Source organism: Amblyomma americanum, chromosome 1 (assembly GCF_052857255.1).
Source record: "Amblyomma americanum isolate KBUSLIRL-KWMA chromosome 1, ASM5285725v1, whole genome shotgun sequence".
In the NCBI taxonomy this organism is placed as follows: Eukaryota; Metazoa; Arthropoda; class Arachnida; order Ixodida; family Ixodidae; genus Amblyomma; species Amblyomma americanum.
The window spans coordinates 362,512,816-362,584,904 of record NC_135497.1 but is presented as its reverse complement, the minus strand read 5'-3'; the positions used below and the strand labels follow the sequence as shown (position 1 = coordinate 362,584,904).

General features: G+C 47.1%; 1 protein-coding gene and 1 long non-coding RNA gene across 2 annotated transcripts; one reads left to right on the top strand and one right to left on the bottom strand.

Annotated features, from left to right (window-relative positions):
* Positions 1-33,050: 33,050 nt before the first annotated feature.
* On the bottom strand, positions 33,051-47,989 carry LOC144115616 (uncharacterized). Its single transcript, XR_013311474.1, has 6 exons — positions 47,625-47,989; positions 46,481-46,601; positions 45,054-45,269; positions 34,489-34,553; positions 33,891-33,955; positions 33,051-33,195 (listed from the first exon to the last, which is right to left on the bottom strand). It is a non-coding gene; the product is annotated as an uncharacterized LOC144115616 (long non-coding RNA).
* LOC144115615 (uncharacterized) lies at positions 33,190-36,543 on the top strand. Its single transcript, XM_077650036.1, has one exon. The coding sequence runs from the start codon at positions 35,880-35,882 to the stop codon at positions 36,540-36,542; it is 663 nt and encodes a 220-aa protein (XP_077506162.1). The 5' UTR covers positions 33,190-35,879; the 3' UTR covers position 36,543.
* Positions 47,990-72,089: the final 24,100 nt, after the last annotated feature.

Sequence of the window (72,089 nt, the reverse complement as noted above, 5' to 3'; positions counted from 1 at the left end):
GGCCCACTCCTTCAGACGGTCGCCTTGGGTCAGGGAGGAGAGAGTGCGGTCGAAGACGACACACAACACCCGGACGGAGGGCCTGAAAGACAAGCCTCTACCGTCCAGGCGGATGGTGGGATGGCTGCGGCGCATCCCCCCACGAGGAGGGGAAAACAGCACGCAGACCGTCTTCTCCCGACAGATGGTTACTCTAGCCCCCTTCGCCCCCGATGCCACCCTGCCGAGTGCATCCTCCGCACGCGTCTGCATGTCCTTACTGCCGTCCGCAGGCACAAGGATGACGACGTCATCCGCATACGCCTGGATGGAGACGCCCTCCGGCATCGGCAACGCGAGCAAGCCACTCACGACGATGTTCCATAGCAGCAGCGACAGCGGGGAACCCTGCAGACTGCCCAAGGTGGGGCGCTCCACCGCGTCTCCCGCTCTAGAGCGGTACACCACCTGCCGGTCCTGCAAAAAGGACCTGAGGAGGGCGCAGAGATTCTGCGGGTATCCACATCGGCCGAGCGTGGCCAAAACCAGAGGGTGCCACACACTGTCAAACGCGCCTTGAAAATCTATGGAAATCATCAGTGAGTAGCGGCCGGCCTCCCGAATCTCTCGCAATTTGGACACGAGGGCATAGAGCGCCTGAACGGCGCCCCGCCCCCGAGTAAATCCGAATTGGGCCGTGTGGTGAAAGCCACCGGCCGCCATAAAATGATAGATGCGGCCATACAAGAGGCGCTCTAAAACATTCCCGAGCGCGGAGTTGATCACAATAGGCCGGTAGGAAGTAGTCAGTTCCGGACTCCTACCTTGCTTCGGCAGAAAGACCATGCGACCGCGACGCCACGCCGTGGGAAAATGCCCCAACCGCAGCGCCGCGTTAAACACGAGCTGGATAAATCGCGGGCGGTCCTCCCACAACGCACGCACCACCCGAGGCATGAGACCGTCCAGTCCCACCGCAGTCCCGGCACGCACACGCGAAACCGCCAATGCAATCTCGTCGCGTGCGAAAGGCCGATCGTCTGGCCCGCCGAGATGCAAAGCGGCCGCCTCCTCCCGCAGTACAACGTGGGAGGGCGCGTCCTCCTCCCTCCCATTGCACGCCACCTGACTGTTGAAGAGGAGCTCCGCCGACTCCAAAAGCGAAGCCGTGAGAGCCCCGTTCGGGCGACGAACAGGAGGAAGGAAGACCGGCCCACGCAACCGACCAAACGCCTGCTTGAACAGATGGCCAAAAACGTTAGAGCGCAGAGCCTCCCTCGCCAACTCTCTCGCCGCACCGTCCCGCGCGCCCGCCACGCGCTCCCGAAAAGCCCTCAGGGACTGGTAGTACAACGCGCCTAAATTCCTCCTGAGGAGGAAGTCCCGGCACCGCTGAAATCGTCTCCGCATCGCCCACACTCGGGCACGCTCGAGGGCGAGATCTTGAGTTCACCAGGACGCACCGCCCACGGCTGCGAGCCCCGATGAACGCCCCCGGCGCACCGACGAGTGCCGCCGCCGCTCCCTGTCGAAGCACTCCTGGAAGCGTCGGAGCACCGTCTCCAGCGCCTCCGCCGACCGAATGCTCGCACCGGCGAGACGATCCAGGAGCCCCGAATGCCTCAGCGCAGCCAGGACACGCGTGGTGCCCCGATACTTCAGTCGTCTTTCCCTCGGTGCCGTGCCCGCACCAAAGTGCACTTCAACGTGCCGGTGCTCCGACAGACTGACCGTCTCCGAAACCCTCCATCGCAACCCCATCAATACCAAAGACGGGGTCGCAAGGGTGACGTCGATCTAGCTGTCAACATAGGCGGTGGAATAAGTGGGAGGAGACGCCGGATCGTTGAGCACGAGAAGCCCCGATCCCACGGCAAATTGAAGGAGCTCGCCCCCCGAGCTTCACAGGGATCAGGTCCCCACGTAACGTGCTTGGCGTTAAAATCTCCCCCGAGGACCACGGGCACAGCACCGGCAAGGGAAAGACAGGCCCGTAAAACGTCGAAAACCGGCGCCATCGACTGGTGCGGCGCAGCATACGCGGAGACTAACACAAATGTACCATATCCTCCTGTACAAGAAACCGCCACGACACAGGGAGTTACCAGAACAAGGAACGCGTCCCACATGACCTTACGAACTAAAATGGCCGCCCTCGGCCCACTCTCAGCCGCAATGTAGGCCACTCCGGAGGCAGACCTGGAATTCCTCCTCCCCGAACGTACGGGTCTATAATCAGTGCAAAGTCAAAATCCCCTCTCCCAAGTGGTCCACAAGAACCCCCGTCGCCTTTTTGCAATGATCTAAATTCACCTCGGTGGACGCCGGGTCCAGGTCCAAGAACTGATTTTGGGCATTCAGAACCCGAACCAAATCATCCGGCGCAACGTCCGGGTCTACTCCAATCAACTTCACGTGTGGCCGCCTCCTTTCCGCTAACCTCACGGTCATCGCCGCGCTCGCGGGCGCACTTCCCCTGACAGCCTCCATGAGTCTGTCCAACGACCGGCGGTCCTCCGCCAACACGGTGACTCCCAACCTCGTGTGGCGAAGGACGACCGGCCCGATACCCGCTGCTTCCGGATCAATGTTCGGTTTCAGCACCGCCGCCACGTCGCGGGCGGGCGTCCGAGAGGGCGCCGCAGGTGTTAAAAATGCGACGTGCGCGTGCAGCACCCGGCTTACCGGCACGTCGCCAGAAGCTCCCAGAACCGGCGGCGGCACAGAGGCTCTCGCCGTCCCGCCTCCCACAGGCAGCGCCGTCCCGGACCTCAACACCTCCGCAAACGTCCTGCGCGCAGGCTCCACGAGGCCGGGACGCAAGCGGTCCTCGGCGAGGGCGAGCCGCTCCTTCAATACCACGGCCTCCCGGCACGCGGCCTCTGCCTCCCGCCTGGCCGCCACGAGTTCAGCCTGGGAGGCCTCCCATATGTCTCGAAGCACCTCCGCACGGGCACGGGCGTCCAAGATCAGGGCGCGGAAGTCAACCGCCTGCCGCAAAACGCCCGCCACTTGCGTAGCGAGCGCCGTGCGCAAAGGCAACGACAACTTGTTGCCCTTGTCGTTTAATTCTGCTAAAATCTTCTCCTGCGCCGCCACAGCGGCGTCCAGCGACGGCACCGGTTCGAAGGCCAGGCGCATCCCCGGCGCCGACCGGACAAGCCCAGCCGCCACCTCCGACGGCGACTCCACATCGGCCGGCGACTGCAAAAACTGCGCCAGCTCGTCCGACCGCTCGCGGCCGGAGAGCGACCCCTGCACGTCCGAGGGACCCGGCACCCCCGAGGTCCCACCGGCAACTACACCGCCCGAGGGCAGCCTGGACCGCTCATATAACTCCGAGCTGGTCGCGGTCCGAGGCGCAACCACAGACGGCTGCGCGGTCGAAACCGGAACAGTGACTCCGGCGAGGAAGTCGTCTCCGGCCTCCGAGAACGACGGCGAGGCGGTCGAGGCACATGCCAAAACATCCGGGTCCGACGCCGCGCCCGGCGACAACCGACGAAGTGCCACCCCGGGCACAGCCGCCTCCGCCGATGACTCCGAAGAAGAAGCGCCCGCAGCGCTCATGGCGCCAGCAGCAACCGGGTCCGCCCTCCAAACACCTCCGGCACGTGCGCCTCGAAAGACCCCAAAAGGGGGCCCCGAGGAAACGGCGCCGCTCAATCGGCCGAAAAAACCGGCTCCATCTTCCTCATCCTGTTCGTCTCTCTCGGGCCGCAGCGAAAAGCGGCCACGCTCAAGGCAAGGCCCGCCAATGGCGCGCCGCCAGAAAACCGCGCTAAATCGGTCAACAAGACCTCGGGCAGCCGGTCCAGAAGCCCACCTGTGTCCGCCATGACCAGGACCAGAACCCCGGAACGGGTCAGGCAACAGGAACGGCAGCGGCTCCCGCACCGAGGCAAAACTGCAAAAAACGGCAAAAAACCACCAAAAGCGGCCAAGAGCCCACCGGCGGCAGACCGGGGACCGCCGGTAAATCGCCAGAACCGGACAGAGCAGGACAGGGCAGGCAGACAAGGCAAGAACAGCGGCGCCTCACGCGCCCAGGCGCTCAAGCCAGGGACCCAGGCAAGAGCTCGGAAAAATACGTCCGCTCAGTCTGGTAGCGGCTGCCAGACTGACTGCATGATTGCTGAGGTTTCCACTGAGTCAAATGCCTTCTCGTAATCAATGAAGGCTGGTTATATTCTCGTAATCAGTCAGGGGCTGGTTATATTCTGCACATTTCTCTATCACCTGATTGATAGTGTGAATATGGTCTATTGTTGAGTATCCTTTACGAAAGCCTGCTGGGTTGATTGAAATCTAAGGTTGCCCTGATTCTCTTTGCGATTGCCTTAAAAATTCCCTGTAGGGTACGGACAGAAAGTTGATCGGTCTGTAATTTTTCCAGCTCTCGGAGTCTCCTTTCTTATGAATTAAGATAATATTAGCATTATTCCAAGCTTCTGGTTTGGTCGAGGTCGTAAGGCATTGCATATACATGGTGGCTAGTTTTTCTAGCACACTCTCCCCTCCGCTGTTCAACAGAGCTGTTGTTACCTGATCCCCACCAGCTGCTTTTCTCCTTTGCATTGCTCCTAAAGCTTTATTTACTCCCTCTCTCGTTACTGACAGGATGACGCAATGTTGTGCGCTACTGTGTTTCTCATTAACGTTCTGATTACTGTATTTTTATCCACACTGCTAACGGCATTGCCCTCCTTGTCTCTTAATGCATACATCTGGTTTTTACCTATGCCTAGTTTTCTTTTCACTGCTTTCAGGCTACATGCGTACTTTAGAGCATGCTCGACTATATCCATATTAAACTTCCTTATGCTGGCTACTTTGCGCTTATTTATTAACTTTGATAGCTCGGCCAGTTTTATTCCATCCATAAAGTTAGACGCTTTCATGCTTTTCCATTTCTTAATCAGATTTTTTGTCTCCAGGGATAGCTTGCCGGTTTCCAGTCGAAACATCCTGCCACGTACTTCCACTGCGCACTCCACTAATAAAAGCTGTGGGACTGCCGTTCATTGTTTGAATAGTGACGTCTTTGTACATACACTGAGAAGTGTAAATATCACAGATACACCAAGGAGACAGCATGTGATTAGAGGTTATTACTCATGAGCAAAATGGGCCACCAGTTTTGAGAACACTGTCATATGTATACCACGTCACATTGCACGCAAAGGACACTACATGATAAGCCCCGTCGTGGCACCTCAGTGGTTGGAGCGCTCGGCTACTGATCTGGAGCAGGTTAACTGCCAGCCATGGTGGTCGCATTTCGATGGACAAACGGTGTCCGTGTGTTCTGCAATGTCTACATACGTTAAAAAACTCTGTGGTGTAAATTAACCCGTAGCCCTCTACTTCAGTGCCCCTCCTAGCACGTGTGTCACTTCGGGTCGCTAAAGCACATAATTAACAGCTTCACATGCGAAGGAAGGAAAATTATTGAACATATGAATAAATCAAACACTGACTAGCTATTGCATACCTTCTGTGTCTTGCAGAAGGTAAAAAGGTAACGTCAGAAAAACGAAAACAATGTAAATAGCACATATCACACACATTGTGCGTTTTGCTGAAGGTAGAAAGGTAACATTTGAAAAACGGAGACAAAGTCAATAGTACATATATCACGCACCCTGCGCGTCTTGTAGAAGGTGACAAGTTTACGTCAGAAAAAAATGGCAGAGACACTTCAGACTGCTTATGTGTACGGGCTTATGTGTATAAGTACGGGCAATCGAGCGGGCCAATGAGGTCGCCGCCAGCCATGGGCTAGCGGCCATCTAGTATGCGTCTTCTGCAACCTGATCTCGACGAAATAGATGTTTTACTATCCAATTAACGTGCACTGACATCGCACAGCACACGGGCGCCTTTGCGTTTCGCCTATATCGAAACGCGGCCGCCACGGTCGGATTCGAAACCGGGAACTCTCCGGATCAGTAGCCGAGCGCCTGTCTATCCACTGAGCCACCACGGTAAGCTTATAACTTTTGGGTGCGTTTTTTTTGGTTTGAAATAAAGCGTAATACATTATTATACATGGATTATCACCTGTTATTCTCCTACGACCACTAAACACATTAAAATAAATTTCCACATACCGTACTCATGAGCATATTACGGGTCATCCTGTAGCTAGGATACCTGTTCTGTTATGTCTTTCTGTGACACAAAACTCAGGCAGAGGCCCTGGCTGAGGACCTAATGGACGTTGATAAAAAAATGCCAAGCTTATAATGAGAGAAGAGGACAATTAAAGGAGTGCAGATACCTAACTTTGGTGGCATGTTTTCTTCTCTGGAAAGATGCGGAAGACACTACTCCGTATGAATCACCATGTGAGCTTCGCCTAAGGCCGGTAAATAATTGAGAACTGAATTTTTTTTTGTTTTGCTGTTTCGGTTTCAACAGCCGAGCGATGGCTGTGACGTCAAAGAGTGCTTGTGTCACGTGAGGCATGAAACTTTCAAAGGTATCAAAGGTGCAAGACCCGACTTCCGCAATGTTTCCCTAGAGTGCACTCTCTGCAGAGATTCGCACGCCACCCTGGACCACATCCTCTTCGGCTGCCCTGCTGATCCTCCCCCGCAGGCAGAGCCCGCCACCGGAACATGGGAGGAATGGGAGGCCCTTCTTGCATCGCAGGACTCGGACACAGGGACTCCGGAACATTTTTTCGAGCGGGGGGGGGGGGGAGACCTCGAGCTTATTTTATTATCTAATTATTTAGTGCTCATTTACATAATATATTTTATATTATTATTATTATTTTTTTCAATGTTCAAAGGTTGATGCAAACTGTCACGTTGTGGTGACGACACTCCAGCAGTCAGGAAGACAACGAAAAGGCTTCCAAAAGAAACTGTTTAAGCGGCTGACTCCCGCCCACTAAACACTGAATAACACATGCGGCGGCAATATTCACAAGCAATCTAGTCGGTCATAGAACGGAATGCATGCAGTTCTTGGACGCGCTCAATTTAAAGCTGGCAAGGAACCTTCGAGATTAAGAACCAACAGCAACTACCACAATCTGGAAAAATGTTGAAGTATTTGCACGTGGCCACGATCAATGGAGATAAGTCCTGTTGCATCTGGCATTAGAAAAGAAAAGGATAAAGCCGTGTTCCGGCAGTTTTGAATGCGAACGATCAAACGGTCAAACGGTGGAAATATTCACAGCGATCTAAAACGAACTGAAATGGGCAGCATTATAGATGTGCGCACGAGGAGTGATCAATTGGTTAAAATGTTTGTGCATAGTTCGTTTAAATACTGGTAGGCATGATCATGTACACAGGTAAGACAGTCGACTTCTGTAGGGACATGACTGGTTTAGGTTATTCATATACGAAATGCTTTACAAATGGCTACGAAGCCAAGTAGCTCGATCAGCTCCACTGTGCTTTGCATTAAAGTCCTAGAACTGAAGTGTTTCAATTGACAGAAATATGATCCAAGTGCAAGCAATTAGAGACTGGGTCGGGGGCGGGGCAGCCCCCCTGGAAAAATGTTGGGGGGAGAGGCGCCCCCCCCTTCTTGTTCCGCGGTCCCTACCCGGACACCCAACTTCTCTGTGTGAACCGGGGTGTCAGTGCCATGGCCAAACACAAAATTAAGCTGAGGGCTGCGCAACGAGCCGTGGTCCGAAAAATTATAGGGGTAACATTAGGAGACATGGAGAGAGTGCCTGGACACATGCGCGTAATGTGAGGGCGGTGCGGTGGCCCTGAGACCTTAAAGTGTCCAAACTCGCTTGCTAATGAAGTTGGTGGTTGAGCTAAGCATGCATTGTTCGGATTACCGGACACTACACAGCGGCAGGGGAGGAGGAAGGAAGTTTTCTTAGCCAGCTGCGCGTGACGCTCATCGATGCTCCACTTACAACAGTGTCACAACGCGTCGTAACGAAGATATTGCAAATTTGTTTGGCTCTTGTTGGTAGGGGTGATAGAGAGTGATCTGGACCTACAGGTGGGGGGGGGGGTGGACAAGAATCACATGTCGGACGTGTGCCGGTGGGGTGTTAGGGAAGTCGGTTTTGGGGCGACGGAAAGGTGACTGTTAGGGTCTGTATAGCTGCCGATACAGGACTGCTCGCTCTTTGCGTGGTAATATAGAAGGTGCATGCTGCGGTCCTGTTATCGCCCGGGTAAGTTCTCAGCGCATGAGAAATTTCCGACAGACATGCCTCAGGGGAGAGCTATTACTGACTTGATGGTGTCTGCTAAACTGCTGAAGCTGGAGGGTTTTCGAGATGTAAAATCCACCAGTATTTCGTCTTATGCCTCTCATAGGATCGATCTGAGCGCATGCGTTGCCGATTTCCAATAATGCTGAGTTCATTTGATTTCGCTGATCTTTGCCTTAAATACCTATACTTTTTGCCGCGCGCAGTAAATTAGAGAGAGTAAAGTGAAAAGATTGGGCTTAAAGGAAATTTTCAATTTTTTATTTTGTATACCATGGACCACACAGAAAAGTAAGCATCTTATTAAGGTTATTTAGAAACCCGTCTGCGTTCAGAATTTTTTTTAGTCCTGAACCGGTCTAAACCCTTCGTAACCGGTTTGAACTGGATTGGAATGTCGCTCAGGAGCGGAACTAGGAACTGAAGATGAAAAAATTTCTGCACGACACCTTGAACTCAGGGAGCGCTTTTGCGGACAGTGTTCCGAGCGTATGATCCCTGTGTCAAGCCAAGGTTTTGGTTCAGTTGATCACATGTGCGCGGCGCCTAGCCTGCCAGCTGCTTGGAGCGTCCGAGAGGCGTTTTGAAGCATTTGGTACGTGGTAGGCTCAGCAAATTGCAAAGAAGGTCGCACTAGGTGCGAGGCAGGGTCTGCATGCATAAAATGGTCAGCAGATCGCGTGTGAGCACGCGGCCCACGCGAAGGTCTCGCGAGGCCGGTGTACGTGGCCGCGTGTTCCCATTCCCACCCACCCACCCACCTATATAGCTTGGTGGTCATTCTATCCCCTTCCTCCTCTCTGCATTTCTTCCCTGCTTATCAGTTTGGCTGGCCCGTCTCTATGCCTCACTGGTAGCACTGATTGTGCTCCCCGCACCTGCCATGTTTCGATGCACACATCGGCTTCGCAGAAACATAAAAGCCAGAGAGAGTGCAATAGGAAAAAGGCAACTTTTGCGTTCGCTACCAGCGAGCGTTTTATTAGACGCACAAATATAAAAGCTTCGCCATCAACATAATATACGCACGCGTACAAGGTTCGGCCGCGAGCATAGTAGGACATGCCGGTGTGGCACGCGTTAAACGTGTTCCCCATGCACGTCATCCCCTCTCCCACGACTCGGTTCTGTTCTGGTTCAAGATGCGACGGAGGTAGGCGCTGCACTCGTTGAGGGCCCACTACACTGAATCTGGGTGCTCCCCCAAGCTGGACACGGCGAAGGCGGCTCACCGGAGGCGGTCAACGCGGTGGTGGCAGAGTCTCCGCACTTGATCTTGCGGGCTGCGGCTGGTCACGAACAACACCCCGACCACGGGATCTGACCGGTGCGTCGCATCGTGGCGGTCTTTCTCCGTGAAGTCGGCGTACAGCGGGCGAAGTACAAGAGGGTCAGATTCTCTGGTCAGTTCGGAAGGCAGCGTCGAGAGTTACATCACTCCTCGGGATGTGATGAGGCGGAGGGTTGAAACGGCCTGCGTGTGAGCACACCGCACAGCGCAGCTCCAGGGCAAGAAGTGCGGAAGCTCTACGCGGTGGACAGCGTCGACGCTCGGTGATGTGTCACCGGGAACGTTCTGACGCGGCGCCAGCACCACGGGGTCGTTGTCCGAGGAGACTGTTCTGCCCGCCGTCTGGACATCTTGGGTATCCATGATCGTTGTGGCGGTGAGCGAGGGAGATCACGTCCGGGAACCACGCTGCTAGGATCGAGACTCTGGTGTTACAGAGAGCAGTCTGTGTAACTCGGTAGGTAGAATGGACGCGTCTGAACACGTCGACAGCTGTGTTCGAACTCTTTCTCCACGAGGACGGCCATCTTGTGGAGCAGGCGCGATTTTGTGACGATGATGATGATGGCCTCAGTCTTAATGGCACGTACCTACCCAGATTAAGAAGTAGAAGTTCGCAGGCATAGGTTGGGCGCAGATGGCAAAGGACCAGGTTAATTAGAGAGACATGGGAGAGGCCTTTGCCCTTTGGCCTGCAGTAGGTGTAGTCAGGCTGGTGATGACGATGACCCACGGCGGGGAGCAGACAACGATGTAGACACCGCCGTAACTGCGACGCTTTCGTCGACTGTACCCTTGTTTTCAAACGTGTGTGAAATTACAGGCATTTTTCTGGAAATTTTCTGTTGTCATGAAGAGAATATCTGTTATGCGCCCTTGACAGGAACACGTTAATAAAAACACTATTTTTTGCGTGTCGCCTCCATCGAAACGCTGCCGCTGCGGTCGGGATCGAACACGGGAACTCCGGCTACTGATCTGGAGTTCCCGGGATCGAACCCGACCGCTGCGGCAGCGTTTAGATGGAGGCGAGACGCAAAGGCACCCGTGTGCTCTGCGATGGGAGGGTGCGCTATAGATTGGTCGAACTTATTCCGGAGCCCTCCGCTACGGTACCTCTTTCTTTCATTCCCTCCTTTATCCCTTCCCTTGCGGCGAGTTCACGCGTTAGCCGAGATGTGAGACAGATACTGCGCCATATATAAATCCCAATCAAACAGTGTGTATTCACTGAATCTCTGAAGTATGTCCTTCATTGGATAACCGTATATTCGTGAGAGATCCGCGGTGTCTGACGGGCCTCGCACGGACCTCCGACGGAGGTACAGATATAACTATGGAGACAGCCGACAGATATTCATACCACCCTATCGTAAATCTCATATGGATGCATATGTGTCTCGTATGAATTTATATATGTCTATTGTGCGGTCATATGAGATGATATGTGTCCAATATGTGTTTCGTAAGGGCTGATTCGTGTCCCTAGTATCCATCGTATGTGCGTATATGCGTGCTTCGTATCCCTCGTATGGGCTGATATGTGTCCTTGTCCTTCGTATGCTTCGTATGGGCATGTTGTGTTCTTCGTATCCCTCGTATGGGCTGATATGTGTCCTTCGTATGCCTCGTATTGGCATATGTGTCCCTCGTATGCCTCTATGGGCAGACACTTGTCTATCGTATCAGTTGTTTGAGCCGAAATATGGATTTGGTATCACCCGAATGGGCCGATGTGTCTTTCGTATCACTCATTTGAGCCAATATGCAGCTCGTATCACTCATATCGGTGAACTGTGTCTCTCAGTCAGGTGATATTGTCACGGACTCGAAGACGACAAAGTTGGCAGTGGCGCGGCATGGAGCGCTCGCGCTAGGCCCACCGCCATTAAATCATTCCATCGCCATCTGTTATGTAGTACTGTCTTCACCTGCTTGCCGTCACGTAACATTTGGCGTGATGTGCGGAGTTCATCCCCATCCTGGTCCTGGAGCTTCGGCGTCCTGAGTGTGCCGTGGTCGTCGGTCGTGTGTTCCTGCCCGCACCGCCCGGTTGTGCCCCAGCCCGCCAGACCAGAACCGACCATGTCGTTCACCCCAGCCCCGTCCCCTGCCCCGACCAGAAGACACGACAACTTGACGACGCCGCCGCTACTCGAACCTATTATCCCACCGACCCTAGAAGCCGCCAACATATTCGAACACAGCCCCTTCCCATGCCGTTCGGTGTGTTCATGGGCCTCGGCCGTCGGCTCAAGGTGACCTAGCTAGCTACGGCCCGGAAGCTTCCTGGACCAGCGCTCATCTGATCATCATCTGTTCATCTCTTTCATCGTGGCGGCAAACCCTGCATCTTCTTCTCTTCTGTGTTCATCCGTCCTGTCACGCTCATCGTCACGCCCTGCGTTTCGTCTTCACTGCCGGTCTTTCAGTTCGCACGAACGGGACGATCGCTCGGCAGCGCGGAGTAGTGTCACGGACTCGAAGACGACAAAGTGGGCAGTGGCGCGGCACGGAACTCTCGTGCTAGGCCCACCGCCATTAAATCATTCCATCGCCATCTTTTATGTAGTACTCGTCACCATGCTTGCCGTCACGTAACAATATGTGTGTCTTTTATAAGGCTCGTAGGAAATTAAATGGATAACAATTCATCTTGTCTTTCACGCGGTGCACTTCAGCTCATAATTAAACAACACAGGTGATCAAATTAGATCCCTCTAACGTGGTGGGATGTTAAATCCCAAGTATAGTACCATTTTACGCTGTATCAGCTTAGCACATTAATGGACAATCATATGGCATTCCAATACTGTCCTGTTTCAAAGCTACATCTCCGCTGAAGCGCACACATTCGAAAAAAGTTTAGAACACCCTCAGGAAAAGTAAAATTATGCCAAGGACAACATCTAAAACATAATAGATAATGAGGCCACAAAACATTCGTCCATGGAATAAATGACTCAAGTAGCTTCCAATAATAAGGAAGTGACTATACAGATGCAAAAATTTCCCATACATATATCCCAAGCTTGAGAGGTGTGTTGAATAATTTGCCTCCTTGTCTATAACATGCTAATTACTGAAAGTGAAAGATATTTTTATAAACAAAGCTTCAGATGTCTTTTTCAGAGGTGTAATTCATTTTTTGACATCGCCCACCACTTACACTGATGCCCTTGCGTCATCGATGCACTATTGTTGTTTACATGCCCTCAGAGAAGAATGAGGTTGATGGCCCCAACTGGACACTAAAAGTCTTCAAATGTTTCTTCAGCTACGGAATAGCCAGTAGCTACAAGGCACTAGGTCAGAACTATTAGTGGGTGATGCAGAACATCCCGAAACTGCAGCTTAGTCAACACGGCGGCATTGCCACCTAACTTGTTGTCATGCCAAGCATTGTCACGTTAAATGATGGATTTTTGTAGGACAAACTTTAAGAAAAAGTGCACGGTCCTTCAGCATCCTCAAGTTCAAGAATGCCCGCAATAACCGTCTGCTTAATTTGACAATCATCACAAATAAATTCATCCACATGTGCCATGAGCTCAGATGCGAGATGCAGACAGTGGGCATCCACTGCACTCCTCGTCTTTCACACTCAACACAGCTGGATCTTGCATGTACATACAGTTTGTACCCACCTTCTGACTGGAAACATAACATACCCATTACCATAAATTGGACTCATTCGATGGTGGATAATGATAGAGAGAACACTTTCTGCCATCCAAAATTTGGTTTCGATAAACTGTTATAACCGTACACTGATGTATACTAAAATTTTCCTTGTGACTACTTCAATATCAGTGGTGCCATGTGCAAAATGAAAATATCGTGAAAAGTGGGAACAACAAACTTTCTTTTCTTTGTAACGTCTTTCCCTTTCATGAGGTAATAAATGTGTTACAGACCAGGAGGTAAAAAATATACTGATCACCCCTCATATAAACAGAATCCACCAATACCATCTGTTTAATGAAACAACCCTACATAATACACAAAAACGCTACATATATACTATATCATGGAGCAAGAGTAAGAGTTTTCTACACAGACCACACGAACAACGCAGCACCAAGCAACATACAATATTAGTTACATTTCTGCATATTTACTATACTCAAATACAACTTAAGAATGAAGAGGCAGATGCCTCTAAAAGGACCAGACATTGTAATGAGCATGGAGGAGCAGGACACAACCAGCAGTGCACGCGAGTTTTGATGATGACGATGAGATGTGAGCCCGTTAACAAGCCAATTTGATCCATTAAACGTCTGCGTGTACAACGTCTGCGTGTACAAAGCACAGCAAAGAGGCGTGTTTTCCACTTCATCTATATCAACATGTGGCTGCTCTCGCCTGGATTTGACTCAGCTTCCTTGGGCATAGACCACAATGGAGCGAATAAATGTCCACCCAATCAACTGTGACGTTACAACTAAAGAGCTGAATATGAACAGGTAATGACAAAAAGAAAAGTGGGCCATATATGCCCTCTTCACTGTGTGAACATGTCGCCCATCTGAAAACAAACATAAAAATAAAAAGACATCAAGTGTCACCTGCTGGAGAAATAAACAGCCTAAACACTAGTACACCTTCATTCATAGAAATGCAGCTACCTGCCACAAGGCAATGGGTGTGGTAGGCATGCAGCAACCCAATTATATAGTGTGCGCCATCCTGATTGACTCAGGTTGTCGTACCTTCCATGCAAACAACTTGCGAAGTGAATTATAGAGAAACATTTGCACTTCATTCTTGAGTTGTATTCAACTATAGTTTACACAACACACAAAAGAAAATACTGCTTCTCAAAAGGACACTAAGGACATGTCCGCATAATTTCTGTTCTTAGTAAAAATATGTTGCATTGGCCCTTTCTAACATTCTGTTATTCTGTTAACCATTCTATTACTAGGGCCGCCTACCCTTGTGTGTTTTTTTCTTGCAGAAATGAAGGTTTTATTTGAGATATGTCAATAAAAGAATTCCAAAAAGTTCCTATAGTTAGACGAAAGCTATATATTCGGAAAAAAAAACAATCCGGTATACACTGCGAACTGCGTTCAAAGATCTTGCCTGACCGAATGCTTCGTCGGATCGAACATCTCTCAGGACACCTCGGACGTTTTAAACTTGTTTACCAATAGACATCAGCTTTTCGACCAACATCAGATATACAATATGCAAGATATACCCACTCCAGCGGGCCGATCACGTATCTATAGGGCCGCTTACCCGTGTGTGTTTTTTTTCTTGCCGAAATGAAGGGTTTATTTGAGATATGTCAATAAAAGAATTCCAAAAAGTTCCTATAGTTCGACGAAAGCTATATATTCGGAAAAAAACAATCCGATATACACTGCGAACTTCCTTCAAAGATCATGCCTGACCGAATGCTTTGTCGGATCGAACATCTCTCAGAACACCTCGGATGTTTTAAACTTGTTTAGCAATTGACATCGGCTTTGCGACCAATATCAGATATACAATATGCGAGATACACCCACTCCAGCAGGCCGATCACGTATCTGTAGGGCCGCCTACCCGTGTGTGTTTTTTTTCTTGCAGAAATGAACGGTTTATTCGAGATATGTCAATAAAAGAATTCCAAAAAGTTCCTATAGTTAGACGAAAGCTATATATTCAGAAAAAAACAATCCGGTATACACTGCGAACTGCCTTCAAAGACCTTGCCTGACCGAATGCTTTGTCGGATTGAACATCTCTCAGAACACCTCGGACGTTTTAAACTTGTTTACCAATAGACATCGGCTTTGCGACCAATATCAGATATACAATATGCGAGATATACCCACTCCAGCGGGCCGGTCACATATCTATAGGGCCGCTTACCCGTGTGTTTTTTTTTTTCTTGCAGAAATGAACGGGTTATTTGAGATATGTCAATAAAAGAATTCCAAAAAGTTCCTATAGTTAGACGAAAGCTATATATTCAGAAAAAAACAATCCGGTATACACTGCGAACTGCCTTCAAAAACCTTGCCTGACCGAATGCTTTGTCGGTTTGAACATCTCTCAGATCACCTCGGACGTTTTAAACTTGTTTACCAATAGACATCGGCTTTGCGATCAATATCAGATATACAATATGCGAGATATACCCACTCCAGCGGGCCGATCACGTATCTATAGGGCCGCCTACCCGTGTGTGTTTTTTTCTTGCAGAAAAGAAGGGTTGATTTGAGATATGTCAATAAAAGAATTCCGAAAAGTTCCTATAGTTCGACGAAAGCTATATATTCGGAAAAAAACAATCCGGTATACACTGCGAACTTCCTTCAAAGACCTTGCCTGACCGAATGCTTTGTCGGATCGAACATCTCTCAGAACACCTCGGACGTTTTAAACTTGTTTACCAATAGACATCGGCTTTGCGACCAATATCAGATCTACAATATGCGAGATATCCCACTCCAGCGGGCTGATCACGTATCTATAGGGCCGCTTACCCATGTGTGTTTTTTTCTTGCAGAAATGAAGGGTTTATTTGAGATATGTCAATAATAGAATTCCAAAAAGTTCCTATAGTTCGACGAAAGCTATATATTCGAGAAAACAACAATCCGGTATACACTGCGAACTGCATTCAAAGATCTTACCTGACCGAATGCTTTGTCAGATCGAACATCTCTCAGAACACCTCGGATGTTTTAAACTTGTTTACCAATAGACATCGACTTTGCGACGAATATCAGATATTTAATATGCAAGATATTCCCACTCCAGTGGGCCGATCACGTATCTATAGGGCCGCCTACACGAGTTCAGGTGGGCTATACTCAAGAACCACGGAACAGGGGGGTGGAAATGGGGAAGGTCGCCTCCCCCCTCACATTTTTCAGGGGGGAAGTGCCCCCCAATCTCCATTTGCTTCTACATGGATCAGATTTCTGAAATTTGAAACACATATTAGTTCTAACCTCTTTTAATTCAAAGCCCAGTGGGGCTGCATGAGCTGCTTGGCTTAGTAGCCAGTTGTAAAGCATTTCATATATAAGTAACCTGAACCGGTCATATCCCTAGAGAATTCGATCGACTATATATCGACCTGACCGCACATGATCATGATTAACAGAATTTAAACAAACTATGCACAGGCTTTTTTAAAGGAATTGATCACTCCTCGTGCGTGCAGCTTCCCACGTATAAGCTCCTCATTTCAATTAATTTTATATTGCCATAAATCTTTGCACCGTTTGTTCGTTCGCACTCACAACCTCCGGCACGCGGCTTTATCATTTTGTTTTGGAATGCGAGGTGCGACCAGACTTATGCCGTTGATCATGGCCACGTGCAAATGATTGCACATTTTTCCAGATTCTTGGTGTTTTTTGTACTTTATCTCGAAGGTTCCTTGCGAGCTTTAAATTCAGCACGACCAAGAACTGCATGGCATTCAGGTCGATGACCGTCGAGCACGCATAATTAAGCCTATTGCAGCCGCCGAGTAATTCAGTTCTTAGTGGTAGTGAGTCAGCCCATTAAACAGTTAATTTTGGAAACCTCTTCGTTTTCTTCCTGACAGCTGGAGTGCCGTCACCGCACCGTGATATTTTGCATCAAGCTTTGAACATTGAAAAATTATATATATAAAATTTATTATGTAAACGAGCATTAAATAAATAAATAACAAAATAAGCTCGAAGTCCTGCCCTCCCACTAAAAAAAAGAGTTCACTTCACTTCACTTCACTTTATTTCCTTAAAGACCCTCGTGTGAGGGTATTACATAAGGGGTGGGACACATAGATTAACAAGAGAAAAAGTACACAAAAATTGAACGAGTTATGCAAAGAAAAATGATTATCGTGATGCAAGCAAACGCGTAATTTGGTTAAGAAACATTGTTTGGCATGTGATGGCAGCAAGTTCATGGGGAAGGCCGTTCCAGTCGCTAGCAGTCCGGGAAAGAATGATGGAGAAAAAGTTGTGCGTGCTCGTGGCCGAGATACCTGCTGCTGATGTCCGGTGCGAAGAGAAAAGCGTGGTGGGGGAGGGCAGATATAGGGTTCCTGTGATAGCTCGGAATAAAAGAATTTAGTTCCGGAGTCCCTGGATATACTAATTGCCTCGAGCATAGCCCAAACTTTCACCCGCTGCCATTACGACCCGGACGGGACAGCGGTGTGCCAGAGAACACTGCGAAACTATAATTATAGAGCTCCTCGATCACTTCGATCGAAGCACCTCGATCGAGGGCGCGGTTGTGCTACCCAGTTCCGTGTTCTAGCGCACACTAGCAGTTTATTTTTGAGAGCCTCTTCCTCCTCGTACCTTGCACACTTCTGATTTCTTAACATAAATTCTTTCAGTGCATAAATTTACCTGTTCAGCAATCTATATTTCTCCCTCTGCTGGTCCTAAGTCGCTGATTTCAGGTCAGTGGCAATATAGTACTTAATTATGATATCTACCACGCACCGTGCAAGAAAATACTTTTTTGCAGCAATTAGAGACTTTTCAAGCACTTGCTGCATTTAGGGGAGCTCTAAAAGAAGTGTTCATTTTATCGTAGATAACACAGAAGTTGCTGTTTACAGCGCAGAGAACAAGGAAGGGCCCAGCGTTATTTATGATCAAGAGCCGCGCAACAGGAGCTTTTATATTTTGAAACCGAAACTGAAAATGTTCTAGCGTCCTCTGACGGCTAGGCCCAGACTTCATAGGTGCTTCCTGTTTGTCGTAAGCCATACAAAACTTTCTGCTTAAAGCACTAAGTAAAAAGCGCAAAGCACAATCAGGCACCGCGCGCCACTAGAGCTTCCAGCTTTGAAACCGAAACCGAAGGCGATTTGTCACATAGCGACTACTTTGTGTAATGCAGTGGCGATAAAAAATTACAGAACACTTCAGAAGTTTAGGTTACAGCGGTACCATAAAGCTCATACATGATAGAACCCATAGAGTTGCACTAAGCCGCTCTATTCACACTCCATGGGCAGTCACAGGTGCAAGACCAATTAGACGGGCTAGTAGGTTCTGCAGTTGGTTCTGCTTATGTTGGACCAACGCTCTGTGGCACGGCTTGACACGGACCTCATAACTATTTCCCCTTGAAAGTAGTATTTGTAACTTTTCAACTATAAGTATTTCTTGGTGTGTAGAGCCCCGCGTCGTCTACTACTACATGCGGTCAATCAGCAGTCAACTGGATGGCCGGATGCGCTGCACGAGGAGGCTTCGACATGGAGCGGTATAGAGATCACGGTCGGAGACTCAAGTTCTGACGCAGGAAATAAGCAGACGAAATTGAACGAATAAAACATATTTATTATTCTGGTTTGTAACGAAGAGGTCATCATCATCATCGTATGCAGCACCCTGTGCGGTGTGCGTCGCCAAGCCAATCCAAGTCTGCGGTCGTTTGCGTCCAATGTTTGCGTCATCACTCGTGTCGGTGTGTGTGGTTGTTACAGTTATTAGATTGTGTGTTTTTCAGCCACATGTGACACTTCCACTGTGGGTTCGTCAGCTGCGGCGAGCTATGCGTACGTGAAATACTTCGACCGACGGCGCAAAAGCTATCGTACACGTCTTTATGTCGTCCTTGTTTCCTTTGCGCTACACCTATCCATGATGCCTCACCGACTGGCGTTAGCGACCTGGCGAAAAAAAGGACGTCTACTGGCGCGCCGGAAAAGATGAGAAGGCATTCTATTCCGCCCAAGTAATGGAGCTTGGAGGTGAGTTTTGCAGTTACTTCGCTACGTGGTCAGATTTCAGAAGTGCCAAACGTGTGATGCGTGTACAGTCAAGCCTAACGCTTTTAGCAAAGCTTGGTGGCGTTTTACATAAAGTCGATGCACATGCTTTTTTTACTGTTGCGAGCACTTGCAGAACGCTTACGATACCACTTCCTCTGTGCTCGAGCACACAGCAGCCCAGCGCACGCTTCCCAAAGAAGGGAGAAACTGCGTGGCCGCTTTGTAGCAGGTCTCGACGTCAGCGTCACTCTGAGCGAAATAATATTTCGTGATTTTTTTCATGAATTCAAGTAATTGCATAAGGCAGGGAGAAATCTGCTGTGTTCAGATCTGCTAATTTTTCGCATCATATGATTTTTGGAAAGCAATGAACGCGACACACTAACTGATCCGTTTCCGTAGCTTGTCCTGTGTTTGCTGTCGCTTTCATTATTATATCTCTCATTTCTTGTGTTCCAGTAACAAAAGCGGAGCTTATCCAGAGGATGTCGAAGAGAAAAATCACTGCAATGGACCTTGAAAAGTATGAGCTAGCAACAACAGTTGCACAGAAACATGTATGTACTGAGCGAAGTTTTACTGCGGATGCCTCTGCTACTGCCACTCACACGCTTACCAGTCGCAATATATACATTACATAGCAGCATAGTTTAGAGCCAGACAGGCGTCTTTGTCTGTGCATGTCTAAATATTTATTGTTGCGGGAAGCAGCCAGGCTCCCTTCAGCAACAGAGAGCTTTGTAGCGGATCTTTGAATTGTAGTATAGAGATATTGCTTAAATGCTACCATTGTAAAAGATTGCGTAGGACACTAGAGAAACGCATGTGGAATGGAAGCATCGATCTGTTTTTTGTTCTCTCATATATTGCGTGCTTCATGTCAGGTCAAATTTTCATTTTTCGTATTGCCTCCTCGCATTGTTGTCTAAAATATTTATTGTTTGGGGCAGCGTCCAGGCTGCCTTGAGCAACAGAGAGCTTTGTAGCGAGCCCACCGATACGGCGTTGCGGGACAGCGCACTTCTCTCATTGCGGCGTGTTGTCTTAGCTTCGGCTTGCAACTCGGTGGCCTGTTTTCTTAGTGCCATGATGGTGGTTAAATATATGGATTGGTGGAAATTTATAAGCCCTGCTATTCTTCGGTTATGCGGCTTACCAAAGCGAATCGGGCCACGTGAGACACGGATAGGGCCTCTGATAATTATTATTCACGAGGGGTGATAATTATTATTGACGTGTCTATCGAAAACACCGGTGCCGCGCTGTGAGTTACAACTGCGGTGGGCTCTCTCCGGTCGGGGCGGCTCTTGTCAAGACACGATTAATTACTGGAAGGCTCCGTTCCCCTCTTCCCGTCATCTGTCCATCGTCGGTCGCTTCTTGCAGGGAACCAGTCGAAGGGGGAAGGTCATTTGCATCGAGCCGAGCGTGGGAAGAACAGGCTCCTTCCCAGCTAGTCATCCTTTCTTTTTGTGCAGTCGTCGTCCACCTGATGACGCTGTCGAAATTGCCGCTGCTGTTGCTGCGACACCGTGGTCATCCCTGTCGATGGGATCTGCACCTTAATCCTCTTTGGCTGGTGTGCATTCCGTTATTAACAGGCCCAACGCGGACGCCACCGAAAGCTCCCCATTTGACTTTCAAACAAAAGGGGTGCTGTCTACTCTTGTAAACGGAAGAGCAGCCACACAGAACAAGCAGGGCTGGAGGACTAAAGCTAGTAGACCAAGCGGAAGGGAGGAAAACCTCTGAGATGGAATGGAAGGAGAGGAGCATGGAAGAGTAGCTGGTTTGCCATATATGTAACTCCAATATAATGTCTTTTATTAAAGAATTGTTTGCGGTTGTGTGTTCCGGGGACGGTGCCTCACAACAACCTTGGTAGAGGACATTTTCAGCCAGAGGGTGGTCGGGGTCCTTTAAGTAGCGGCTGCTGGCTGGCGTGCATGTGTGCTCTGCCAAATTTGTTCAAAATTTTTATTCTCTACAGAGGTCATTTTCATTTGACAGCTGAAGATGAAGCATAACCTTGCGTGTGCCGATTCGGTCATTGCCATAAAGCTTAATGCTCGGGTCTTCTGCCACAAGTGCTTAAAATACCCGAGAAATACCGTATGCATACTTCACCTTGCATTTCACTCATTAAAAAGAAAAATTTCCCAGTGTGGATCATCATGCCTGCACACACAGTGCGGGGCCGACATGCAAGGCCAGATTGTAATGCCTTTCAATCGAGTGCTAGCTCTGCAGTAAAAGCGATAGCATACAGACACGACGTGCAGCTAAATGTGTACAGTACACGCACTTCAGAAAAATGTTCAACCAGCTGATATGCACGCTTGTCAAAATTATACGTGCATTACTTGCTGGCAGCAATATTAACAGCTGGAGGGCGGCAGACTACAGTTGAGAGGAACACATCCTGATTGTTTTCTGCTTACAGCCCACAGGAATTAGTTCACAAACAGAAATTGCAACTACCACAGGAGAGTCAGTATAGGCAGGGTCGATGATTGGCGCCCAAGTAATTAGTGTGTAGTTAGCAAATATGCAATAATCTGAGACTACAGCATGTTGTTTGAGCAGTGAATGCGCAGTTTTTCTCTCCTCCTCCTCATCATCATCAGCCTCACTACACCCACAGGTCAAAAGCCTCTCCCATGTCTTTCCAATTAACGCTGTCCAATTAACCCTCCTATTTGGTGTCAAATGCAAGTCTTTAGAGTGCGACTGCCCGTCACATATGCTTCTGAGGATATCTCGAAGCTTACATGCAACTTCACGACAGCACACAACGCACTGAAGGACATATACTTGCGTTGTTGCCGCTGATGTATGCATCTGAGTGCAAGAGTCCGCGGCTGCCCGGAATAACTAACGTCCTTTCTTTCGCTCACAAGGATCAGATTTCTACCGTACGCATGCGAGCAATGAGACGCAACAGCACGCAAAGCAGCAGAGGGCACTTGCCTTCCGTGATCCATGGAGGCCTTGGCGCCATGATTGCCAGCAGGCTGGTTCTGGCGGCGACCAGTTCATGTGAGCATGATGCACCTTCCTGTCAGGAGTGAATTTTCTGGCAGCGAACAGGCTCTCCGAGCGCGGCAATTTGAAAAAGCAAAATGATAATTTAGAGATGTATAGACACCTAATTTTGGTGGCATGTTTTCTTCGTTACAATGATTCAGAAGACACTACTCTGAATGAATCATCATGTGGTGTTTGCCTGGGACCTATAAATAGTTTATAATCGAATTTTTTTGTCATGCTGTCTCGGTTTAAACAGCCGAGTGAAGACTGTGACATCAGAGATGTTATATGTAACGTGAAGCATGAAAAAAATGCGATATAATTGCTGCTTGATCGTTTTAATTCACTACAGTGTTGAAGCCAGCCTTCCTCAATGGTGGGAATGACAAATGTAGCAGCATCGATTATACTGCAGTTTTCATGCATCGCATGACCTATAAGCTCACTTAGACATCATAGTCCCCATTCAGCTCTTGAAACTGAAACAGCGCGAGAAAGAAATTCGATTATAAATTATTTAGTAGTCATGGAAGAATCTTCATCATCATCAGCCTGATTACACCCACTGAAGGGTGAAGGCCTCTCCCATGTCTTTCCAATTAACCATGTCTTGCCAGCTGCGCCCACCTTATACCTGAAAACTTCTTAATTTCATACGCCCACCTAACCTTCTGCCGCCCCATGCTATGCTTTCTTTCTCTTGGAATCCCTTAAGGACCAACAGCTATCTTACCTTCGCATTACATTCCCCGCTCAAGCCAATTCCTTCCCCTTGATTTTGGCTAGGATGTCATTAACTCGCGTGTGTTCCCTCAACCACTCTTCCTGCTTCCGGTCTCTTAAAGGAATATAGATACCTAATTTTGGTGGCATGTTTTCTTTTCTTCAATGATGCAGAAGACGCTACTATGCATGAATCACCATGTGATGTTTGCCTACGAGCACTAAATAATTTATAATTATTTTTTTCTGTCATGCTGTTTCAGTTTTGGAACAGCTGAACGATGGCTCTCACGTCAAAGAGGGCTTTTCCTTCACGTGAGCCATGAAAAATGTCCATAGAATCGCTGCTTCATTGTTCTAACTTACTGCAGTGTTGAAATCAGCCTTCCTCAATTGCTGGAATGACAAATGTGCAAGCAGCGATTATATTGCTGATTTTTCATGTCTCGTGATGTGTGCGCACACATTGACGTCACTGTCCTTATTCAAGTGTTGAAGCCGGAACTGGACGAAAAAGAAAGGCTATTATATACTATTAAGCGGTCGTAAGAGATTACTAGCTGCTACTCCATGTATAATAATGCCTTATGCATCATTACAAACAAGAAAACACGCACCCAAACGGTAGGTGTTATACTGCTTTAACGTTACGCCTATCATTTTTCTTTCCGTGGCTCACTGCGTTGTCCTCAGCTTAAGCTGAACCCTTTTTGTTAGCCTACACGTTCCTGCCCCATAGGTGGGCACTGGTAAGATACAGCTGTTGTACACATTTCTCTTGACGGATATTTGTAAACAGCCATTCATGACCTGAGAGACCCTGTCATATGCGCTCTATCGCAATATTATCCTTCTAGTTATTCTCTCATGATCCGGATCAGTTGTCACTATTGATACCTACCTTAAATAGACGTATTCCTTTACCACTTCCCTTACCTCGTTTCCAATTGTCAACTGCTGTTCTCTTGCTAGGCTGTTGAGAATTGGAGAATACCACAAGGTAATCCATGTATAATAATGCCTGATGCCTCATTAGAAAGCAAAAGCACACACCCAAAAGATGGGTGTTTATACTCTTTTAAAGCTAGTTGGTGCATTACAGAATGTGAGTCACCAGTGTTACCAGTCAAACCCTTTAAAATCATATTTTGATCTGTTGATTGAAATCAAGTTTTTTTGTGTTCTAGTTAATGGTATTTCATTATTTCTTTGCTCCTTATTTGGAAAAATTATTTCTCAGGACTCTGACCAGGCTCAAGAAGTGTAATGTGATAGTAAACTGAATATGTCTGAAAATCCTCTGAAGTCGCCCTTTAATTTACCTTGTACATTAGTCTTTTGTAGCAAATGTGAACACTTTTCATACTTTGCAGTCTTCCACTAGCATGGATCCTGCTGCACCACAGAACCCGGATATCTTGCTGAGGTCAGCAGCCAGGTATGAAGGTGTCGCATATTTAGAATGTAAGACAAGTGTGCTTTGATGCCCCATCGGCCAGTGCTGATAAAGGAGCAACGCACAGACGGAAGACGAAGCTGACAAAGTTCAGTTTGGTGCTCAGGAATGCTTGGCTGCCGGGGTGCGCCGTGCTAACAAAGATTGTGGCCGTCCACACTTCTTGTTTGATTTGCGTCTTTACACTTGTGGAGGGGCTGGGTGCGCCGTGCTAACAAGAAGTGTCGACGGCCACAATCCTTGCTAGTACAGCGCAACTCGGTAGCCAAGCGTTCCTGTGCGCCGAACTGAACTTTGTCAGCCTCGTCTTCCGCCTGTGTTTTGCTCCTTCTTCAGCACAGGGCGCTGGGGCATAAAAGCCCAATTGTCGATCTTACAAGAATGATTTTTTAAGCTTGAAATGCTTTTAGCTCTCATCCTTGATAAATGCAGGCAAACAATCTAGAAACTGGAAACATGGGGATGAGCATCACTGCACACCTCTCGGAAATGAGAAATTTTGTGTCCGAATGATATGAAGCCGAAAAAAAATTGCCTGCAGAGCAGCCCTAGGCACAATTTTAACCTGTGGCAGCTCAGAGCAGCTTTGCTTAGCGATGGCTTTGTGGTCAAAATGCAGTTTTTGTTTGTGTTCTAGTTGTTGACGTTTCATTATTTTGCAGAATTATTTCTTGCAACTGAGACAAGGTTCAAGAAGTGTAATGTGATAGTAAACTCAAAGTGCTTTAAAATCTTCTGGAGATGCCAATTAAAGGAACACTGCGGAGAAATTGAAGTTGGCTTGTATCGGTAGAATATAAGCTCCTGATCACAAAAACGCCACTCTGACTGAAAACCAAAGCTCTTGTAAAGTAGAAAATAGCAAGAACCAAAATACAGTATCGCCGCCACAGGGCATCTCGCAAGTACAAGCGTGATGACGTCATTGCACAAGAGACGCCACCTTGAAGGAATTTTCCTTCCTACATGAAGCTGCGAATCTCTAAGGCTGACAAAGGAAGGTTGCGTGGTTCAATATTGAAGTAAGTTTTGTTTTAAAACCGATAGTGCACTTTTATCACACAAGGAAGACAGACAAAAGACAACCTGAATGTTGGAAGCAAAGAAAGCCGATGCTTGGCGGTGCCACAGGCGGCCAGGAGACTTTCGACTTGTTATGGCGCTTCGCGCCTATGAGCTTTGTGTGCGTCATGGTTTTGTTTTTGACGCGTCTCGATATTCAAGCGCCGAACAGCAGAGGAACTCCAAGTGCCGCTTCGAGTGCTAGTTAACCTTTGAAGGAGCTTGTTAAGGCTGGTCAGATGATTGCCGCGGTCGATGAAAAACCATGATGGCACGATGGTCGGTGATAGTACAAGGCAGTGCGCAGTACAAAGAGCGCTTGTGTCTTCGCACGCTCGCCCAGCGAAACATTCCTGGCTGTGCCAGTCAACTGCAAACTACTTAACGAAATTTTTTTGTTAGAGACGGGAGACAGGGTACAAGGCAGTTAAGAAAACTATGCTGATGGCCTAGCTCTGTTAGGCCAGCATATACGTAGCGAAAGCGCGGAGACTTCTGCATCGGAAGAGTGCATTCACTAGATGCGCCTTTATTCATGGTTAAATCTTGAGCCGTCGTGGCGGAGTGGTAGGGTCCGCCTCAAACTACAATGGCCCTGGTTCGATTCCGAGCCTCGGCACAGGTTTTTTTTTATTCAGTGAGTGGGCGGGGGGTTTCAGTGGCGCACATAGATGCCGCCACCGAATCCGTTGGTTAGCGGATAAGCGCAGGCTCTGTTAAAGGGGCAGTTAGGAGAACTCTATCAAATTATTTTTGTTAGCAAAATCTGATAGTTCGGCATTTCAAGGCTTTGTTGCCGCCTGTCCGGGAGTGAAATATGTATTTATTTCAAAGAAATTTGGATTAAAAGTTCAAAAAGTTTTTCTCGCCACTCCGATTCAAACTCGGGAACTTTATGACATCACAGCGCACTCTTAGTACGTTACAGGACGCAGTGACGTGAAACGTGACGTAAGCGCAGACGTGATTTCTCGCGGCTAGCGGTGTGGTCTAGCAGCCGAAATGAAAGCTACTGCCGCCGCAAGTTGAAGGCATCTACCGGGGGGTCCCTACCGTCGCTTCGTTTACGTTTGCACCGGTGTCTTGCCTGCGTTATGATTGATCCCGTTCCCGAACCTGACGACGAAGTTCTCGCAAAAACTGCGGCCTGCATTTCAGCGACCTCAGCCCCACAGAGCATGCGTTGCTTTTGAGGGAGCACGGTTAGGTTAGGTGCCGGCGGGTTGTTTCCCTCTTCCGCCATGAGCAGCCGTTGCAAATTAAATATCATAACTCCAGTGCGGGGAGTCACAAGGGGCCAGGACAAGGTCGGTGAGTCGCGCCCATTGGAGGCTGGCCGGGGCTTAGCGGTGAACGGATTGTGATTCCTTGAACGGCGCGGTTGCACTGTGCAGCAGGCGGCATCGAGGTCTTCCACGGTTGCAAGGGCTAGGTTATTTATTTTATTTTTGCCATAAAAGCGGATGGGTACTCAAGGGCTCTTGCGTATAAAGTTGGCGGCTTGAAAGTAAAGCCGACGCTTCAACAGCTTCCGCGCGTTTCCGGCGGTACGGGGTCTACTGGATCGGGCTCTCTCGCCCACTTGCATGTACCTTCAGATGTGTACTGTGAATGGACTAAATTAGCCGAGAGCTCGAAAAGAACAGCTGCGTCCAACTGCCGAAGCTATTGAATGACGTCACAACACGTACCTCGCCGCAGAGCTGAATCGGTCTGGTCGGGCCGGCGGCGGCTGGCGCACCCTTCGCAAAATAGAGACATGCTTAAAATCTCCGCCAGTGCGATCAGAGTGTGCCGAAACCGCCGAACGCGTCGGCGGTCAAGCACAGTTGGAGCATAGAGGGTCTCGGTTTGGCCGACTTGATGTCGCCATGCAGCGCGCGCGCGCATTACTCCGGAGTGTAAACGCACCTTAACAGAGCCTGGGCTTAACCGCTAACCAACGTATTCAGTGGCGGCACCTATGGTAGCCACTGAAGCCCCTGCCCACTCACTGAATAAAAAAGAAAACCTGTGCAGAGGCTCGAAATCGAACCTGGGCCTTTGTAGTTTGAGGCGGAGACTCTACCACTCCACCACGACGACTCTACATTTAACTACGAATAAAGGCGCATCTAGTGAATGCACTCTTCCGATGCAGAAGTCTCCGCGCTTTCGCTACGTATATCCTGGCCTAACACAGCTAGGCCATCAACAATTTTTTTAACTGCCTTGTACCTTGTCTCCCGTCCCTAATAAACGATTTCCATTAAGTAGTTTGAAGTTGACTGGCACAGCCAAGAATGTTTTGCCGGGCGAGCGTGTGAAGACAGAAGTGCTCTTTATACTGCGAACTGCCTTGTACGATCACCGACCATCGTGCCATCATAGTTTTTCATCAACCGTGGCGATCATTTGACCCGCCTTAACAGGCTCCTTCAAAGGTTAACTAGCACTTGAAGCGGCACTTGGAGTTCCTCTGCTGTTCGGCGCTTGTAAATCGAGGTGCGTCAAAAAGAAAACCACCGGGCACGCAAAGCTCATAGACGCGACGCGCCATAACAAATCGAAACTCTCCTGGTTGCCTGTGGCGCCGCCAAGCATTGGTTTTCTTTGCTTCCAACATTCAGGTTGTCTTTTGTTTGTCTTCTTGGTGTGATAAAAGTGCGCTATCGGTTCTAAAACAAAACTTACTTCAATATTGAACCGCGCAACCTTCTTTTGTCAGCCTCAGAGATTCGCAGCTTCCATGTAAAAAGGAACATTCCTCCAAGTTGGCGTCTCTTGTCCTATGACGTCATCACGCTTGTACTTGCGAGATTGCCCTGTGGCGGCGATACCTGTATTTTGGTCCTTGCTATTTTCTACCTTACCAGAGCTTTGTTTTCAGTAAGAGTGGCGTTTTTGTGATCAAGAGCTTGTATTTTATCGATACAAGGGAACCTTCATTTCTCCTCAGTGTCCCTTTAATGCGCGTTTATAGCCTGGAGTAACGCATGCGCGCGCACTGCACGCCAACGTTACGTCGGCCAAAGCGAGACCCTCTATACTCTAACTGCGCTTGACCGGTGATGCGTTCGGCGGCTTAGGCGCACTCTGACCACACTGGCGGAGACTTGGAGCATGTCTCTATTTCGCGCCGAGTGCGCCAGCTGTGCCAGCCAGACCAGACTGATACGGTTCCGCGGCGAGGTGCGCGTTGTGACATCATTCAATAGCTTTCGTCGTTGGGCGGTGCTGTTCTTTTTGAGTTCTCGGCTAATTTAATTCATTCACAGTACACATCTGAAGGTACATGCAAGTGGGCGAGAGAGCCCGATCCAGTGGACCCTGTACCTCTGGAAACGCGCAGAAGCCGTTGAAGCGTCGGCTTTCCTTTCAAGCCGCCTACTTTAAATGCGAGCTCCCTTGAGTACCCATCCGTTTTTGTGGCAAAAAAATAAATAAATAACCTTGCCCTTGCAACCGTTGGAGACCTGGACGCCGTCTTCTGCACCGTGCAACCGCGCCGTTCAAGGAATCACAATCTGTTGACCCCAAAGCCCCGGCCAGCCTCCGATGGGCGCGACGCCCTGACCTTGTCCTGACCCCTCGCGACTCCCCGCACTGGGGTTATGGTATTTAATTTGCAACGGCTGCTCATGGCGGAAGGGGGAAACGACCCGCCGGCGCCTAACTGAACCGTGCTTCCTCAAAAGCATCGCACGCTCTGTGGGGCTGAAGTCGCTGAAATGCAGGCCGGAGTTTTTGCGAGAACTTTGTCATCGGGCTCGGGAACGGGATACATTGTAACAACGGCAAGACGCCGGTGCAAACGTAAACGAAGCAATGGTAGCGCTAGACACCAACAACCCCCGGCGGAGCCGTCGTCTGCAGCCACGCAGTCGTGTGGAATGCATGCGTCGCGTATTGGGGCGACTGGCAGCCGGCATCCAGACCAGCACCCTACGAATTCCACTACACCTAACAGTCGGCTGCCCCAGTCTCCCGTCAGGCTCATGCATTGCCCGATGCCGACGGCAATGGAGGGTCGATGGGGCAGCAGCACAGCGAGCTACTGCTGCCATGCCTTCGTCACGTGGGTGTGTGCCGCGACGCCGACGCATCTCCCAACCGCCCCGTCTACGCGGCAGGTTGCGGGCGGAAGAGAGAGTGTTTCGGGTGAGGAAGTCTGATACCAGAATTTCGCCCGTGATAGGCCCGTGCCTTTCAATGGCGTCGCAGTTATTTATGATGCAAAAAAATTAAAGCTGCACTTAACCCGTCTTAAGCATTTCAATTTCGAGTTCCGTTGTCTCCTCTGTTGCATTGTATTGTAATTATTTATCGATGGTAGTTAATTAAGTTCACCGGTCAAGGAATTTGTCATTTATTCTTTTATTTATTTTATCCTCAAGGGCTGGGGTCTTTCCTTTTGTTATTATTCATTAAATTAATATTTTTATTTTTCATTATTTTTGTCCGTTCTTTTCTGGAAGAATTACCAGTATTTCACCAATGTCGACCATTACGCCGAGTATTTGGCGAAATTAATTGCCTTTATCGAAAAATCCGCACTTTTTATGCGGACCGACGGCAACACATTCGCGGTCAACTAGAGGTTATGGAGGAAAATCGCTAAGGCGCCCGTGTGCTGTGCGATGTCAGTGCACGTTAAAGCTCCCCAGCTGGTCGAAATTATTCCGCAGCCCTCCACTACGGCACCTCTTTCTTCCTTTCTTCTTTCACTTCCTGCTTTATCCCTTCCCTTACGGCACGGTTCACGTGTCCAAAGATATATGAGGCAGATACTGCGCCATTTCCTTTCCTCAAAAACCGATTAAAAAAAATAAAAAAAGCAATGGTAGCGACCCCCGATAGATGCCTTCAACGTGCGGCGGTGGTATCTTTCATTTTGGCTGCTGCTAGAACGCACCGCTAGCAGCGAGAAATCACCGAGTCTGCGTTTACGTCATGTTTCACGTCACTGCGTCCTGTAAAGTCATAAGAGTGCGCCGTGATGTCGTAAGAGTTCCCGAGTTTGAATCGGAGTGGCGAGAAAAACTTTCAACTTCGAATCCAAATTTCTTTGAAATAAATGCATCTTTCGCTCTCGGACAAGCGGCAACAAAGCCATGAAATGCTGAACTATCAGATTTTGCTTACAAAAGAAATTTGATTGAGTTCTCCTCACTGTCCCTTTAATGTACCATGTACAGTCTTGGTCAAAAGTATTAAGGCTGCAGCATTCAGCTGCAGTGAAATCAATGTTCCTAGAATAATTCATGTAGCAAATCATTCAAAACTGTGGTCAAGCAGGAAGCTTCTGTATCGCAAGAAGAAACCTGCTAGCATTTCAAGATCACTTGGTCTTTAATATTGCTGTAATGGCTCTGTCATGCGGCTGAAACGAAAAGCCTTTGGCCTTAAGACTTCACCGACACTGTACATTACTCTTGTTGCAAATGCGAACACTTTGCACACTTTCCAGGCTTCCACTAGCATGGGTCCTGCTGCACCACAGAATCCAGGTGATCTTGCTGAGGTTAATGGCCAGGTACGATGGGTTCTCATATTTAGAACTAGTTTGTAAGCTTGAAATTTCTTGCAAACTGCAGGCAAACAACCTAGAAACTGTGAAAACGTATAGGGCTGAGGATCAGTGCACACCTCTCGGACATGTGAAATTTTCCATCCAAATGGCATGGAGTGGAAAAACATTGCCGCCACAGGAGCCCCAGGCACAATTTGAACCTGTGACAGCTCAGGGCAGCTTTGCTTAATGAACTCTTAGATCACTAGACCATGACCACAACCTTTCACCTTTCATGTTCTAATTAGCACAGCCTCTTGTGCTAATATTTAATTGCTGTGTTTTAAATATTCATAATCTTTCATCTGTTAGTTCTGTGCTTCTGAATATTTGCCAGCATTACTGTTGCCAGTGTGCAGTGGAGCCTGAAGTAGAGATAAAAAGGCTCATCTATGTTGTCAAAGGCAGCTTGATATGATTGCACACCAACGTGATCTGGTGGCCCATCGCGCTGCTCACTCCAAAGAAGAGAGCGATGTATCATATTTTATCATTAGAAGTGTTTGCAAGGAAAACTGGCATTTTCGTAATGTTACATATAGGAGTCCTGAGGTATAAGATTTTAGCAGTTTTAATGTGGCAAATAATAACTCTCTCCCCTATCTGTTATAGGGCTTTAAACAAAGCGTATGTGCAGCTGTTTTATTGCAGGCCCACCTCGGGAGCGGAAATTTTCAGTGCAGAGCGGTGGCGCTGGCTTCTTTCCCGAGGTCGAGACTTCTTGTTTTGCAAAGACGCCACAATACTTTTGTGGGGTTCCCCACAAAAGTGACGCCCCTTCTTGGTGATGCTCCTTCCCCGAAGAGCCTTAGGGGAAAGAGCGTTCGGGGAAGGAGCATCACCGGCTCAGTATGCCGGCAATTCCTTAAGGATGGTGCCATGCAGAAGCCTCGAATGAGCTCAGAAAATCTAGCACCTGTGGGCAGTAAGCCTCTTTTATTTAGGTACATTTCCTGACTGACAAAGGCATTTGTTTATTTAAGTGTGCATGGCTTAAATACCTTTATTTTACAGCACCTGCATGTCTTCAATTTTGTCATGATTATTACTCTTTCAGATGCAATTGATGCGTACATCAAAGCTGCACAAGCTGCCGAGGATGAGAAAATGCGCAGAGCAGTTGAATTGCTACCTGGCGGACATGCTGAGGGACATCAAGTAATCATCGCCTGCACCTGCCCCTGTAGTCAATGACTGTGGTCAGATAAAAATGATAAAATAAAGGCAGCAAGAAAAAGTATTTCATTGACAGCAGCCTGGTGTTTAGTGCTGGGATGCAGCATTTGCTGCACTGAAGGGTTGCAAGTTCATTCAGGTAGCCTACATATTCAGAGCTAATAACTGTACACCAGAGTACGTGTTGCAAGGCCATTGTATCCCCATGACGAGGCCCTCGTATCTGTACGAAGGTTACGTGGCCCTCGTATGTACGAGGGACGGGAGTGATACATATCCAATAGCGTATATATGAGGCACGTATCACCCGTATATATGTGTTTCGCCATACGTGGAGAGGAACGCGTATGCCATACGAGCACGTATACATTCGAGCATATATGTGGACACATATCCAATAATTGCGTATATATGAGACACATTTAACACATATATACGAGATTTTTCAATAGGGCAGATATCCGCCGCCGGACATTACGAGGATAATAAAGCGGAAATCTGGGATAGCTGCAAATCATTCACAATCACATTTGATAGCGCTTGTTTTGACACGGACAGTGTAATACATATGCACAGTACAGACGCTATCGTCTGTCCTGTGTTAAAACGTGTCTCGTGTCAAAACAAGCGCAAGCGAATATTATTGCTTCTGAGGATATTCGCAGGCAATGTCTTCTGCACCATCATGAAGCAAGCCAGAACGACTACCACCAGTTACATCTCGCAGGGCTCACGGGTATATTAAAAGCCCGCAGAATGTCCGAAAACAGACATACGCGTTGCCGTATCATATCCATGGGTCTGTAAAGCAATCAACGATCAAAATGTCAAAGCTTATTAAATTCTGGATGATTTTATTGATGACATAAATGCCGTGTTCAGTCTTCATAGGAAGTTCTTCAAGCTGGCTTTAGAGAAAATTTTCGCAGCACGAAGGATGCTGTACAGAAGATGTATGAATTTGTAGCCAAACTGGGAACGTTTTCTGCAGAAAACAGTGCACATTAAATAAATTCAGGTTATGTCATTAAATCAAACAAATCTGACAGATCACATTCACTTCTATAAAATAACTCCACAGTGCCCACATCTGCAGCTGCGAGAGCAAGTTTACATCTTGAACAACTTGTAAGCAACGGTGGTGAGAATATTTCTTGCAATCTAAGATACTTTGGTTGTCCGAAAAAGCACTGCAGAAACAAAAGACAATTATGCCTCATTGAAAAGAGCTTTCTGCTAGTTCATGAAAAATTCGTTTCCAACTCTACAGCTATCCCAGTGGCAGTCAGATCCATATGATAGAAATTCACGCCTGAGAGCAGGGATCCTTACCACACAGCTGCAGTCTACCCGACGAATTAGCATGTTGGGCACAAGGAACCCTCACAGAGAAAGTTTGCGGGATGTGTGTTTCCAGAAAAATATTTTTTTTTGCGTTGCCTCGCTAGGCAGTCAGCAGAAGTTTCTTCATAATATAGAGTATTTTGCCTCATGATTCTAGGCTTTTGATTAAACTGCTTTGGCTAACAGCATAGAGATAGATTTTTCCCCCGAATTGTCATCCCGCAAGTCCAACACTGTACGAGTACACTGATTATAGCTAGATACCTTCCACAGCAAAGAAAAAGAAAGTATTCATTATTTCAGAGGAGGAAACTTTGCACTGTATTTCAAGCTTACCCAAAGGCTGGTGCTGCACACTGGAGGTACTATATTGCTGCTAGCTTAGGTCAGTCACATCCACACTGAATGGGAAAAATAATATTAAAGTGTGGGAGAGCAACTTATACTGCACTCCGTCAACAATGCAGCAAAGCAGGATCTCTGTCGTAACTACCCTGCTGACAAGGATCGCTGATGAATCACTCATCAGGGCACTGACAGCAGATTTGATGATCCACAGCTGCACAAGAGTAAGGAAGAGGGGTCTGCTCACAATCCAGGAAGGAACATTTAGCTCGAGGGGTGAAATATATGGTCCTGATACCTACCTCCACATTCAGCCCTGTGGGCATAAACATGTTTGACAAAGCTGCACCAAGTCCTTGCCGCACCAAAGCACCCCATGATCTCATTGCACTAAGTTCTCATTTATTAGAAAATAAGTGAAAAATGTGCGACCGAAGTTCGCAAATTTAACAGAACACTTAAGCTTGCCTAAACAAAGCTACTGCAAAGTGGAAACTACTGTGCAGTACATGGTAGTAGACTTCAATTCGGCAAGTCTAATGAAACAAGATGACAAGCTGTGAAAGAGACAACTTTTATTTCAACCTACCTGTGCTTTCCATCACGTGGCATAATATAGGCATCAATACGGTCTGCAAGCAGGCCACATCCACACTACAAGGGCAAGAGGAAAATAACAAAAACTCAGTCGCTAACCAGTGCAAAACACACCTCCTGACACTTTGCTTTACGTGCGTTCTGTTTTATCGCAATTTTGTATAAGATCCTTTAATATTCACATCATGTAACTACACATGTGTCAACTTTTTTAGCAGTGTAGAGCAAAAGACAGGCGCGACGCAATGGCTTCCAGAGCTTCGAGTTAGGCTAGCGAACGCTACCAAACACGCTATTGTATCGTGCTTGTAATGTCCAATTCAATGCGAAAAAGTTGTGCAATAGAGTATAACTGGGTTAATGCGCTTCATTTATCCCATTCATTCCACAGAATGTATTTTCGAGCGCGTAGGTGACATCTCATTTGTAGCACAGGCAAGCAACCAGAGAACAAACAAACCGCACATTGCAGCCAAAGTAGAGGATGAAAGGAGCACCACGCTACGAAACGAGACGCTCGCGCCGCAACTGTTGAATGATGGATTGGATTGGATTGTATTGACTTTTAGATCTGACGTTGTAGTCGTTTATCCGGTTTAGTTTGCATGAACCGCTGCATGCATAGAGTTAATTACAATTAATAGTAATTAAGAAACTATGGCTGCATGCCCCAGTTATTACCTCGAAGGAATGATAAAGGGCGTTATTTATGAGAATTGCTCCATTAACTGACATATTAATATGATTTGCAGCAAACATTTTACCTTTTTGACCCCCTACAATTAAACCCCTCTAGAACAATGCCTTACTGGCGATGTAGGCATACCTAAAAATAAATAAATAAATAGATGACCTCGTATGGACTGGTTATGCTTCAGCTTTAGAGCAGAAGTCAACCACTGATCGCTGTTGCTGGCCAACATGCAGGTTATTATTGGCTAATGTGGGACACACATTCATGCTAATGGAAAGCAAATCTCTGACTAGCTGCTAAAAATACCGTCGTCGAAAAGAAGTAAATAAGGAAACAACTTCTGCCCATACCCTGCGGCATATACAGATAATGGCCTACATACCGCAGAAATGCCGAGCAAATGGCGAAACTTACTTGCCGATGCACAACTTGTATATGGTTTATGCACCACTGAAACTGCCACTCTAGCTGCCCGAGAGAATTTTGAATATGGCATGTTCAAAACTAATAAAAATATGTTTTAGGGCTGACGATCCTGAGGCATCACATCTCTACATACAATGCACTATGCCAATTATGTGGTGAATACTGATCAGTGCGAACGAATGAAGATAAGGATGGCCCTGCCTTGATGACGAAGACAGACAACAAGGATCCTCGAGTAACTTGAAGCTTTAGGCGAGGACGTGATGGATGGTGAAAAGCGTCCGAGTCGTGAACCACAAAGGAACCAGGCAGAAGAAGACAGTGCCAAGGAATCCCATGACGAGGACGGGCCTGCTGTAGACCCCTCGAAGCCAGGCCCTTCGATGATTCAGCACATAGCCGAACCCCAAGGAGACTCCTGGGCGCCACTGGTGAGGAAGCGCGCCGTTGAAGATCTCACTACCCGCAAGCAGCCCGCAAAGGACAGGCCCAGCTCCACGGCTCCTAAAAGGATCCCGTTGCAGGACCACATCCCAGAGTCGCTCGTGTACGACTGCAAGACCATGGACAACCATAGCCTGAAGCTCACCGATTTACCATTTAACGTCACCATCGAGGAGGTGCAGGAGCTTTGCAAGGACGCCGTCCAGATTCAGTTTATCCACGACGGCAGTCTCCTGCGCAGCACTGCGCGGTACGAAAGTGAGCAGAGAGCCATGGAAGCTGCGGAGGCCCTCCAGAAGGCCATGCTCAAAGGTACTCCAATCCCCGTCTACCACTGCGGTGCGCGCTGGAGTCATCTGACACACTCTCCGCCACTTTTGCACGACACGCTGAACCTGCACGGTGTGCCGGAGGAGTTTTCCATACAAAAACATCCTATGGTCGTCTGTGGAAAAAGCTATATCCATCTGTGGCTTTTATGAACGTCTGTAAGCACCCACAGAGGTGCTTATTGCCAGCTATTGATAAAATCTATGCAACTAATGCTATTGCTTTGGAACCATACAACTTTCTTAAGCTCTCTATAGAAAAATATATCAGAATGTACATACAGCTATAGAGAGAAATAGGAAAGGACTATAGCTATTTGGGCCAAACTCCTATAGCCGACCATTGGACATATTTGTATGGGTTGGCAGAGAGGAGGAGCTGGGCACCTTCTTTTCCACCGTACAAATGATCGGCGTGCTTTCCCGCGGCCGCATCGCGATAATGTTCCCGTCTGCGAACGAGCTGATCAGGGCAGTGCAGGACACCAGGTGCTGGACCATCGGTGTTCAGGACATACGGTTCACTTTGGCAATCACGAAGAAGGATCCAGCTTGGGCAAGGTTCAAGAAGAGCAGAAAGGAAGGAAGGGAGTTGAAGAAAGGAAAGTCATTAGATGAGCGTGGAAGCTTGGGATCTCAGGGTCCTGGTAAGGCGCACTGGAAGAAACACTACAAGTCGGCTCATACAGTGAGTCAGAAGCCACGTTTCGTGCTGCCAGTAACGCCTAGTGAGGCTTCTGATTCCAGCATAAACGCCATAGCAGATTACACTTCAGGAACTGACGGTATTTCTGAGGACTACCCCGGGCAATGAGAAGAGGTGTGCATAGGAGATACATTGAATTTCCTAGGCGTATATCCGGATATGGAAGTCTGTAGGGATGCCCTACGAACATGACAACCTGGCAGTGGAGTATCGGACCTGCCACGGATATCATTTGTTGACTGTATTCATATTTTCCTAACACGATTACCAACTAGAACATGCTCCATAATGAAGTGATTGCTGTTCGTGACTTTGAAAATTCTATTTAAAGCATAATTCAATTACATTTTTGTTCTGATTGCACACTCTGTTATATGTTGCTGCATTAACTGACATAATAATCTAATTTTCCGTAAACCTTTGATCTTGTTTGACCCCTATAATGAAATCTCTCTACAGCATTGCCTGACTGGCGATGTAAGAATAGCTAAAAATAAATAAAGAAAGAAATAAATGACCTCGTATGCACTGGTTCTGATTCAGCTTTATTTCAGAAATCAACAACTTATCGCTGCTGCTGGTCAACATGCAGGTTATTATTGGCTAATGTGGGACGCACATTCATGCTAATGTGAAGCAAATCTCTGACTTGCTGCTGAAAAATGCCGTCGTCAAAAAGAAGAAAATAAGGAAACAGCTTCTGCACATACCCTGCGGCATATACAGATAATGGCCTACATACCGCTGAAATGCCGAGCAAATGGCGAAACTTACTTGCCTATGCACTATTTGTATTTGGTTTATGCTCCACTGAAACAGCCACTCTAGCTGATCGAGACAATTCTGACATTGGCAGGTTCAAAACTTCTAAAAGTTACGTTTCAGGGCTGAGGCTCCTGAGGTGTTGTGAAGCCGCATGCGCTGCAAAACGTGCCGTGCTTATGTACTCCGGGCTCACAGGATAACTACGTTGTCGCCTGAGGTATCGGCGACACCTCTAGGCAGAGGGGGGGGGGCTATAAAACCAACATTTCAATAAAACCATCCCATTCTTCGCCAACCTCTTGTCGATTCACTTCAGTAACAAACCAAAGTGACCACTCATTTTGGAGAAAGGGCGTTATCTTCTGCGAATAAAACGGCCGCTAACACTCGCCGGTTGTGGCGAATGAGACCGCGTCCGTCCGAACCTCCGCTTCTTCTGTGGCCGGCGCTGGACACGGGGGTTGTCACGTACAAAAAATGGTGAGCGCAGCCGGATGCCAGTATGTTTCATAGGGTCAATTTTTTCTTTTTTCGGAATTTGAGGGGTGAAATTTGGCGAAATGGGTGTTTTTATGTAGTGTCAGGATATTTCAGGAGTTTCGCAGCAAGGAGAAGCTGGGCACCTTCTTTCCCACCGGACAATTGATCGGCGTGCTATCCGATGGTCCCGTCTGCTAATGAGCTGATCAAGGCAGTCCAGGACACCACGTGCTGGACCATCGGTTTTCAGGACATACGGTTCACTTTGGCAATCAAGAAGAAGGATCCAGCTTGGGCAAGGTTCAAGAAGGGCAGAAAGGAAAGAAGGGGTTGAAGAAAGAAAATTTATTAGATGAGCCTGAAAGCTCGAGATTTCAGGGTCCTGTTAAGGCGCACGGCAAGAAACACCACTAGTCGGCTCATCCAGTGAGTCAGAAGCCACGTTTCGTGCTCCCAGTAACGCCCAGTAAAGCTTCTGATGCCAGCATAAACGCCAAAGCAGATGAAACTTCAGCAACTGACGGTATTTCTAAGGTCTACCCCGGGCAATGCGAAGATGAGGTGTGCATAGGAGATACACAGAATCTCCTATGAGTATATCCGAATATGGAAATCCGTTGGGGTGCCCTACGGACATGCGGAACTGTCAGAGGAGATTCGGACCTTACTCGGCCCTACCATGCATAATCGGTGTTGACTGTATTCATACTTTCTTAACACGATTACCGACTAGAACCTGCTTCATAATGATGTGATGACTGAGAGCGACTTTGAAAAATCTATTTAAAGCATAATTCAATTACATTTTTGTTCTGTTTTTTGGCTACGTTGACTCACTCAGGAACCTATACTATGGTGAGCACTGTTTACTATGTATTTTCAATATTATTTTACTCTAAGTGATTGCACACACTGTTATTTCTTGCTGCAATAACTGACATAATAATCTGATTTGCCTTTAAACTTTTACCTTGTTTGCCCCCTGTAATGAAACCCCTCTACTACAAGGCCTGACTGGCAATGTAGCCATAGCTAAAAATAAATAAATACATAAATAAATGGCCTCGTATGGACTGGTTCTGATTCAGCTTTAGAGCAGAAGTCAACCACGAATCGCTGTTGCTGGCCAACATGCAGGTTATTATTGGCTAATGTGGGACGCACATTCATGCTAATGTGAAGCAAATTTTTAAATAGCAGCTGAAAAAATGCCGTCGTCAAAAAGAAGAAAAATAAGAAAACAACTTCTGCACATACCTTGTGGCATATACAGATAATGGCCTACATACCGCTGAAATGCCGAGCAAATAGGGAAACTTACTTTCTTATGCACTATTTGTATTAGGTTTATGCACCACTGAAACAGTCACTCCAGCTGACCGAGATAATTTCACAATGACAGGTTCAGAACTTCTAAAATTTATGTTTCAGGGTTTAGGCTCCTGAGGCGTTGTGAAGCCGCATGCGCTTCCAAAACGTGGCGTGCTTATCTACTCCGGGCTCACAGGATAACTGCGTTATCGCCTGAGGTATAGGCGACATCTCTAGCCAGGGGGGGGGGTATAAAACCAACAGTTCAATAAAACCACCTCATTCTTTGCCGACCTCTTGTCGATTCACCTCACTAATAAAGCAAAGAGACCACTCATTTTTGAGAAAGGGCTTTATCTTCTGCGAATAAAACGGCCGCTAACACTCGCCGGTTGCGGCGAATGAGACCACGTCCGTCCGAACCTCCGCTTCTTCGGTGGCCGGCGCTGGAGACGCGGGTTGTCACGTACCAAAAATGGTGAGCATAGCCGGACGCCAGTAATGTTTGATAGGGTCAATTTTTTTCTTTTTCGCGGAATTTGAAGGGTGAAATTTGGCGAAATGGGTGTTTTTACGTAGTGTCAGGATATTTCAGGACCCCAAATTGCCTCACTTTTTCCAAATGCACGGAGTTTTCAAGTTGTTACAAGGAAGGTCCTGAGATAGAAAATTCATTGTTCAGTTGAGAGTATTATCGATCATGCGGTGGAACCCACTGCCGAGCTCGTTGTTGCTCACTGTGAAGACCTGAGAAAAGAGCAGTGGCTGAAGCTGGAGGCTAAAGAGACTACAAGTGGATACAACCATCTATGAGCCGTCCTTAAATGCTTCACACCTTTCTTTGAATGCATTTTATACTTGTGTGTAATTTAGATGAGGAGATAGGCTAAATTTTATTATGCCAGGAAATTATAAAGAGGATGTAAGGGGGTATTCGTCTTTGAAAAAAACAACCGTTTGGTCTCATCGTGGACAAAAAGTGACAGCCGTACTTCTTCGCTGAAAGGGGTGTCGAGTTAGAGAACAAACGCGAGTCAATGACATTGTAGTCGAAATCAAAAGGAAGAAATTTTCTTGTGCAGGGCATGTGATGCGAAGGCAAGATAGCCGCTGAAACATAAGGGTAACGGAGTGGATTCCAAGAGAAGGCAAGCGTAGCAGAGGGCGGCAGAAAGTTAGGAGGGCGGATGAGATTAAGAAGTTTGCGAAGATACGGTGGTCGAAGCTGGCACAGGGCAGCGTTAATTGGAGGGACATGGAAGAGGCCTGTGCCCTGCAGTGGGTGTAGTCAGGCTGATGATGATATGCATGGAGTAAATACATAACTGCCACGTTGCAAGAAGAAAAGTGCTCTGCTTCAAAGGCACTAACAAACTGTACCAAAAATAGACTGAAGCTTTGCTCCGTATAAGACCAGCTAAAGCATAATTACCATTCTCGAACCACCGCTGGAGTGCTACAAACTGCAGTCCTGTCGCCCAGCATAAACCACTTAACTTCCCTTGCGAAACGAAATCGACAGTGACCGTGTTCCGGCGATCAGAGAGAAATAGGAAGGACATAAAATAAATTTCCGCAACATGCTGGCATATAAATTAGCTAATGCCACATTTTCATTTTGCAGGATGCGTGCTATCTTCGCTTTCGCAGTAGTTTTGTTTGTATGGGGCTGTGGTGAACAATTGCATACACCTCTGAAGTTGTAGCAATGCGCCATGATTGCCTACATAAATTTTGTATTGATGTGTCCAGATATTTCATGGAACTGTAATTATGCGCAATTATTATCAGGCACACCACCAGGAATATATTGCAGACTAACTATGGGAGGCAGTTCACGCATAGTTTATTTCGAAATGAGAGGTAAGCTGAATATGTGCAGAGATCATTGGCCTGAATTATACTCCCAAACTGGGGGTTCTGGAAACAGCGCGGCAAATATATTAATACCAACTATGCCTATTTTGGGTGAATAATGATCAGTGCAAATGAATGAAGCTAAGGATGGCCCTGTCTTGATGACGAACACAAAGACAACGAGGATCAACGAGTTACTGGAAGCTTTAGGCGAGGACGTGATGGATGCTGAAAAGCATCCGAGTCGTGAACCACAAAGGGACCAGGCAGAAAAAGACGGTGCCAAGGAATCCCATGACGACGGTGGGCCTGCTGTAGACCTTTCGAAGCCAGGCCCTTCGATGATTCAGCACATGGCCGAACCCGAAGGAGTCTCCTGGGCACCACTGGTGAGGAAGCGCGCCGTTGAAGATCCCACTGCCCGCAAGTGGCTTGCAAAGGACAAGCCCAGATCCGCGGCTCCTGAGAGGATCCGGCTGCAGGACCACATCGCGGAGTCGTTCCTGCACGACTACAAGACCATGGACAAGCATGGCCTGAAGGTCACAGACTTACCATTTAACGTCACCGCCGAGGAGGTGCGGGAGCATTGCAAGGACGCCGGAGTTCCTGGGTTCGAACCCGACCGCAGCGGCTGCGTTTTTATGTAGGGAAAACGCTACGGCACCCATGTGCTGTGCGATGTCAGTGCACATTAAAGATCCCCAGGTGGTCGAAATTATGCCGAAGCCCTCGACTACGGCACCTCTTTCTTCCTTTCTTCTTTCGCTCCCTCTTTTATCCCTTCTCTTACAGCGCAGTTCAGGTGTCCAACGATATATGAGACAGATACTGCGCCATTTGTTTTCCACAAAACCAATTATTTTATTATTATTATTATTATTTGAATGTTGTCACAGCCAGCATTAATGGTCGGTCGTGCAGGCATGCTCCTATGAGAGAAGAGCTGCACGCGAAAAAGAGTTACTACCATAATACATGACTTATTGCGATGAAGTCAGAGAGGCCGCGTAATGTTCCGAGCTTGAAAGCCTTTGCACCTCTGCAAGTGTTTTGGCAAGGACTGCTTCAAACACAAAGAAATACCTTTCCTTGGGAGATTTTCAAATCTTACATGCAAACCTTCCGCGTAGCTATTTTCTGCCAAAAGTCTGGTGTAAGCCATAATAATATTTATTTGAATCAATGAAGACGCAAAGAAGAAGCTGGGACGAATCATGCACGGACACATGTCATTGTGCTCTTCTTATCATTCCGACAGTATTACTCCGCGCTGCGGTAACTTCTGCCAGTACGCGGCGCTGGCATCTGTGAAAGAAAAATAAGCAAACAACTGAAAAGTAGTGCCTGCTCGATCCGCATTCGGAGATCACATTGTGCTCTTCACAGCTTTGGGGATTCGTAAGAAACAATTATAAGGCCGCTCAGCGTCGCAGAGCGGCCATCGCGACGTGCAAGTTCCGTTATTATGCCTTCGTCGCCAGCAGCGGAGGAGGCGACGACAACGAAGCTGAAGCAGATGGAGGGCACGCGCACCGCCGACCTCCGCAGTCCTGGATCGCTGACGCGGCACTCCAATCCTGGGCGGCGGTGGTGACAGTCACACCTCCTGCTACTGATTACCAGGATTAGGTGATCGTGTGGAGCCGCGATCAGGGATGTGGAGAGACACACATGGCAAGAGAGAAACTTTGACTTTTGATTTCTGAGCGGCTCCAGTACTCAGGCGGCCAATGGGCTGTTGTCGACATTGCGGCTGTTGGGAGCGAGCCTACAAAAAAGACAACGCGGCAAGGCGCTTCATGGCGCAATGACCTTTCTATTTTTCCCCTTTCTTTCAATCTTCTCGCGTTTAGCAGCACTTTAGTCCTCGCTTTTTGCTTTTTCGCTTTTAGCAGCACACTTTCGTGTTCGCTTAATTGCCTTCTTTTCGCGTTTAGCAGCACACTCTCGTGCTCACTTTTTTGCCTCTCTACCTTTTCGCATTTAGCCGCAAACCTTCGTGATCACTTTTTCTGCCTTCTTTTCGCGTTTAGCCGCACACGTTTGTGCTCGATTTTTTTCCTTTCTTCCTGTTCGAGTTTCGCAGCACACTTTCGTGCTCGCTTTTCTGCCTTTCTACCTTTTCGGGTGTAAAAGCACACTTGCGTGCTCGATTTTCTTGCCTTTCCACCTTTTCAAATTTGGCAGCACACTTTCGTGCTCGCTCTTTTTTCCTTTCTACATTTTAGAGTTTAGCAGCACACTTTAATGCTCGCATTTTCCTTTTTTTAGCGTTTAGACGCACACTTTCGTGCTCGTATTTTTTGCCTTTCTACCTTTCCGTGTCTAGCAGCACACTTTCGTGCTCGCTTTTTGCCTTTCTACCTTTTCGAGCTTAGCAGCACACTTTCGCGCTTGCTTTTTTGCCTTTAAAACTTTTCCAATATAGCAGCACACTTTCGTGCTCGCTTTTTTGCCTTTCTACCTTTTCGCGTGCTGAAGCACATTTTCGTGCTCGCTTTTTTGCCGTTATAAATTTTTGAGTTTAGCAGCACACTTTTGTGCTCGCTTTTTCTCCATTTCTAACTTTTCGCGTTTAGCAGCACAACTTCATTTCTTGAGTGAACAGTGGCGCATGTGTGTGCGTTTGTAACTTCCGTGTGCTCTCAATAAAAGATAAAGAAAAGAAAAATGCAGCTTATCTCGTCCTACAACAGGTGCGAGTATGAAATGCTTTACAAGAAGGCGGGGTACATATCTAGGGCCAGTAACAGGTGCTACTACGCGTACTCCATTGATCTGTGTCTGTCAGGCCATATAAATGTTTGTGACCACCCGCTTTTGTTTGGCTTCGGTATATATCTGCAGGTGAACTAGTTCGGATAGTGGCGGCGGCCCCCACAGTGCTCTCTTTATAGGCTGCGACTGCAGTGAAAAATCCTACGTTACACTTTTCTGCCGCGTCGACATAAAAGATATCGGAGCGGTGGCTGTATGTTTTGTTGTAAAAGCTCGCTCGAGGCTGCCGCCTAACCTGATGGAGGCTAGCGCTCATATTTCGCGGTATGGGCTTCTGATACATGTGATCCTGCGTGCGCGGAGAAATCTTGTAAGGTGTAGGACTTGTCGGGGTGGGAATGGGTGGATTGAGACGGAGCTGTCGCTGTAGGCGTTGTCCTGTTTCCGTGCGACTCAGGCGGACTAATTGGTTGGCGCGTTGAGTCTCTATTAGTTCGATCACGGTATAGTGGGTACCAGTGGCCAGGAGACGTCTTGTGCTAACCGCCCGTGGAAGACCTATGGCGGAGGTGACAGCCGTGCGTATAAGGATGTCTGCAAGTTGTGTTTGGCGCCTAGTGAGTATGTGGTATGGGAGGTTGTATGTAGTGCGGCTAATGATTATTGCATTTGTCATATTGAGGGTCTCAGGTTTGAGACAGCCCATGATTGCGTGCTGCCACCCGCCTGATTAGTGCAGCGACCTGTTTGGTCTGTATTTGAAAGAGCTGAAGGATGGCGTTTGCATCGAGTGTGTTGTTAATGAGAAGGTTGCGAATCCTCACCTGAGACACAATGGACAGTGGATTCCCGTGCATGTGCTGTTCAATGGGGGAGGAAGGTGTGACTGAGGAGGGGTTTCAGCCACAATCGTTCCTATTTATTTGCAGAGCAACGGGGGCCTGTGTTTGCAAACTGGGTGGTGGTGATGTCTGTGGCAGATTGCAGGATATCCTGGGCTCTTCCAAGGGATCCTCCCGTTGTCCAGAGGATTATATCATCTGCGTATATGGCTGAGTGAATATCCAGGGCCAGTATGGCTCGCGTAGCGGCAGTACGGCGCTTAGTTTAAAAGAGAGACTCTTTAAGGGCGAGAATTACGTCTTGCGCCGACATGTTTGGACGGAAGCCAAATTGAACGTTCGAGAGTGAGCCTGTTGTTTCTAGGAACGGTTGCAGGCGATTGAGAATCACGTGCTCAAATGTCCACGTGCGAACAACTGCTTTGCCACAATGTTCTGTGATTAGCAATGATAAGCCGCCAGCAATCCTTTGTTACGTCTAGTGTTCAACCTTACCTTCACGCGGCATAGAATGTCGGAAGTATAGGTGCTGCTATCTCTAGTCCTGATCGCTGCAAACATGGAAGGATCGCAAAGACCTTTGTTCACCTCGGCGGAAGTTCAATCCGACCGTCTGAACCATTATTTATGTTCTCGAACAGCAGGACCTTGCAACATTGTCGTGTGGTTAAAAAACGCCCCTTGCCATGCAGCACCGCGCTACTCATGTGGTTCGCTCAACAGCGGAGACTATCTTTATGCGACACTACAGGAACACCTGAGGCAGTCTTCTCAATCTCCCGACCGTATTTTACAGCGACGCTATTTTACAGAACAGGTGGGGAGGGAACTAGAGAGGGAGAGGGAGAAAGCGGCTGAGCTGAGGCTATGCTATTGTGCTCGTTGTTGCTATGTAGCCTTGGAGCTGAGCGGCCAGCTCTGGACTCAATTGTGGTATGAGGGTGCGGGTTTGCCTTTTTCTTCCACCCTGTGTGTTGTGCTGTCAACGTTGCAGTTTTTGCATCTTGGCTATAAGAAAACGTGTTAATGATTCTTGCTAGAAATCACCACGAAGTTTTAGAAATGACAGGAGAAATGTTCCAACCACCACTAACAAGAAAAAGAAAATTGGTTGCTTGCTTCGGATTCATACTCTCCCTCCATTCTAGCACAGGGAGACTCAGATTCCTCGCTAGTTTTGTAAGGGTTCTGAAGCCAGCCGAGACCCCCCTGTATTAAGCACTACTTCTTTCTGAGCATGAAACTGGCACTATCTGTTGATGGCCTATTGAGAAGAGACACACACTTTATTTTGAATTGAGGAATGTCAATACATGCCATCAACGTTCTGGTCCAAAGCAGACATTGCAATACACTGATCTCAATGCAGAGGTGAAAAAAAAACAGATCTGAGAAAACTCGACACATACTTGTGCTCTGCAATGTACGCTGAACGGGCACGGACAAGAACAGCCCCAAATCTGGACATTGGAGACATCTCTGATGAAGCTCTTCTCAGACCTCTTCACTACTGAAGAGAAGGCACTTCACCTGCATAACATCATAATTTCCAGCTGTGTATTTTGCACCCACAATGCCTGGCACTTCCTGATAATTATTTGTATTGCTGGCATTTCACAAAACCACAAGAAAATGTTTAAACAGCCAAACTTCAAATACATAAGGCCACTTGCTCACACTAGTTTTTATGATAAGCTTTGTACTACTCTGGTTATTCAAAACCACTCAATTTGAAAGGGCTACAAAGCGCTCTTTTTCTAGGGCTACTTCTTCGTCATCATTTAGCAATGATTTTTATTCACGGCCGCCAGCAACTAAAAGAACTTTACAGCTGCAGGCAACGTTACCAAGTTTACAAAAGTGATCGAGCAGGCAGCTACCTGTTGTGGTATCGCAGTGACCGTCGCTTCAATTCACTCAGTCGCTTGCATGCCTTGACGCGTCACCTCCCTCGCACCCTGAGCTTGACAGCTGGTGTAATCGGCTCGTAGAGTTGTGTTCTAATCTTAAGACGCCGCATCAGATCACTATAAAGACGCACATATGCGTAGCGAATAACAGAACGCTAAACAGACCGATCGGCGCACGCTATCGGCAGTTCGCAACGGGCCGATACTGGCGTCAAAAACACGCGTGCAGGCAGTGCACGATCACGTCCTACGTCGAATAATGAACAGGAAGTCGGGAAACAACCTTAACGAATGCCCAAAACATAGTCACGCGCCTTGCTGGGCGGTATACAATTGCCACATTTACATTTAGGACTCCTACGCGTGCCTGCCATTCAGGAAACGCATCTATGCATACACCTCGGCGCTCGCGTCGCAACGCATACACAGTGAACACTGACGGACCAGCAGTTTGATGATTCGATGAGGAATGCACTTTGCTGCCAAGAAAACAACCAGTGACTCACGCGCAATGCCGAAGGGAAACGAACAGGACAAAGCTGACAGAGCCTCGTCCCTTCCGCTTCTTCTCGCCTTTGCGCTCGCTCGTTTATTTTCGCGGTCGCAAATTGCACGCACTCTTGCGTTACACTATGGGTCTCACCTGGAAACGAAGACTCTACGCATTCCAGTAACCGATTTCTTCTCTTGCTTCGCGGCTGCTATGGTTGAAGTCGAACGTGTTGTGGAAACGAAGACTCGACGCATTCCAGTAACCGCTTTCTTCTCTTGCTTCGCGGTTGCTACGGTTGAAGCCGAACGTGTTGTCAATATGAAACGGCTCCATGCTTTTCGGCGTGGTCACTTTTCACAAAGAACGCGAACGGCTGCATTCCTGACACGCGGCGCAAGCTACGATAAGCAGGAAATCCAAACGGAAGTTTGAAGGAACGATTTTGAAATCAGACACAAACAGCACACGAACAGCAGCAGCACGGAGCACGGCAGGGCATGGCGCGGCGTAAGGCCTAGCCGGATATCACTCCGGAATGCACCGAGGGAGAGGAGGGGAAGAGAGTGTGCTGCGTCCTGCCACGTGACCTGGCAGCAGAGCGCTGGATTTGAGCGGCATTGGGAAGCGCGCTAGGCGCTGGCGCGTGGCTATTAGCGTCATGGTAAATATATTCTGCGAACTGTTACAAAATTGCAGTTAGACTAAGGCGCTCCGCGCCACCGTGCATCTTTGCCGTGCAGTTTTTATGTCAGAAGCAGGCGACAATGTTTCAGCTCCTTGCAGAACAACTTTACAAATTGTTTTCTTAGCTTTTCTCTTTTCCTTCTGGTCTCTTGCTGACCGGATTAACGAGCTTTCACTGCATATTTCACTGCAGTTTCTCGCAAACCACATTTCGCATTATGCTACAAAGATATGATCTGCAGAACAAGTCTGCTTTACTCAACTTCAAAAAAAAAAGTTAATCTCAAAGGTGCTACTGTAGATTTCAACAAAATGTGTACTACTGCAAAATCTCAATAAATGGAACATCAAGGGATCATAAAAAGTTTAAATTATCAAATGACCCCAAATAAAACTGACAAGAACTGTTTGTACCAGAGTATAGGTCGGAAGAGGGGACCGCCTCAGTTATTGCTGGAAGCCGGAATTCGTCTACCTATATGCTTTTGCCATTTTGAAGCACATATAATTTAAATTACATGCTTAATTGCATATTCTATGCGGAATATATTTAGCTTGAACGCGGGAATGCAAGCTATTTGCCCACATTCGTCTGGCTTCATCAACGTGCTGAGTGGCAGCCCATATACTGAGCATATATATATATATATATATATATATATATATATATATATATATATATATATATATATATATATATATATATATATATATATATATATATATATGCCCGCACTTCACCCATGCGCCCATGCTCCATCGCTGTGGTACCCATGCAGCCCTTTTACATGTAATGTAGGATATGCAGCCAGGCTAATGTAAGTGGAACTACATGTCCATAGGTGTCGCCGGGCAACGATCGGTAACATTACGCGTGATGGTTCTGCATGGCAAACTCCAGAATAATCGACGCAGGACTTACGAAGGCTACAGGCTGAAATATACTGCTGTTTCCACACACAGTGTCGTCAGAGTGATGCACGGCAAGCCCCCATCGCGGTTGCCCGCAATTCACCGTCGTATAGCCCAGGTTCACACACACACACATTTTGCCACTGCATTGTCCACACATAGCCCTTTTCCACCAGATATGTAGGCGGATAAGGTGTGGGAATGGCTGATATATGCCCATGCGCCGCCAACGTATTTTCTACGCAGTGCCTTTGTAGGCTGTAGGCGGGAATATTGTATGTTTGCCCAGACGCAGCTAGCCTCCTTGGATCCTCGAGGGTGCTGCAGGGACCGCCCCTATTGGGTTTGCACGCACTTCACCATCATGTAACCCCATATTTTATGCACACGAACTGCATGCAGCCCATGCTTAGCCCTTCCATACCCTGGTTAGGATAAAGGCGGGGAAGATGCGGATATGACAAACGTGCCCATGCCTAGCCCATGCGGGACCAACGTAGCCGTTGCTCAGACATCCCAAACTGCATGCCTACAACGCTTCGCCGCTGTGCAGCCCAAAGTTTAGCCCCTGTATTTTCCACACAGGACCCATGTAGGCCGAAGGCGGGAATATTATCTCTCTGCCCACACAAAGCCACCGTGGCTCTCTCAAGGCGCTGCACGGGCAGCCCCAAGAGGGGCTGCCCACACTGAACCATTATAGAGCCCGCACTGTTGCCCGCATGTATCTGTGGTGGCATGCATACAGCCCATACTTAGCCCTTTTATACCCTGTTTAGGATAGAAGCGGGGAAGATGCGGAAATGACAAATGTGCCCACGCCTAGCCCATGCGGGACCAACGTAGCCGTTGCTCAGACATCCCAAACTGCATGCCTACAACGCTTCGCCGCTGTGCAGCCCAAAGTTTAGCCCCTGTATTTTCCACACAGGACCCATGTAGGCCGAAGGCGGGAATATTATCTCTCTGCCCACACAAAGCCACCGTGGCTCTCTCAAGGCGCTGCACGGGCAGCCCCAAGAGGGGCTGCCCACACTGAACCATTATAGAGCCCGCACTGTTGCCCGCATGTATCTGTGGTGGCATGCATACAGCCCATACTTAGCCCTTTTATACCCTGTTTAGGATAGAAGCGGGGAAGATGCGGAAATGACAAATGTGCCCACGCCTAGCCCATGCGGGACCAACGTAGCCGTTGCTCAGACATCCCAAACTGCATGCCTACAACGCTTCGCCGCTGTGCAGCCCAAAGTTTAGCCCCTGTATTTTCCACACAGGACCCATGTAGGCCGAAGGCGGGAATATTATCTCTCTGCCCACACAAAGCCACCGTGGCTCTCTCAAGGCGCTGCACGGGCAGCCCCAAGAGGGGCTGCCCACACTGAACCATTATAGAGCCCGCACTGTTGCCCGCATGTATCTGTGGTGGCATGCATACAGCCCATACTTAGCCCTTTTATACCCTGTTTAGGATAGAAGCGGGGAAGATGCGGAAATGACAAATGTGCCCCCGCCTAGCCCATGCGGGACCAACGTAGGCGTTGCTCAGAGAGCCCAAACTGCATGCCTACAACGCTTCGCCGCTGTGCAGCCCAAAGTTTAGCCCTGTATTTTCCACACAGGACCCATATAGGGCGTAGGCGGGAATACTATCTCTCTGCCCACACAAAACCACCGTGGCTCCCTCAAGGCGCTGCACGGGCAGCCCCAAGAGGGGCTGCCCACACTTCGTCATGATAGAGCACGCACTGTTGCCCGCATGTATCTGTGGTGGGACCCACGTGGGCTGGCCGCTCTTTTTAAGCCCATGCGTAGCTGACGAGGGGCCCACTCAGGCATAAAATGGGCAGCCCAAAATTTTTTGCCAGCACTGCGCCCACGAGGGACCCATGTAGGTTTATTGCGGGCAGCCACCAGCCCTCATTGCCCATGTCGGACCCGCATGGGCCCTCCACCTTGTGCTACTGGGGTAAGAGCAAGAAGGATTTGGTTCTGCATAAACATCGGTCCACTGGACATTTTCGAGTAATGAAAGAAACAAACCTATGCCTTTTTTGTTTATCAGTTGTTTGGTGTAGGCTAGTGTTTCGGCGTGTCTGTGGGTTGCGAATACAGCAAATGTTGGCAAATGATCACTAAAATCTTAACCGAGTACCCCAGAGCACGTAATAAACCTCGGAAAATTAGTAAAGCAAAGGTCCATCATAGTCTTTGAATTTAAAGATATTCTCGTAGGCTCTTCTATAAGATTTTCGGAGCCATTTGCAAGCATGACTTCCAATAATTGAACACTTGCATTGTTACTGGAGAGACAATCAATGTTAAAAAGCCATGATATTACTATATGCTTTCTGTCAATGTTTACAAACTGTACGACATAATCAATGTAATTAAAAAGCCTGTAAGGGTGCCCTGGGGTGGTCTGTATACAACAATTACCATGTTTTTATGTACGAGTGCTAAAGACTCAAAATCATCACACATGCATGCAAGGTAAGTCTGTCATTCAAAGTTAAAATCATCCCGCATATAGACAGATATGCCTCCACCACGCTTATGTACGCGATAAATAGATTTATGCGTGTACCGTGCTAAATAGTGAACATCTGCACTGTTGGTGAACCAGGTTTCCGTAAACGCTAGAAAATCAAAGTTAAAGTTCAGCTCGCAATGAAGGCTTTCAACCTGTTCTAGTTTATTCCTTAGACTTCTTGCGTTCATATGAATTATAGAAACTCCTTTTGCTAAAAACAATTTTTCAGTGTAAACTAAATTAGTGAAAGACTGTATGGTATGATAAGACATTTTGCTTGAGTAACAAACCCATACTCACACCAGGAAAGTGCACAAATTTATACAATCTTGTACAGATTACTTTCTGTTGCATTGCGAATGTCGCGTGCGAGAGGTTGCTTACGAGCAAAGATCTTGTCACCAGAGCTCCACACAAACTGGTAGCAAGTTTTCTTTGTCCCTTTCTTTTGCAAGGCGCCACAACCTTCTGTTCATCGGCGTCAAGTTCTCTTAAAATCGAACTGACAGCTCTGCATCTTCAAGTTGCTTCCCGCATTGAACCATTGTGCCTGTAGGTTCTGTGTACCAAATCTAACAATGATAACAAGCGTGTAGCCATCGTTCTGAGGCAAGCGGTGTAGTTGTTTCACAGAGTCAGCAGTTAACTCAGGCAAGTTCACCTGTTTGGCAATGTTATTTAGTTCGGCCATTAAGTTCTCATTTTCACTAACAGAAAGGCAATGAATTTCAAGATTCTGCGTGAAGAGCGAACAATGAAGTCGAATGGCGCACTAGCATTTTTCAAGCTTTGTTATCAACGAGAGCAAAACGGAGGGGAATGCACACCCTCTCGGCGCATTCCTCCAAGCCGGCGCGCGCCGAGCGGCGCGAGCGATAGCAGCGCCGCGAGAGAAGAGAGTAGCCGCTCCTGGCTCGGTCAGAGCAGCCTGCGAACTTTTGACCACCGTTGTACATCTCTTGTCCCTCTGCAAGGTAGGTAAGTGGGAGCAGTAGGTCATGGCAGTTCAAGGTAAGGTACATAAATTGCAGTCGAGAAATTTTATGGTGCCGCCTTCCTCTGAATTTGTTTCCATATTTTTTTAAGAATGCTAAAAATGCTCTCACGCTGAACTCTTGATGACCTAAAGTTTGAGCTGAAACGCATGCAGAAATATTGACTCATGCTTACCAACAACGAAAATGCAAATCTGAAGATCACTGAAAGCCAGTTTTCCTTATTTCGCAGTGAAATGAGAACAACGTGGCCAGCTTGTTAACCATGACAGTCCTAAGGATCCTCCTGGTACAGGATTCAGGCGTTGTACCTCAAACATCAGCCAAATCAAGAATCTGCATTAAATGTGAGATGAAGACCGACATTGAAAACTTATCAAATTAAAACAATATTCATAGCAGCTGCATAACACGAAAAAAACTGGGAGCATACACAAGGCAGATTCCATTTCTTGAACGAAGGTGCTAAATAATTTAAAATTTAAAGCTAAACATATATTTCATGTGGACATACATGCTGACGGCACCAATAATCCCCCCACCCCCGAGTCAGTGCATCAGCAATGAGAGAAATAGGAGTTTCATTAAAAAACATATGCAGTTCTTACTCAAAACAAATGAGCACACAGGGTTCCACTGAGATACAATGAATAGATGAAGATACTAACCGATGCTGGGCAGTCCATCATCTTGACATCCACGATTCAAACAATACTACAGAGAACAATGATTATAAAGACAGTGAAAGTGGCAGATGCACACCGAAGCACCAAGCACAGCGCAAAGCGCATTTCAGCAAAGTATGGTTTACACAATGTCACTGTCATGTGCACAATGTATTACCCACTAAAAAGGCTAATATATGTACTGAGCCTATGAGTACAACTGCAACATTAAATGTGTCACACCCCGCTCAATTACTGAATCAGAAATCATGACCCGATAAAACAAATTTTACTTGCTGTTGAAAATGTTTCAGTTCCACCTACAAGTGGAAAATTTCCAGTTCCCGGTCGGCTCCAACTGAAAACTTATCACTTCTAATTAAAAAGCACCATTTCCATCTGCATCCAGCTGAAACTTAATTGTTTTGCAAGCTGTAATAGTGTATTCATTTAACTTGGGAAGAAATGTAAACGATTATTATTATTTTTTTGTTTATGCTAGGGCCTTTATATGTTTCATGCAAAACATATTTTTACAACACTTGCATGTCCTCGGAGCTTAAACTACGTGAGGATTTGAAAGGCACACATAAGTGCAATAACTTTTTAGAAAAGCAGACAGATTACAGGATATAAACTATACATGATCATGAAGGGCAGAATGGAAGCAGCTGGCATCTCATAAAATAAAATGAGCCCAGAACAACTGTCAGAAATACCTTACTAGAATCACTTTGGTGGATCCACTGAGACTGCTGTTAAAGCGCATCAGCACCTGTGTGTCATCAAAAGGCTTTGTGATGATTGGGGCTACTCCGATGGTTGCTTCCCTGCTTGAATTGTTGCACAGACCCAGGAGAAGCTTGCCGTGTTTTTTTTTTCACCACCCGCAGCACTGCTAGATGGGTAAGAACTTCCTGCTTAAATTCTGGAATTCAAATAAAACAAAATGTATTTACAACTTCCCTAAACGGTCTCTGATAAAATTAAGTGGATCACAAACTGCTTACTTGATACTACTGCACCACATTATCTCCCAAAACATTTTGATAGAAGCCTTGAAGACTACAAATGCAATATTCAGAAACGTTTTTAGAAGCACTGCTGCAATTTAAGCTGACAACTCTAAATCTCAAACGCACGTGCATGCAGATGAAAATGGCAATATAAAAGGTTATGCGCTTTTTAAACAAACATGCAGAAATAAATTATCAAGGTGGATAAAAGCTCACATAGAAGCAGCACTGCGATGATGCTTTCTTACAAGCCTAGCAAAATATAAGTGGTATTTTGGCTCCAATGGCGTGCATTTTACAGTTTGGTGAAAGACAGGTTCTACACACTGTTGTAAAACCAGAATAATCTTCATTACTGCTTCACCACGTGATGATCTCTTGTGTGCTTAACACCAATGCGTGAGACGACCATGCTCCCCAGTTTCTCATAACCACCTGGCCTCTGACATGCTTGTAATGTGAGCATTACTCCCCTATAACACCATTAAAAAGGGCGTTTAATTGAAGACAGGGCTACACGACATTCAATAAGAATTAGAGCACAGAAAGTTACCTTCATCAAGCAGCTGTTTCTTTTGTCCTCGGGCCTGCTGCTGTTGATTGGTCATGGATGCACGAGAATGCCCTGAGCAAATAAAGCAAAGTGAAAGCAGGCTTGGAACATAAAAATAATTGCCTATGTAAACTGCTTGAGCATAAATGCCTAAATCAACAAGAGAAAATAAGGTTGCAAGAACAATTTATTTATACTACTTAGCGCACTCTTATGATTACAGTACCCCATTACATACTGTCAGTATGATTATTAAGTGCACTGATGCCTTTGCAACTTTAAGAAAAACATTTTATTTTACCTGTACTTCAGCTTCAAAGGCTTGGCTTAAGCATGTTTCCTGGTCTTCATCTCCTGTAAACCTTGAGGTCAGTTTTTATTAATTCAGAATGCTTACTTTTTACCATCTTTTATTGAAAAATAAAAAACACAACAGCATCATATAGCATATGGCTAGGAACTTCAGTATACTGTGGTGACCTCCTAGCGAATTTCCTTGTTATATTTTTATTTATCGCCATTTATAAAGTTGTAACCCTAATGAAAGTTGCTAGCCGTGCTGCTTTTCTAAGAATAATTAAGTCAAGTCGAGGTGGTGATTACAAAATGTGACCTTAATGTGAGATGATAATACCAAAATTGCTGCGAAAGTAACCTTGTGAATTTTTTTCTTAACACTTCTTGCATGTGGCATTTGTGTTTGTAGAGCTAAAATTTAAAGGCATGTGAAAGTTGAGACATTGAATAAGTGTTCACATTGTCAAAAGCTTTAGCACAGAAGAATATTGTAATATGTGCACCATTTGTTACCTAATCTTGTGTATGCTCTTAGCAGTGGGCATGACGTATTGCATTTTGTCTAGAGCAGCAACAGAAATTTTCGCATTCATCAGCTATCTCTTGGCTCCTTAGGTCTATTAAATAACATTTATTTTAAAATCCAGACAGTGATTATATGCACTACGAAACAAGGTATAAATTGTTCATAGGAATTACCTTGCTGAGAGCCTTTGGTCGATGTGGGGAGTGCTGCATGAATGAAAAAAAACTTACTTGAGGTTTGTCTAAAAAATACATAAATATAACAATTGCATTTCTTGCACAAGGTTACCTTCATCTTCAGCTTCAAACACATTAACAGCAGAGCCTGTGAAATAAACAAAGTTGTTAATATCGACCTAAAATCACAACCAAAGAAGCTGTACATTGAGCTGGGCCTCTTGGGAAGTTCTGTGGTGGTTGCAGTCTATCATATCGGTCATCCAGGTATCTCCCTGCCTCTGCCCTCTTATTTTTTTAATCTGTGGCTCTGACTCCAGGTTTGAAGTATATTGTGCCAAATCGAGCTTTCTGCGCCCACCTTCATACTTTTCTACAATTAGAGTAATACGTACCACACATACCAAATTGTGCAGTTACTAAGGTTTGATCTGTACGAGCACAAAAAAATTTGATCAAATCTTACCAAAGCTTCCCTTGACTGCGAATTTGAATGTCTTCCAGCTTCCGCATGAAGCTTGACAATTCTTGATAAGGTTCACTTTATTTCCATCTTGCTGGCAGAGGCTCAACGGTGCTTTCATCTATGAAGTTGACAATGTGGTACATCATCTGTTCCATTGAATAAAAGTGGCATCTGATTATAAGACTTCTATATGTTGTAAAAGGTCTACACCTGACCTCACCAGAAATTGCCAAAGAAACTTCCCCTATGCACAGGAGGTGGCTGAAGAAAGCTCTCCAACAAGTATCTGGTTTTTCATGCAGCCTTTTGCAGCAAGAAATGTCATAAGACAGACAGCCCGATGTCTCCGAAAGCAAATAAACGCCAAGAAAAGACAGCCACTTTCCATATAAACAGCAGCACATGTGCATGAGTAGGAAACTACAAGGTAGCAAATAATACACAATGCAGTCCAACGCTCCAAGTATATGCAAGAACTGGGTGGGCGTCCACAGAGCAAAAACTGAAACGCAAATATGCTAAAATTTTAGGAACAGAATACAGCTTATCTTGCTGAGAGCCAGCATAAATAGTGGTGCTAACCATTTTATGCTTCAGGCGTGCTGAACGGTCCTTCACCACAAAAAACGCAAGAAAGGATAAAATGAAAGGAGTTAATTGTAAAGTTGTCATAATAATAATACAGAACACATTGTGAAACGATACTCAGGAATCCATCAGACCAGATGTACACCCCAAACGATATCCTAGTCCATGCTTGTGTGCCGAAAAACAACCTTTCCTAGGAAATTTAGACCCTTCGTACATGCACTACCAGAAATTACGTTGTGCGTAAAAGTGGCAAGACAGTACAAATTTGCCTTTGTACAGCAGCTTCACCAGTTTTTTCACATTTTCAATAGGCCAACACGTTATTGAGGAGAGTTTGTTCACAACTGAAATGTTAAGCCTTCTTGAGTCAAGTGGGCTATTGTACAATGGTTCTGTTTGAAAGAACTTTCTGCCAACTCTGCACGGCTCTCTGTCAGACACTCTATGGGCAAAATATTCGATGAGAACGACATCTTCATTGATTTGGCAGCAGCTGTCATTAGGTCTCAAGCTCAAAGTGAAGGACTGAAACCTTATTCTTTTTTACTGTGGGAGACTACAGCTTGGAGGGAGAGTTCCCACATCATTAGTTTCCAGCAAGAATTTCCTTTGCCGCCTTTCAAAGTAACGTTGCTGTGCTTCTGAGGCACATTTTTCCTCTTACCGGTTATATATCTGATTCAATGGACAACCAGGTTTACGAATAAGTTTTTGATTACCTGCATGTTGTTCTCAAACGAAAATGCAGAAGAAGAGTCAAGAGTTCTATATAAACGAATGTCTGCTACTAGATGCAACAAACAGTGAACGTTGTACGAAACCTCCTCCTGTCCATAAAGACAAGAAAATAATTTCACAAAATGCTGAAGCAGTGTTTCTGCATAGACTGCATACTGTTGGCAAAGTGATGGAGTGCTAAGAATGGTTGCAGCTACATGCATGTCAAAAATTCAAAAGCATGGGACTTTGCAGTGACTCCCTTAGCACTAGTGGACCAGTGTAATGCAGAAAAAGGCTAAACTCTGTAGCCTTACAGCGGTCTTTCTCATCCAGAGTCCTAGGTTTCCTAGCGAACTCAAGTGGAACACAACCCTCAAGGGCGCCACTTTTGGCTGATATTTCTTTATGATCTGTGGGACCAAGTAGGACTCTGTTTTCCTGCAAACCACAAGTTTATCTCCTTACGAACTACACCAAGGTACAGCTATTGCATAGCATCAAGTGGCACGCTGCTCACACAGTCAAAAGGAAGTTCCGTCAACAATGACACACCGTGGTGGTGCTCAAAATCTTCCTGTTTTCGGAATGAATTATCAGTTCTTAGTGTCGATTATGAGGTACGAAAAGCATCTCATTGAAATTGCCTTCTGCAGTACATTTAGGACACCCCGAGTAGCCAGCATGTCCTTTTGCAATGAATATAAATGCCCGCGCAGGTGCGTCACAGATAAAGCTTCTGATTTCTACCTAAACCAGTTTGTCAGAGATCATTAAACCTACCCAAACTAAATTTTTTAGCTCGAGACCAAAAGCACGAAGGAATTCATTGGCAGAGTTTGGCTTTGCGGGGCCCAGAAAAGCACCAAGAATCACCGGCTCTGGTAATTTATGGGTGGCACTAAGTTGAATCTGGCATTGAATTGGCCAGAGCTGCAGACGGGAGCTCTTTGACAAAGGCAGGCCATCCATGTTGAAAGAAAGGCCAACGACCTGTGGCGGGTGCGTTGCGGGACGCAGAACATCCTCCAAGCCTTTTTAAGCCCGAAATGGCAGTAGTGTCCAGGAGGCAATTCAGTAACGCCAGGTATAACTGCTGTTCTACGAGGAGTTTTAAGCAACGCCTGTGCGTCTGCTGGCAAATCAGAAAAGCAGCTGTTACCCTGCAAAAGACGCAGTAAGTCCGTTAGAGAGCGATGGGACATGTGTTCAAGTGCCCAACCAACCAGCCAAGAACTAACCTCATCAACGGTTCCAACGCTTTCAATTGTCGGGACGCCGTGTCCCAATTCTTGGGAAACTTCGACCAATGCACACTGAGAAGTGCCACTCACCACACCGCTCATTATGCCGGCATCGCTAGAGTCACTTGTGCTTTCTGTGTGCTCCGAAGTCAAGGCGAGCGTACGAAGAATCAGCAGCTTGTTCCAAAACGCTGGCGCAAGGGTCGTCTGACGAACCGCTGGCATCGCTTGCCTTGTCACAAGGAACTGCAACGTAGTCGGCATCACCCGCTTCGCGCCTAGTTTCGCCATCCGGTTCAACTGAATGAGTAGGAATATAGCTCATAAAGCGAGTCTGCAAAGATCTCGGCGCTTCCGATGCGTAGAAAAGCGCCTGAACTTCTAACCGGGTTTGTCCCGACCAGACCGCGCTTTGCTTAGTTTTGGCATCGCAACGAAGCCGTGCTACTAAGCAGACGCACCAATTATTCTTCGTGGGTTTCTACAATCAACCTACACCGCTACCTAAGAACAAGGATAGTCTTAGATAATGCAGCACAATTCGTCCGATACTGCAAAAAAGAAGTTTGCAAGACTGGCAGATCGGGCTAGATGGTAATTCATTATGCGATACAGCGCGAACAGAGACAAGGACGAAGAAGCGCTGTGGTGTTATGTCTTTCTTCGTCCTTGTCTCTGTTCGCGCTGTATCGCAAAACAAATAAGTAAGAACTAAGCCTTTTCAACCACACGTTAGTCAACTGACAGCAAACGGCTGCACGGCATGCCGAACACATAGAAAGAAACCGTTATGCAACGGGGCTGTCGCACATACTTTTGATGGATGTCGAGCCATATGTGGAGCGCAGAAACGCTGAACTGGTAGAACACGGAAAAATATTGCGTGGTAGGCCATCAGAATTAACCTAACAAACCGCCAACTTCAGCGCTATCACTGGCAATGCTAAAGCAGCTAAATCTGAGCAACCGCGCCGAGTCGAAGACCGCGCAATTCATTATGCGATACAGCGCGAACAGAGACAAGGACGAAGAAGCGCTGTGGTGTTATGTCTTTCTTCGTCCTTGTCTCTGTTCGCGCTGTATCGCAAAACAAATAAGTAAGAACTAAGCCTTTTCAACCACACGTTAGTCAACTGACAGCAAACGGCTGCACGGCATGCCGAACACATAGAAAGAAACCGTTATGCAACGGGGCTGTCGCACATACTTTTGATGGATGTCGAGCCATATGTGGAGCGCAGAAACGCTGAACTGGTAGAACACGGAAAATATTGCGTGGTAGGCCATCAGAATTAACCTAACAAACCGCCAACTTCAGCGCTATCACTGGCAATGCTAAAGCAGCTAAATCTGAGCAACCGCGCCGAGTCGAAGACCGCGCTACCGCGCAACATGCAGAGCAGCGAGTACTTGTACCACTATGCACCGATACGTGCCGTTAGGTGAGGCTGGCATGATTTTTTCTCGTTGTGGCTTTTTTGCTCATAGATAAACTTTAAGGCCAGAAATGTTTTTGTGTCGCCTTTCACATGCACCATTTATGCGAAATAAAAGAGTGAATTTTTTTTGTGGACATGTGACAATGTGTTGCACGCCCGCGGTATAGTGCCTAGAATATACTGCCTAATACATACTAGAATATACCGCGGCCTCTCTGGTGGCACCGCGAGCGATGAACGCCAACGGCCGCAGCGTGGAGCGCTGCAAGTCGGGAGGGTGCCGCCGAGCCGCAATGCTCTTGCGCATTGGCAAGAGGACTACTGCATTTTTGCTTTCATTAAGCTGTAATCGATCAAAGCTGTCATGGAGGCAGCTGACTATAGGCTTCAGGGTTAGTTTTCAGTCTTTGTCTAGAAGCTGCACATTTAGCACTTGTCGCTTGCGCGGATGCTGCTGTAAAATTCAGCACAACTTCGTGTTTCGCACATCCCGTGCTTACGACGGGAACGCGAAACTTGTGTTGTAGATAGATATCTTTTATATATATGAAGTACTTTTTGAGTAACATTCTCTATAATAAAGTAGGCGAAACGCTTCCGTTAATGTTATTGGATTATATTTTGGTGTTCTCGCTGTGCACTCTACATTTGCGAACGAGTAAACACATGCAATGTGAATAATGCCGTAGACTTCCATAGCGTTGGCCGGGACCGCGCCGGCAGTTAGATTTACGCATATTTTCGAATTATGGGGTTGGAATCAAAGAGATTTTACCATATACACAGATAGATCCAATAATTTTGTGCCGTTATGCTCACCAGCTGATTTCACAATTAGGTGCTTCGAAAGCTTTATTTCGTCAATGCCGAGACCATCGTGACTACTGTAAGCATCCATGGTCTTTGTTTTTTCATTTAGAGCATTGAACACCTTTATACTAAGGTCAAAGTTACCCTTGAAGCGATGGAGGTACTTTTTCAGGCAAGTTCACCCTGGCAGAACCATAATAGATTGTCTGCGGAGATGTTCATACGTACAACTTCGGGCTTCGCATCCTCGTCAGCATACATTCCAAAATCCACTCAACATCGTATCGCATTCCCTTGTGTGATATTCGTCTTGCAGCAAGGAAACAACTATTTAAAGCCAGCTGCTACTTTGAGGGAAGAGATTTAATTTTGTTGTTAAATGACTTTTCACTAAGAGCCTCATTTCCCTCTTTCATGTGAGCCACCTGTATCCTTGCATTTGCCAACCGTTTCTTGGTTCTTGACAGGCTTCGAGAAATGTTCCTGTACTGTTTCTTTTCATCAGATTTCCTGGCAATTTCACTTGTGGTTTTCTTTGTTCTGGACGCTTGGTTTTGAGCCAGAATCCTTTGGTACTTGCAGAAAGCACAGGACTCACCTTCAGACCTCACAGATAATAAACACTTCTCAGCAAAATCATGCATTTGTAGGAGGTAGGCTTTCCTGAGGCCAGCCTTGTGCCGCATCCATCACAAAGATTTATCAAGGCAACTTCCTTATCAAGGTTTCGGCCTCGTCGCAAGCTGTGACGATGTGTTTTCACTTTTCCGTTCTCTTGAGGTAAACCGTGGCTACCACTGATTGTGCATCAAGTAAATGCTTCGCAAATGCTACCATATTTTCAATGAAGAGGTTAGTGAAGGTATTTTTTCAGTCTCTCAATAGGCGTACGCTAATGAATCGACGGGCACGGATAGCACTTTCATCCACGTCACTGGAATAGCGGCGTTGGAGAATGGATGGAGACGATCGTTTGTGGTTCGCGGCGGTTCACCAACACTTCACGCTTTGCCAGCGATTCCTTTGCAAAAACACAGCGTGGTGTGGTGCACTTTCCAGTTGCTGCAGCTCCGCTATTGGCGCCAGATGCTTCCATGCTCACCGATTCAGCATTCTCAACGGCTGAGCAAAACTCGGAGGCTTCCCACGCTGCATGCCTGTGACGCTTTGCTGGAGGCTCTTGCTGGCGCAGATTTCTAGTTTTTCTCTTTACTGACACTTTAGGTAGAATGTGTCCTGGGTAATGCGTGAATATCGAATGCACGGCGTCGGGTTTCAGACGCGGTTTATCACGAGGAAGGTCGCTTTGGTAACACCATTTACGGTTACACTGAATATGCGCTCAATACAACTGCTCTCAAAATGTTTCTCGCAAACCACAGCAGCTGGCGTCAGCCGTCTGTCCTCTCTTTTGATGTTTCATCCCAGTTCTGCAAGCCGCGTAGCATCAGATGGTGCAGTAAACATGGAAACACGTTCCTTCTTCGAGGGGTAACCGCTTTTACACATTGGCACGAAGCAAGTCTTCTCTTTGCACCCTCGCTTTGGCATCTTTTTTTTTGCAGTCACATGTAGCTAAAGTGATGGTTACGGGAAAGAACATTTGGGAATTCAGTCCACGATTTTACGGCATTTTGATAAAGCGTGCGACGGATACACGCGCCACGAATACATGCGCTCACATAACCAATGCAATCGCCCTAGAACTGCAGGGAGAAGCGGATGCGATGACTTGCATGTGCAAGCACCCACACAGGACAACAAACACTGCACCTCGGTCAACAAAAATTCGTGCATAAGCAGGTTAATCGCACAAGCACAAGACCAAGTTTCTGCCTTCCGAAGCGAGAAAACAACGTCGTCTGCTACGGCAGCACCCTCCCGACAAGCAGCCCCCTCTGACGCCATCGACGGGCTTTCATTGCAAACGGCGCCACCTTCTCCCACTGCGGAGCGCTGGCGCTCGGCACACAAGCCAGTATATTCTACGCCCTATACCCGCGGACGCCGAATGGTCTGCGCATGTCGCGTCATGCGCCGTCGTCTGCTATGGTATGCACTTCGCTCAGCACGACTTTGGATAACTACCTTCACTGTAAAGCTGTACGTCTAGTTTGCCTAGTTCGACTGACTCAGTTTGCAAGCAAACGCACCGCACGTATGCGTTAGCATTTTGGGATATGTAGGAATTAAGCTTCCGATTCGCAAAATATGTACAGGTAACAGTATGCTTTACAACTAAATTAGAAAGCGGCAGAAGGCCCTTTAATAGCGCAGTAGCACTACTAGACGCATTCCAACATATTCAGTCTCATGAATACATGTAGGTTTTGCCGAAGCCAATAATTAACGAGAATGTTTAGGAAATGAAAAGTGTGCGCGAGCGCCGAGAACACGTGCGGCGTTGCATGTGACTTTCTTCATGCCTTTCACGCTTTCCTGAACGTCACGAGGTCACAAAATCGCCACTACCTCTTGGTTACATCACAAACGATGGCAATGTTTCGCATTATCAATGTTCCGCATTATTGCCAAAAAGTTCTTTAATTGCGAATGCAAAACTTTAATAAATTCATTCCATGGCACGCATCTTAGGATTCAGGACCTTATGTTCGATGCGGCACTAAAGCTGCCAAAGATATGTGGGCAATAATAATCGATACAGTTTGCGCGTCCAATATACGTGTTTGATGGGCGTACATTAGAAGATAATTTGCGCATCGAGTGTTCACGCTTGGTGGACATGCACTAGATTATATATTAGGCCTCTAGTGTCCACGCTTTGCGAACGAGCTCTAGATATGAAGAACATTCATATTATTGTCGTCATATCAACGTCTAGCGCGTACAAACGTATTTGTGATCCTTATGATGTACATCTAATAGGCGCTCCTTTAAGGCAATTACGTTTGGATCTTTCCGGCATGTCGAATAGATATTTGTGGTTTACTGGGATGTACAACAATCTGGAAACATATGGAAGTGTTTGCACGTGGTCATGATCAATGGAGATAAGTCCGGTTGCATTTAGCATTACAAAACAAAATAATACAGCCGTGGGCCGGCGGTTTTGAATGAGAACGATCAAACAAAGCAAATATTCACGGCAATATAAAACGAACTGAAATGGGCACCTTTATAGATTTGCGCACGAGGAGTGATCAGTTGGTTAAAAAAGTTTGTGCATAGTTTGTTTAAGTTCTGGGAATCATGATCATGTACACGAGTAAGACAGTCGACTTCTGTTGGGACATGACTGGTTTAGGTTACTCATATACGAAATGCTTTACAACTGGCTACGAATCCAAGTAGCTCGATCAGCTCCATTGTGCTTTGCATTAAAAAAGTCCTAGAACTGAAGTTTTCAATTCTCAGAAATCTGATCCAAGTGCAAGCAATTGGAAATTGGGAGGGGGGGGGGCGCTGCTTCCTCTGGAAAAATGTATGGAAAGGGGACGCCCCCCCCCCCCCCCCCTGTTCCACGGTCCCCGCCCACACACCCAACTTCTCTGTGGGAACCGGGGTGCCAGTGCCATGACCAAACGCGAAATTAAACTTAGGACTGCGCAACGAACCCTAGTAAGAAAAATTATTTCTGGTAACATTAAGAGACAGAGACAGAGCGCTTGAACACATTCGCGTAATGTGAGGGCTGAGCGGTAGCCCTGAGACCATAAAGGGTCCAAACTCGCTTGCTAATAAAGCTTTCGATCTTCCCGTTTATAGCGAGAAGTTGGCGGTTGAGCTAAGCATGCATTGTTCGTATTATTGGAAACTACAGCGGCAGGGGAGGGGGAAGGGAGTTTTCTTCAGCATAGCCAGTAGCGTGTGAAGCTCATCGATGCTGCACTTACAACCGTGTCGCAACGTGTCGTAACGAAAATATTGAAGATTTGTTGATTTGTTTGGCTCATGTTGGTGGGGGTGATAAAGAGGGAGCTGGGCCTACAGGTAGGGAGGGGGGGCGGCTCGGCAAAAATCACATGTTGGACGTGTGCCGGACGGGTGACTGGGAAGTTGATTTGGGGCGACGGAAAGGTGCCTGTTAGGTCTGTATAGCTGCCGAAACAGGACAGCTCTCTCTTTGCGTGGTTAAATAGAAGGCGCATGCTACGGTCCTGTTAGCACTCGCGTAAGTACTCAGCGTATGAGAGATTTCCGACAGCCCAGCCTCAGGAGAGAGCTATTCCCTTTACGGGGTCTCCGAAACTGCTGAACCTGGAGGGTTTCCCAGATGTAAAATCCATCAGAATTTCGTCTTATGCCCCTCGATTCAATTTTCTCTTATGCCCCTCGATTCGTCTTATGGCCCCCGGACCGGTCCCGTCGGCGAAAGCTCTGCAGGACTTTTAAATACCGTTGTTACCAACCAAACCCGGAATTCAGGCAGCGCATTTGCGGAAAGCGTTCCGAGCGTATGATCCCTGTGTTAAGCCAAGGTTTTGGTTCAATTCATCACATGTGCGCGGCCTCTGGCCTGCCCCCTGCTTGGAGCGACCGAGAGGCGTTTTAAAGCGTTTGGTACGTGGTGGGCCTAGGCAATTGCAAAGAAGGTCGCACTAGGCGCGAGGCAGGGTCTGCATGCATGGAATTGTCAGGAGATCGCGCGTGAGCACGCGGCCCACGCGAAGGTCGCGCGAAACCAGTGTGCGTAGCCGTGTGTTCTCATTCCCCACACCCATCCACCTATATAGCTTGGTGGTCCTTCGCACCTCTTCCTCCTCTCTGCATTACCTCCCCGCTGATCAGCTTAGCTGGCCTGTATCTATGCCTCACTGGTTGCACTGATTGTGCTCCCCCGCACCTGCCATGTTTCGATGAACACATCGGCCCCGCAGAAAAAGAAAAGCCAGAGAGAGTGCAATAGGAAAAAGGCAACTTTTGCGTTCACTATCAGCGAGAATTTTATTAGAAGTGCACATTTAAAAGCTTCGCCATCAACATTATATACGCACGCGTACAAGGTTCAGCCGCGAGCATAGTTGGACACGCCGGTGTGGTACGTGTTAAACGTGTTACCCATGTACTCCATCTCCTCTCCCATATATATATATATATATATATATATATATATATATATATATATATATATATATATATATATATATATATATATATATATATATCCAATCCACCAATTTACATCCACTGGATGTCCGAACTATGTCCTTCATTGGATATACGTATATCCATGGAACATCCGCGGATGTCCGACGGCGCTAGCACGGACCTCCGACGGAGGTACAGATATAATTGTTTAGACAACCGCTGACATATCCATCCCAGATATCCGCCGCCGGACTATTCGAGGATATTAAAGCGGAAATTTGCGCTAGTTGGAAATCAGTCACAATCATATTTGCTACGCTTGTTTTGACACAAGAACAGAGTATCATATGTGCACAGGAGAGATACTAGCGCTTGTTCTGACACGAGGACAGACTAATACATATGCACGGGACAGACGATAGCGCATTAAGCACAGAACAAACAAACCGCACATTGCAGCAGAAGCAAAGGATGAAAGAAGCACCACGCGACGAAACGAGACGATCGCGCCGGAGCCTTTGACTGACAGATTTGATTGGAAAGCCACCTTCTTACAGCCGGTTTTTTTGGCTTGCTACGTCACCTCCGTCGCGCCCGCAGCCGACGGAGGGACTGTTTTGGACCGGTTTTGCCCCCAAATCGGGCGGCCGGTGCCACTGGGCCCTGCTCTACGTTTCGCGGTCGAGCGGCGGCGACGGAGCCCCACCCCACAAAAAACGCGCCAGTCACAGCGCGAGCTCGCTCACGTGACCCACGTCTTGCTTTTTGCGAGCGAGAGATGGCTCTGGCGAGGGTCGCGGCTGCGGCGGCGGCCGCGCGCGGGCGGAAAATAAAAGAAGCCCCCCCTTTCTTTTCTCCGTCGGGAGATTCACGCATCTTGCGTCCCGAAAAGCGCCCGCTGCCAAGGAACCGAGAGCGGATGACAGTTTTATTTTTTGGCAATATACGAGGCGTTTCAGCTAAACGAATGTCGGAGTGAGTTTTTTGTTTGCACGGGGCGCGGGATATACGATATGCGAATTTTCATCTGTTGGGCTCACGTAGCACCAATGCTGTGTATGTGGACTTCTCGCGTTATCTTTTAGAGCTTGAAGAAAAAATTTCTCGGACGGTACCTTGTTGCCAACAAGAAGTTAATGTTTAAAAAGCTAACTACTTAGTATAAACTAATTAATCGACTGCGCAGTGCGAAAAAGAAAGCAAGGCAGGGTTTAATTAGGGTTATACCAAAGCTCGAGCGAAAGCATTTTGGCAATGGCCTGGACCAGGTTTGGAAGTCGTCATCGTGTCGGGAATGCTCATTTATGATTGCACGCTCAAAATGGTTGGACGCTCAGTTATGGTTGGTCCAAATCAGTCGAGGTCAAATTTCGGGCCTGTCCCGGAGCAAATTCAGAGACTGCCAGTGTATCGTCACCCTCCGCGGTGGCTCAGTGGTTAGGGCGCTGGACTATCATAATTAATAATAATTGGTTTTTGGTGGAAAGGAAATGGCGCAGTATCTGTCTCATATATCGTTGGACACCTGAACCGCGCCGTAAGGGAAGGAATAAAGGAGGGAGTGAAAGAAGAGAGGAACAAATAGGTCCGTAGTGGAGGGCTCCGGAATAATTTCGATCACCTGGGGATCTTTAACGGGCACTGACATCGCACAGCACACGGGCGCTGGACTGCTGATCCGGAGTTCCCGGGTTCGAACCCAACCACGGCGGCAGTGTTTTTATGAAGGAAAAACGCTAAGGCGCCCATGGGCAGTGCGATGTCAGTGCACGTTAAAGATCCCCAGGTTGTCGAAATTATTCCGGAGCCCTCCACTACGGCACCTCTTTCTTCCTTTCTTTTTCTTCTTGCATTCGCTATCCCTTTCCTTACGGCGCGGTTCAGGTGTCCAACGATATATGATACAGATACTGCGGCATTTTCTTTCCCACAAAACCAATAATTATCATTATTAACGTATCGAGAACAATGAAATTAGCCTTAAAATTGATTTTGGTCCAAATCAATAAAGGTCAAGTTTCGGAGGTTGGATGGGCAACATTTCGGAAACGACCCGGGTCTAATTTGGAGACAGCATCGCATTGGCCATTGTCAAAGTGTGCTTGTCATCTGACTTAAAGCTGTTGCTATGAGATCGCTACGTGCGATGCAAGTGCGATGAGGAGCAAGAAGCATAATAACAGGGAAGAGATGAAAACAACGGAGTAATAAAAAATCGTATCAACGGAATAACATTGGAAAAAGGCCGCCACCAACCCACTGAGCTGACAACTTTTTGCCCCTTCCTGCGATGAAAGCTGCGTTGAAACCTCGTTCACTTGTTGCTAGCTTTTAGGGTCTCATTGTTTCAGTTAGCCGATGCGAGTAAAATGTTCTCCAAACCGTTTTTCTAGCCTAATTCTCGAACGTTAGTATAAAGACCAATCTAGCAAGCCCTGCCAAACCATTCGTGTATTGATAACAGAGTTCATTACCCCCTACATACATTCGATTTCGTTCACATTAGCCAGAATAATGTGAGTGCAGTGCGCGCAGCGCTTTAATCGTAGCTTTCATATTCGTATAGACATGTTTTGGTGCTGTACGCGTGGTGTTTCGCTGTAAAAACTGTGTAGTTGCGCAAAGTTATTCAACTAACTCTGAACTTTTGCCACCGCTTGCGAGATCTCACTGGTTTTCCTGCGATAATAGTCAAGCAAAGCAACGCGCAAGCAGTCGACAGACGACTTTCACCGCACCATCGACATGCTCTTCTGACACCGCCGCCGCCGTTTTCTTTACACGCAGGAGAATAAAACGAAGGCACAGACATACAGTCACGTGGAAGAAGCGCTCGCCCCTCTTTTTCCGCGCCGCTACGTTGCTGCCGGTGTTTTCGCCTCAGTAGACGCCGCGCTGTAGAGGAGGCCGGCTGTGAGAATGTGACCTAAGAAATATTCTTACACCGTGGTTTGCGCGGACAGCTGCATGCATAGAGTTTATTACTATTAATAGTAAGAAAATCTAAGGCTGCATGCCTCGGATATTACCTCGAATGAATGGAAAAGGGTGGTATTTATGAGCACTGGCACCAAAAAGTCGTGTATTTAAATTAATTCAGATTCTTTCATATTAACACCTCGCTGGAGTCATCGTAATCAATTATTCTAAATATCAAACTAATTCCTGGTAGAAATGCGATGGAGAGAATTCGCACGTACAAAATAGAATTCCTTTCAATTTTTGTCTGAGGAAAAATAAAATATGCATGCCATTTTGTAAATTCATATCCCTAATTGTAAATGTACGAATAGTCCTCGGACATCCGCCCGCGAATGCCCACCAGCGAACCGGTAAAGGTGGGTTCAGACGAGCGGACAGGATCGGGGATGGTTCGGGCGCGTCAGCGCTGTCCGAGTGCCGCGTGACGAGAACGTCAGTGCTCTGAGCGACCTTGGGCGGGCGGCGCGGTCTTTTCCGGACCGCGGGCAAGGCGAGCGCCTTTTTCAGTCCGCGGGCTTGGCGGCGGACTGGGATTGCTTTTTCTCTTTTTTGCTTCTAGGTCAGTCAATGATGGCGCAAGCGCTCGTATGGCTAGCTATCCGTCGGCTTTGCTCCATGCTGGCGCCTTTTGCTTTGACGCGCTTTTCTCCGTATTTGCAGCTCGAGTGCAGCATTGTTGGCTAATCTGGGACACACAGCTAATCTATGACCAGCTGCTGAAAAAACGCCGTCGTCAAAAAGAAGAAAAATAAGGAAACAGCTTCTGCACATACTCTGCGGCATATACCGATAATGGCCTATATACCGCTGAAATGCTGAGCAAGTGGCTTAACTTACTTGCCTATGCACTATTTGTATTTGGTTTATGCACCACTGAAACTGCCACTGTAGCTGCGCGAGATACTTTTGACAATGGCAGGTTCAAAACTTCTAACAAATATGTTTTAGGGCTTCACATCTTCATGTACAATGCACTAAACATTCACCAAGAAATGAAAATGAAAATTGGTTTTCGAGTAAAGAAAATGGCGCAGTATCTGCCTCAAATATCGGCAGACACCTGAACCGCGCCGTAAGGATAGGAATAAAGGAGGGAGTGAAAGAAGAAACGAAGAGGTGACGTAGTGGAGGGCTCCGCAATAATTTCGACCACCTGGGGATCTTTAACGCGCACTGACATCGCCTAACACACAGGCGCCTGAGCATTTCGCCTCCATTGAAACGCAGCCGCCGCGGTTGGGTTCGAATAATAATAATAATTGGTTTTTGGGGAAAGGAAATTGCGCAGTATCTGTGTCATATATCGTTGGACACCTGAACAGCGCCGTAAGGGAAGGGATAAAAGCGAGAGTGAAAGAAGTAAGAAGAGGTGTCGTAGTGGAGGACTCCGGAATAGTTTTGACCACCTGGGGATCTTTAACGTGCACTGACATCGCACAGCACACGGGCGCCTTAGCGTTTTGACTCCATAAAAACGCAGCCGCCGCTCTCGGGTTCGAACCCGGGAACTCCGGATCAATAGCTGAGCGGGTTCGAATGAGTGAACTCCGGATCAGTAGCTGGGTGCCCTAACCACTGAAACACCGCGGCGGATTAAACATTAAGGCTGCTTCGCATCTTTTACAGGTGCTGCACAAAATCTGCCAAAGTGACCCTGGTTTGCATCTTCGGTCATAAAAATTCACCCACCATGTTGCATCTTATCCAACGTGCTGAGCACATTAGAAAAAATATGCAGACTAAACTACTAAATGAATTGAATCCTAAAATATGAAAAGTTCCAGAACACTCTGTGGACTTCAAAATAAAAAATCTAAAATAGCATTCCAAATTTAATCCAAGAGGCTTTACCTACTGTCAGGTTGTTTTTTTATGGTTTTATAAAGTTTAGTGTTCCAAAGCGACTCATGCTATGAGGGACGCCTTAGTGACGAGCTCCGAATAATTTCGACCACTTGGGGTTCTTTAATGTGCACTGATATCACACAGTACATGGGCCCACTGTCCAGTTTTATCTCCTTGCATCTCCCTCATGCTATCAAGATAAAGTTATTTCACTAGCGAAAGAACAACATGTGAAAAAACAAGCTTCAACTTAAAAAACGGCCGTGGCTTAGCTTGGTTAAGCCTGGTGATTGCGAAGCAATAGTGTGTTATTCTCGGATCAGCTGGTAGTATGGCTGGTGGTAGTCTTGGGTTATGCTAGTGTTATGGCTTACAGTGAGCTGCCTTGTTCGTAGGCACCATCGTAACATCTGGCCTTGGCGAGAGGAGCGGAGCTGTTTTATACAGCTGGTGTGACGTCACTCTGACTGTAGCGCCCCTGGTGAGAGGATCGGAAGTTAGGCCACCGTTGGTGGCTACCACCTCGCCTCGCGACGGCGTGAGATGGGGCCCCGTTTTCACACAGCTGGTGTGACGTCAAACCGACCGTAGCGCCCCTGGTGAGAGCAGCGTGAGTTAGGCCGCCGTTGGTGGCTACCGCCTCGCCTCGCGACGGCGTGAGATGGGGCCCCGTTTTTACACAGCTGGTGTGACGTCACTCTAGGTCACGTGGTGTGACATCACGCACCGAGGTCACGCTAAAGGTCAATGGTGCCTACCACCGCCTCACCACGGAACGGGCTGAAGTGCGACCTAAAGTAGTATTGCTTCGCAATAAAATGGCAACCTACCTGAAATGTACCAATGGGCGCCGCTGGCCAAATTGTTTGCGGGTGTGCACATAGTCAAATGAAACATCACAGCAAGCTTGCATTATGCCAGCATAAAAGAGATAAAACAAAAGTAAAAAGTTTGGCACAATCTCTTAGGAAGCAATCTCAATGTGCAAAACAGGTGCTCTACAAAATTACTGCACCTACCAGAATCAAATTATGTTCAGTTAAATAACTGGAACTTCCAAATACGACACTGTCTCCAGCATGACAAAAATATCGTGCCTTCTGTAAATTGTTTTC

Excerpts from the sequence above, each read along its gene's own strand:
- LOC144115615 (XM_077650036.1), top strand. The coding sequence starts at position 35,880 with ATGGATGGTGAAAAGCGTCCGAGTCGTGAACCACAAAGGAACCAGGCA.